We start from the raw sequence: 72,089 nt of genomic DNA on the forward strand, positions 1-72,089 counted from the left end.
TATAGTATGTATCATTGCATTAGAGTCTAGAACTTGTCCGGTATGTGAGTTGAAGCGAAACTTTAGGTTTTCCTCGGTTTGAAAAATAATTTTAGGTTTTCTTTGATTTGTTTGAGCTTAATGCTTACCACAAATAATATTTATCCATAGTCAACCCTTTTAAGCCTATAAACTTTTATTTGGCAACCACATTACAAGCCTATACCCCTTTGTTCTTAATTATCATTGTTTTGATCTTTTTACCTCTTAAAGTACTTTAATTGTAAAATGAGCGCTAAAAGAAGTTAGGAGGGAATTTGGGTGGCTTTTGAGTGGAACCAATGAATGAATGAAAGGTACACTTATATTGTAAAGAATACACCACTAGCAGGAATGGTAGAGAAAAAAAGTATTGTTGAAAAGAAAATAAATGTAGCAAAAGAAAATAAGAATATCTTGCCCCTGTTAGTGGGTATAAAGTAAAGTAGTGCTTAAAGAAAGAGGAAATACTTTGGGCATGATATTATTTGTAAAATTGCAGTTGGGTTGAAGAAATATGCGCTTAAGTTAATTTTGTGATGTGTTAAAATACTTAGGAGGGTCAGTCACTATTCTCAAATTTATCCTACCCGTCCTTTAGCCCACATTATAATCAGAAAAAGTCCTAATTGATTTTATATCGAGCAAGCCTACATTAGTAGAAGTTTACATAATGGGCACGTGTATGGTACTTTGTGCTTGCATGTGACTTCTTTGCGAGAGTGCGGGGTGTTTTTGATATATGTGAGTCCTTAAAATATATTTGACCATTTGATTCGAATGTGTGGATTCAACTTACTCTCTTGTTCTTGTTGTGAGGGCACATGATTTTGCAAGGGATAAGTGACATTATTAATTAGATTTCTCTATGATGTTAAGTGTTCAAGTCATGAATGTATTGTGATATTAAGTCGGTGTGTGAGGTTATGATTGTTATAAGCATGTTGCCTTGTTGTTGAATAAATTTTTAAAGTATGGCATAAAGTAAAGGGAAGTGTGTATTGAAGGCATATTCTAAAGTTTAATTGTTGCTATCAACCATAGTCATAGGTATGGTGTGCTTCAGATGTGCTAAAAGAAAATAAAGTGCTCAATGTTAGTGTGAATTGGTGGTTGACTCGAGGACGAGCAACGTTTAAGTGTGGGGTAGTGATGTTCGGCCAAAATGCTATACCTTTAGCACATTACTCGCCCTATATTTTGTTGATTTAGTGAATTATTGTGCGACATTTGAACTAAATTGTGTTATTTTATGTGTAGAAATATCGAAAGAAATAGTCGAATGAAAGTTGCACAAAAAGAGGACAAAAATACAAGAAAAGAGTGCAAAAGTATCAAGTACCCAAACCGTGCTACAGACCAGGCTTCGCAAGGTTTATAGCCAGGTTGACCGCGCTATAGACCAGGCTTCGCGAGGTATATAGCCAGGTAGACCGCGCTATAGACCAGGCTTCGCGAGGTCTATAGCCAGGTGATTAAAAGTCGCGGGTTAAAAGACTCTGACCCGGATTTGGACTCAAGGACTTTGACCCTAACATATAAATACTTTCCATATGAGTTGAGAAAGGGCGGTACACTATTTTGGAGAAGAAAAAGGCGAGATAGTACGGTGGAGCAAGAAGCAAAACGAGTTTCCCTTCCGTTCATCTCTATACTTTATAGTTTAATGCCTTTAAACATCATGTTGATTGTTGATACATTTATGAGTAGCTAAACTTTCTAATCTAGGGTTTGATGGAACTAATTGGACGATGATTTCTACTACATTTAATATATTTTTGCCTTTGATTTTTCTTTACTTTTTCAACTATATTTTCATTATTGTTGATTGAAGAACTCTCAATTAACTGAGCCTATTTAGTGTGTATATTGCTCGAGAGAGAGAGTACACATTTAGGTAGCTGTCAAATAACACCACTCCTAACGTATTTGAGAGATCAATACAGAGGGTTTAAAGACGGGATTATAGATAACAAAACCTTAGTGCGATCACAGTGAGCGGTGAATTAGAGTCAGCTAGCGTAGTTAGAGAGAATACGTCTATTAAATTGTGGTAGTTACACGAGAGAGAGCTACGACACCCAAAGTACTCACGATTGGTAGAGAATACTTAGATGAATTTATAGGTAACGTGGTGGGGGAGATTCCGACAATAGAAAAAATTATAACCCTAGACTTTTCCAATTCTTGTCTACAATATTTACTCTGTTAGTTATAAACTACTGCATTTTAATTACTTTGCTCTTAGTTAGTAAACATTCAAATCGTTATTTAAAATTTCTGAAGGTTGAATACTTGAATTCGTGCGGAACTAGTGGTTGTAATTAGTAGGTTAATTCCCTGTGACATTCGACTTCGGAGTTGTAAACCGGATTATATTTGCAACGACCGCCAGACCTTTTAGGAGGCATATTTGGGCGTGATCAAGTATACAAAAAATATTTGCCATGCTTGTGGATAAAAAATCATCTGTTATCACACAAAAATCACTATTTTAATTTTATCACTTAAAAATCATCCAACTAAATCCTTATTAATTCAAAAATAAAATTGGAATTTTGGAATATGGTGAGCACAAGCACAATCATCACAGATTACAATTCCAAAGTGCATAATTTCCCCCCCCCCCCCCCCCCCCCCCAAAAAAAAAAAAACACCTCCAAAGTGCATTATGTTCCCGTAACACTACTATATATCTAAGTGGTATATTGTTAAAGGTTTCTCAATGCTTATCAACAACAGCAGGTTCAATTGCATGGCAGTGGCGGAGCTAGAACTTACATGTTACGGGTTTGGCCGAATCCAGTAACTTTAATCCATTGAATATGTACAATCTATTGAATATGTGTAAATTATTAATTTAGAACTCAGTAAATTAAACGGACTAGATTCCTGAACCTATAAACTTTAAATTCCGGCTCTGCTTTCATAGGCCTTCGCTCTTTGTTTCTTATGAGAAAATTGCCTTCTGTAGTGACAAAGCAAGTGAGAATGTGAAGAAACCAGCCACTCGACATCCTTGAATAGGAGCACATATCCTATCAATTGTGTAACTTCCGCTTTTTATATTGTTCATTTCTTGAATGTTTTTTTAATCCATTGAGACGAGAAAGGGGAAAAAAACCGAAACTAAAGGCGATAACACATTAAAAGGGCAGCCCGGTGAACTAAGTTCCTGTTATGCGCTAGGTACGGGTAAATACCGGACCACAAAGATCTATTGTACGTAACCTTAACATGCATTTTTGAAAGAGATTATTTTCACGGCTCGAACCTATGACCTCCTAACGATAACACATTATTGAATAAAAAATGATGCATCTATCATCTAAGAGCTTTAAATCTAAGATTCTCAAATGATCTTATATCAAAATTTTAAAACGTTAAACTAAGCTTTATCTCATTTAATAAATTGGTAAGAGAAAAGGAACCACTTTTAAATTGTGAAAAGATCATTCAAGATGTGTGGAAAAGGAGATAATTTGAAAATGACGGGGTGGTCTCTCCCAAAGAAAACAAGTTTGTTGTAATATCCTTAGTAAAATGTTAACTAACACAATAAATTTGCAATCATTAGACCGCAACCTCAACTCAACCAATATTAGTATTGGGACCGATATATTTTCTATCCAGCGTTTGATATTTGTATTGTGACTCGACTAAAAGTTGAATTTGTACCGGAAGTCAGAAAGTTTCACATTTGAGGGTAAAGTACTCCCTAACAAAAGCGACTCCACACCCAAACTCGACATCCGATTTAAGAATGAGTAAGTACTTACTACTCTATCAAATAGTTATGCATGTCCATTTGTATATATCTAGCAAGTAGTGACATAAGAGAGAAGGGAACTCATCCCCAAGGCCCCCACAGTCGAAAATAAATAATTATAAGATCTACTAAATTATGAATTAATAACTATCTCCTATGACACTTGTGTATCTCTATTCTCGTTTTGTACATAATAGAGGTTGATTTCATATTATTTTAAGTTTTGAGTAACTTACACATTCGATAAAAGTTTGACCAACTAGCTTGTTGGATAACACATAATTCGAAAAAACAAATCCAAACACATGGCAAAACAATAAAAATACTTTTAAAGTAACTTATTAATTATGCCGAAAGAGGCGTATGAGAATGCATCCGAAAATATACTTATTTTTTGTGCATAAAGTTCACCTCTAAATACTTTTTGTTTCTTTAGATTCTACAAGTTATTGTCGTCCAAAGGCAAAAGTACGTCAAATTACAAAGCATTACTCAGAAATTTCAAATCACTAGTCATGCGTACGTGGTTCAACATAAAGTCAGCATACAATGGCCTACAGATCTGCCTTTACACCTCAACAAGATGATATAAAAAAAAGGTAACTGCTGCCTTAAAAGAGAAGTTAATATAATACAGACAAGCACAAGATCTGTTGGCCCTACGCACAGATTGAAATCTTTTAATGTGCAACGAGAGTCTATTCAAAACAGTTTCTCTAACTTCACACTATAGAGATAAAATCTGCCTACACACTATTCTCCTCTTACCTCACTTATAAAATTACATTGAATTTATTGTTGTTGTTGATAATGTGCATTAATCAACTACGGTTTAATGATAACAACATATGTGAAGACATGTGTCATAACACTGTGTACGGGTAAGTTTTAACGGATAAAATAACATTAACATCCAACCAAAACAACTTGCTTCTCACTAAAGACAATTCAACATCTTCGTAGGAAAATTACATTGTATAGATAGATAAAAGACTTTTATGTATATATATTATATTGACACCCCATAATTTTTTCGTGAATTTACTTATTTATATTTTCACATTCTTAGTGAAAATTCTGGCTCCGCCACTCATGTATAAAGTCAAACTATTAGTTTTATTTCAAATAAATGCTTATTCAATCCTTTTACAAATAAAAAATTATCAACTCGGATCCATAAAAGTTAAAGTGCCTTATGATAATACCAATTGGGATTTTAACCATTAGAAGATACTAAATAAGATTATGGTTAAAAAATGAATTACACGCGAGTCGATTTGCATAGAAAAGTAAAAAGATCGCTCAGGTTTTGACAAGATGACATCAAAACGCATAGGTTTCTCTTACTTTTGCTCAACTTACAAAAGTAGGTTGCATGCAAATCTGCCAGCTCAAAAGTTAGAAACGCACCCAAATCTTGATAGCAAAATTAGTCAGCAATGAGATTTGTTTACTGTAATTGATCATACAACTAAAAGAAAGACATTTTCAAAACATATGCAGCAATAATAAGACATAGATTAAAACCATGAGAGACGAGGATTTAATTCAAGCAAAACTAAAAACGCAACTTGATTTCTTCTCATCTAGCTATTTGGTGGGTAGCATTAGGGTCGTTTGATATGCGGCATAAATTTATACCGTCAATCAAACATAGTATAAACTTAGTCACAGACTTAATCCTAGATATCCTATCTTATCCCACATTTATCCCATCAAACTTGGTATTATTTTATCCCACCTCCGAGGTTAGATAAATTAGTCTAGGTGAGATAATCTTGGAATAATATAGTCCAGGTACCAAACGACTAGTTAGTACTTATGTTGATGGGAGATTGTAGGTACTAGTCGAAGGAATAGTTGAGGTGCCGACAAACTGCCCGGGACACCACTATTACGAGAGAGAGATGGACAGAAAGCAAAGGAAAAAACAAAGAAAGGAAAGAAAGGGGGAACATGCACTGCACTTAAATTTTTGTATATTTCAAATTACAATTCACAAAAAGATTATGGAAGACACTGTAACTTTTGAAAATCTCAGCCGATATTCCATCTTCCAGACAACCTTTTCTTCTTGGTACAAAAGAAAATTCTAAAAAAGCACATGCATTATCTTTTATGGTTGTTGATGACCCAAAGGTGACTCATGCAACAATTAGTTAAAAGATTCATCAACTTCTCCTCAAACCCTTATATATAATGATACAAGAAATGTTCTAAAACCATCAACCAAAACTTAAATATTTCTCACTGACCATTACAATACAACAATATTCCACTGCAGAATCAGAATCACAATGAAGAACTTACTCAGTAAAAATGTGGTGAATATTCCAATGAATTCAGCTGTATGCTCATTTGAAAAGCAACCAAAAAGACTATTATCCCTATCTCCTTGCCAAGACCATATTCCATCTGCAACTTCAAAGATTTTATCTAAATTAAAGCAAAGTGAGTATTTCCGCTGTCTCTTGACTAAGAATAATCAACTTGTTCTTGTACTAGTGCTGAGTATTAATGACCCTTGAATGAAGAAATCTTAAAGATAACAATATTCTTGAATATGCAGGAAAATCTGTGATTGGTAAGATGACCAAACTGGGAGAAAGGATGGACTGTCTTGCACAAGGCATTCGCGAACATGGTAAGCACTTATATAGTTATATTCTTGATATACGACATTAAAAAAAGTATAAGAAATTGAAGATGAAAAAGAGTATTTGATTCAGTTGTGTTTGGACATGAACGAACTTGGAATTTGTTTTTGATGTTTAGTGTCTTAAAACCAATTTTCACGTGACATACTCATCCAACAAGTTTTTCAATATTGGAAATACTGGTAATCAAATTTCAACTTGCATATAATGATTTCAGTATTTGAAAGTGAAGCATGGCCAAACGCAAAGAATGTAAATCTAAAGTGTTGATGTACAAAACCATGCAAGAAGCACTATTTACATGTATATACGATAGAAAATATTGATTTTAATGACAATGTTTCAACTTAAATTGTGCAGTGAGCCTAAGCCCGAAGCTAACAGAAACTATGAAGGGAAAATTGAGCCTTGGGGCCAAAATTCTTCAAGTAGGAGGGTTGGAAAGAATATTCAAGCAGAAGTTTAAGGTTAAAGATGATGAAAAGCTATTGAAGGTTTCTCAATGCTATTTATCAACGACAGCTGGTCCAATGGCAGGCCTTCTCTTCATCTCTACTGATAAGATTGCTTTCTGCAGTGAGCGATCAATAAAGCTCTTATCTCCAACTGGAAAGTTGCTTAAAATCCGTTACAAGGTACCCCTCTTCTCTGGTTTTCTTTCATCTCTAATTTTCTATCCATGTAAAGCATAATCTAATAGGCCGGTTAACAATTGCAGGTATTGATCCCAATAAATAAAACAAAGAAAGCAAAAGAGAGTGAAAATATGGAAAAGCGATCACAGAAGTATATACAAGTAGTTACAGAGGATGATTTTGAGTTCTGGTTTATGGGATTCCTTAATCATCAAAAGACTCTAAGATATCTACAGCAGGCAATTTCATGTTCTTCAAGCAAGCTAAGAAGATAGTTTTTTTCTCCTTTTCTTTTTTCATTTTGTTTCCAAATTCCCCCATTCATCAATGTTAAATGTTGATGAAGAAAGGAATTTACAGATCAGTTCAAACTTGTAACTAGCTCCATTGCTCAAGGAGGTCTTAGGTTTTGTAGGCTTTGAGCCTTAGGAGTTAATAGTAAATATGGATGTATAGACTTATTGTAAAAACAATGCAAACGAAAGGCTAATCCATCTTTTGGGACTTGGCCATAGTCATGCTACCATTTTAATGAAATCTATGGTGAATCTTGATTCATCCGTCCCCTTCACATCATTCTCAATATCTCAGCAGCCTCATATATAGTGAAACCAAGAGAGTAGGATACCATATACCTAAACCCTACAATCCAAAAGAAAAAGGCATAAGCCTTATTATATTTTAATTTAATTATAATATCCTTCTTGAGATTTTTTTCGTGTAACATGTATGCTCTTCGTTTTGCATGTAATAGAGGTTCACTTCATTTTATTTAAGTTCTCCGTAACTAAACTCATTTTCTGACAAAAAATGACCAACTAGCTTGTTGGATAGTATAATTCGAAAAACGAATGAAAACACAGTGCAAACCTCCAAAAATATTATTCTCTCTGAGCCAGTTTATGTGATAGAGTTTGACTCGACATGAAGTTTAAGAAAAAAAAAAATTTTGTACTTATGGTCCTAAACCTACAACAAAAATTTTGTCACCATAAAAGCATATTGCCATTTAGCATAAAATGAAAATTTTTAAGTTGTATTATTTCCAAAAAAATGTGTCATTCTCTTTGAACGGACTAATAAGAATAATGCCACATAATATGTATTATTGGGAGTATTAAAGATAACTTCTTTATAACTTGCTAAGTATTTTGGAAGAAACAAATGAAAAATGTATCAGAACACTTACTTTTGCTCAACTTACAAAAGTAGGTTGCATCATAAAGCAAATCTGCCAACTCAAAAGTTAAACACACCACATATGCACACAAATCTTGATAAAGAAATAAGTCAGCAATGACATTAGTTTACTGTAATTGAGCAGACAGCTAAAAGAAGACATTTTCAATACCTTTAAGAGCAAGAAAAAAAGATATATATTGATGGACTGATGCAAGCAAAGGGATAAAAAAAAAAAAAAAAATAAAGGGGGAGGTTGAACATGCACTGCACTTTGATTTTTGAATATTTCAAATTTCAATCAATAAAAAGATTTATTGAAAACACTCCCATCTTCCTGACAACCTTTTTCTTCTTGGTACAAAAGAAAATTCTAAAAAGCACATGCATGGGAACTGTGGTGGGTATTCCCATGAGTTCAGCAGTATGCTCACTTGAAAGGCAGCCAAAAAGACTACTGGTTCTATCTGCAAGTGAAGACCATATTATTCCATATGCAACTTCAAAGAACTTATCTAAAATAAAGCAAAGTGAGTATTTCATCTGTCTCATGATGAAGAATCAACTTGATCTTGTCGTATGACCCTAGAATGAAGAGATCATAAAAATAAAAATATTCTTGAATATGCAGGAAAATCTGTCATTGGTAAGATGAATAAATTCGGAGAAAGGATGGACTGTCTTGCACAAGGCATCCGGGAGCATGGTAAGCACTTATATTCTCCATTAAATACTTCAAAAGATTAATTGTGTCTGGACATTAGTTCTCCGTGGAAAAATAATTACGGTTTTGTGAGTAAAAAACAATTATCTCACTTGAAATGCTACTCAGACAAGCTTTTCAATATTTCACCCGTCTTTCAAATGCTAAAAAGTTCCACTATCTGCAAATACGGATGGCCAAACTTCACCTTCAGTATTTGCAAGTGAAGTCATGGCCAAACACTAGTGTAAATCTAAAGAACACAGATATGTGAGTCAATGAAGTACACAAATTCGTGCAAGAAGCACAATTTACATGTATATACCGTAGAAAGTATTGGTTGTAATGTCCTTTATTTGTGCAGTGAGCCTAAGCCCGAAACTAACAAAAATCAAAGTGCAGTGCATGGTTTTGAGTTTTGGTTTATGGGATTCCTTAATCATCAAAAGACTCTAAGATATCTACAGCAGGCAATTTCAAGTTCTTCAAGCAAGCTAAGAAGATAGTTTTTTTCTCCTTTTCTTTTTTCATTTTGTTTCCAAATTCGCCCATTCATCAATGTAAAATGTTGATGCAGAAACGAATTTACAGATTTGTTCAAACTTGTAACTAGCTCCATTGCTCAAAGGAGGTCGTAGGTTTTGTAGGCTTTGAGCATTGGGAGTTAATACGGATGTATAGACTTATTGTAATACTAATGCAAACGGAAGGATAATTCATGTTTTGGGACTTGGCCATAGTCATCCAACCATTTTCATGAAACCTAGAGTGAATCTTGATTCAACCATCCCGTTCACATCATCTCTACAGCATAATCACACACCAACCATAATCTATACAGAGTCTATCTAATAGTTGGGTAGTGTCAAATATCTCAAACTACCTCAATAGTTCAAACCCTAGTACTTGGGTGAAATTTGGCAGAATAGGGTATCCAACAAAAATCTAAGATTTGAGAGTTAAATCATGTGTTATTGTAATGACCCGGCCGGTCGTTTTGAGTATTACAGCTCCGTTCCCCCATTTACTGCTCAATTTATGCTTCATAGTCGTTTTAAGACTTACCGGTTTAGTTGGTTCGAGTCCGGAGGAAATTCGGAGTGAAATGAGACACTTAGTCTCATAATTAAAAATTTTAAGTTAGAAAAGTTGATCGGGATGTGGACTTATGTGTAAACGACCTCGCATTTCCGGAAAAATATTTGAAGGTCTGTAGTGGAATTAGATTTGAAATGGCGAAAGATGAATTTTTGGAAAATTTGACCGGGGAGTTGACATTTTGATATCGGGTCGGAATCCGATTCTGAAAATTGGAATAGCTTCGTTATGTCAACTATGACCTGTGTGCAAAATTTGAGGTCAATCGGACTTGATTCGATAGGTTTCGGCATCGAATGTAGAAGTTGGAATTTCTTAGTTTCATAAAGCTCGAATTGGGGCATGATTCGTGGTTTTAGCGTTGTTTGATGTGATTTGAGGCTTCGATTAAGTTCGTATGATATTTTAGGACTTATTTGTATATTTGGTTGAGGTCCCGAGGGGCTCGGGTGAGTTTCGGAGTGGTTTTGGACCATTTCTACGCCATTCTTAGTTGTTTGTTTTTGGCCATAGAGGTATTCATCGCGATCGCGGACAAATGATCGCGATTGCGAAGAGTAATTTTGTTGTTTGGACACTGTGAATCGCGATCGCAGAAGCCTTTTCGCAATCGCGTAGAGGAAAATCGTGCTGCACTAACCCGACTTTGGAAGCTTATATCTCGCAATCTATAAGGAATTTGGAGATGATCCAAAAATAAAAGTTGTAGCCCTTTGTGTCTAGTCTTAAGAAAGGTAAGCCATTTGTCATTTGGAGTTGTGTACAAAAGGTTATGGTGGATATACTATAGGCTATCTGGGAAGAGTTTGGAAATTTCTGTTGCACAGGGCTGATTTTTGGAGCTTATATCTCGTAATCTATAAGGAATTGGGAGGTGAGCAACAAATGAAAGTTATAGCCCTTGGTGTATAGCTTTCAGAAAGTTAAACCATTTGTAATTTAAAGTTTTGTACAAACTGTTATGACCATTATACTAGAGGCTATCTGGAAGAGCTGGGCCCTTGTTCTTCGTGATCGCGAAAGGCAAATTTTGGGTTGGAAATTTTTGTGCTTCGCGATCGCGAAGTGTAAAAGACTAGACAGAAGGTAAAATCGTGGGTTTTTGTTTTTTTCTCCATTTTCAGATTTTGGAGCTCGGATTTGGCGACTTTGGAGAGGAAATTTTCCACACAACTTGGGGTAAGTGTTCTTGACTCCCTTGTGATTACATTCCATGAATTAATCTTCATTTTTGGCGCTAGATTATTGATTTTTCAAGAGAAATCGGAGGAATTTCTACAATTTTATAAAATAAATTTTCGAGATTTGAACACCGATTCGGAGTCGGATTTGAGTGAAATTAGTATGGTTGAACTTTTAATTGGATGGGTTGTCGGATTTTGTGAGTTTCATTGGATTCTGAGACGTGGGCCTCACAGGCGTTTTTTGAGCTAAATTTTGGATTTTTATGAAAAATTAGCATTTTCTTATGTAATTAATTCCAATAAATTTTATTGACTGAATCGAATTAATTGTGGCTAGATTCGAGGCGTTTGGAGGCCAATTCACAATGCAAAGGCATAGCGGAATTACACGGTTTGAGGTAAGTAACACTTCTAAACTTGGTTCTGAAGGTATGAATCCCCGAAATTTGGTATGATATAAATTGTTTGGAGGTGATACACACGATAGGTAACGAGCATGTAGACGTGCACCACAAAAATTATGTCTTGAATAAATCATGTGTAGTTGTAAAATTAATGAATCATGTTATTATCTGAACATGTTCCACGTGTTAGAGAAATTGAGCCGAGACTCTTATTAAATATCGTGTTTAGGCTATGTGCCAATATTTTGGGACCCATAAGGCCGTGTTCCTGTTGAATTAATTGTTTCAAAAATATACATTTCACACTCAGTCATATTCGTCCATTGTGAGGATATTTATGGGATCGAGCTGCACGCCGCAGCAGGCCATATTGGCTTTATATATGTTATCAATAAATGGACCGGGGCTGCCCGCCTGCAGCAGGCCTTATAGGCTTTACTATTTTATGGATCCGGGTTGCCTGCCTGCAGCAGGCCTTATAGGCTTTAATATTTTATGGATCCGGGTTGCCCGCCTGCAGCAGGCCTTATAGGCTTTGTTATTATACGGATCGGGACTGCCCGCCTGCAGTAGGCCATATAGGCTTTATATCACGCTTGGGCTGAAGGAGCCCCTCCGGAGTCTGTACACACCCCCAGTGAGCGTAGATGATTATATATATTCAGGATGGATTTCCCAGGGCATGGACTTGCGTTACTTATTTATATTGTAATGAATTCACCTGGACATGGATCTTGTCCGTATCATTTACATTTGGGGATAAATTACCCCAGGACTGGATTGGCCTTATATGGTACCGAGTAACTCACTGTCAGTCGATGTGTATATATGTACGGGTTGGAACACCCCTGGGCTAGATTGGCCATAAACTGTACCGAGTGACCGAATAATTGGTGACCAGTATTTACTTGAGGTCTTTCTACTGAGATGCCGTATTCCTCATATCATGAAGTATTGATCTATTTCACTTGTACTGAGTTTAACTGTTGAACTTGAAAGCATGCCTACATTGTTGTACCATTATTTATACTGGACTGTACCTGCGGAGCTCGTCACTACTTTCAGGGCAGAGGTTAGTCTTGTTACTTATTGAGTTAGTTGTACACATACTACACTCTGCACCTCGTGTGCATATCCAGGTACTCCCGGATACGGCGGCTGATAGATTTCGAAGTTAATTCTTTTGGGGACTATCAATGTAGCTGCTTGACGTCTGCAGACTTGATTCCCTTCCTGTTTAATTATTGTATTGTTCTATATTTTCAGACAGTGATTTTATCAGTCAGACTTTGTATTCATATTAGATGCTCATGTACTCAGTGACACCGGATTTTAAGAGTGTTATATTTGTATTTGTGAGATTTCTTCCGCTGAATTTAATTATTTTTTTTTCAAATTTAAAAGAAAGATTGTAGGTTTGCCTAAGATTGAGATAGGCGTGATCACGACTGACGAAATTTTGGGTCGTGACTGTTATTATAAGAGGAATAGCTTAAATCAAGTTAAATACGACTTACTTTGAAATTCAGAAGAAGTGGGGAGTGATTTCATCTTCTTGGACCAAGTTAGGGGTGTGGGAGTCGAGAAAAGTGATAAATCGTTATAGTTGAACATGTGAATAGCTTTGCTGCCATTGCAGGCCTTGTGCAGTGATAGAAACACTGAAGATTTGAGATCCCAGGAAGAAAGCTGTGATAGCGGTCCTTGGGGCCGTGTTCACAATTTATAAAGCTGAGCTCAATACCTCAGCCAGCTCATAGAGTGGCGATTGCAGCAACCGGGCTCGGGATTGTGATTTTCGAGCTTGGGCTTACTACCTCCCAGACCTTGCCTTGCTGCGATCGTGAGTCATGTGTTGTGATCGCAACTTCCTTTGTTACCATGCAAAGATCACTAATAATGTGATCGTGGCTCCGCAATTGTGCTCATAGCACCAGTTCATTTTGACAAGTGTTGCCCTTTTCTCACCCACAGTCCGCTTTGATCCCCGTAGCGAGCCAGCAAACAGCCTTAAGGCAAAACTTATAGCCATGTTTTAAACACCCACACCATCCAACTAACTCAATTTAGGCCCAAGCATGCAATCCAATCTCAAATGCCTCCTACTTGGAATTGCAAGATTAATTGGAGAAGAAATGTCACTTTTTTTTACTTCAGTAGTATGAAAACAATCCAACTATTAGCTTTATTTTAAATAAATGCTTATTCAATCCTTTTACACATAAATGATTATCAACTCAGAACCACAAAGAAGGGACATACGATAATACTAATTGAAATTTTAAGTTTTAGAAGAACCTACAACAACAACAAAAAACCCAATAGTTTTCCACAAGTGGGTCTGGGGAGGGTAAGATGTACGCAGCCTTACCCCTACTCCTGGAAGGGAAGTTTTAGAAGAAACTAAATAAGATTATGGTTAGAAAAACAAATATTACATGCGACTGTAGAGAAATGTGGCCCATGAAAGGAATTTATGAGTCGATTTGCATAGTAAAGTAAAAAGGTCGTTTAGGTTTTGATAAGATGACTTCAAAATGCATAGGTTACTCTTACTTAACTTACAAAAGTAGGTTGCATCACAAAGCAAATGTGCCAACTCAAAAGTTATAAACACCACATGTGCACCCAAATCTTGATAACAAAATAAGTCAGCAATGAGATTAGTTTACTGTAATTGACTAGATAACTAAAAGAAAGACATTTTCAAACCTTGCAGCAATAGAAGACATAGATAAAAACCATGAGAGACCAGGGTTTAATTCAAGCAAAAAGTAAAAACGCTAGGTGATTTCTTCTCATAAGCCTAAGCTTTGATGGGTAGCGTTATCCGATACCTATACTGATGGGAGATCGCAAGTACCTGATGGAATAGTCAAGGTGCATACAAACTAACACGGACACCACCGTTATGGGAGAGAGAGAGAGATTAACGGACAGAAAGCAAAGGGAAAAACAAAGAAAAGAAAGAAGAGGTTGAACATGCACTGCACTTTGATTTTTGAATATTTCAAATTTCAATATAAAAAATGATTATGGAAAACACTACAACTTTTGTAAATCTCAGCCTTCCAGACAACCTTTTCTTCTTGGAACAAAAGAAAATTCCAAAAAGCACATGCAATATCTTTTATGGTTGTTAGTGGTGACCCATAGGTGACTCATGCAACAATTAGTTGAAAGATTCATCAACTTCTCCCAAACTCCTATACATAGTCTAGAAGGAATGCTTTTAAGCCATCAACGGAAGACTTATTTATCAGTGACCTTTACAATACAGCAATCCACTTCAAAAGCAGAAGTCACAATGAAGAAATTACTCAATGAAAATGTGGTGGATATTCCAATGAATTCAGCAGTATGCTCAATTGAATGGCAGCCAAAAAGACTACTATCCCTATCTTCTTGCCAAGACCATATGTTCAAAGATCTTATCTAAATTAAAGCAAAGTGAGCATTTACGTTGTCTCTTGAGGAAGAATAATCAACTTGTTCTTGTACTAGTACGGAGTATTAATAACCCTCAAACGAAGAAATCTTAAAGATAAATATTCTTGAATATGCAGGAAAATCTGTGATTGGTAAGATGACCAAACTGGGAGAAAGGATGGACTGTCTTGCACAAGGCATCCTCGAACATGGTAAGCACTTACATAGTTATATTTTTGATATATAACAGTAAAAAAAGTATTAAAAATTGAAGATGAAAAAGAGCATTTGATTCAGTTGTGTTTGGACATAAACGAACTTGGAAAAAAATTGATGTTTAGTGTCTTAAAACCAATTTTCACTTGACATACTCATCAAACCAAGTTTTTCAATATTGGAAATATTGGTAATCAAATTTCAACTTGCATGTCATGATTTCAGTAGTTGCAAGTGAAGCATGGCCAAACGCAAAGAATGTAAATATAAAGAGCACAGATTGGTGAGTCATGATGTACAAAACCAGGCAAGAAAGCACTATTTAAATGTATATACGATAGAAGGTATTGATTGTAATGACATTAACGTTTCAACTTAAATTATGCAGTGAGCCTAAGCCCGAAGCTAACAGAAACTGTGAAGGGAAAATTGAGCCTTGGGGTGAAAATTCTTCAGGTTGGAGGGGTGGAGAGAATATTCAAGGGAAAGTTTAGTGTTAGAGATGATGAAAAGCTATTGAAAGTTTCTAAATGCTATTTATCAACGACATCTGGTTCAATGGCAGGCCTTCTCTTCATCTCTACTGATAAGATTGCGTTCTGCAGTGAGCGATCAATAAAGCTCTTTGTCACGACCCAAAATCTCACCTGTCGTGATGGCGCCTATCTCAATACTAGGCAAGCCGACAATCTCAATAAACTCCCATATCTTTTATGTTTAAAAACAAAATGATTAAATTCAGCGGAAAAAAATTCATAAATACATATATAAACACTCCCAAAATCCGGTGTCACTGAAAAATCTGGAAATTATGGTCCATAATAGTCTGAGACCAAATACTGTAAATAAAGAGATAGGGAAGGAGAGACAAGGTCTGCGAAACACGGCAGCTACCTCTGAATCTCTGAAAAATCAACTGTGCGAGAGAATCAACACCCGCTATGTCCGGGAACACCTGGATCTGCACACAAAGTGTAGGGTGTAGTATGAGTACAACCAACTCAGTAAGTAACAATAATAAATAAAGAACTGAAAGTAGTGACGAGCTTCTCAGCTAAATCCAAATACAGTACTTTCCAATATAAAAGAGTAGGCATGCTCGCAAGTTCAACATTTAAGATTTCACTGAAATTTCATATCGAGTTTGACCGAAATTGAAAATAATATTTTTCCAAAATCTTCAAAATAGTGATATATGACAGCTGAAATGCAGCAAATAATGAAATCAATGCATCCTCTCAGAGTAACAGTCACTCAGTCCTCCCATTCACTCCAACCTCACAGTCACTCTTTTCTTACAGTCACTCTTTCCTCACAGTCACTTATCACTCGGCACTCGGCACTCGGCACTCACACTCAGTAGGTACCTGCTCTTACTGGGGGTGTGTACAGACTCTGGAGGGGCTCCTTCAGCCCAAGCGCTATATCAAGCCAATCATGGCATAAATCAATAAACATGTTGCGGCGTGCAGTCCGATCTATAAATATTCTCACAATTAGGCCCTCGGCCTCACTCATTCATCAACCTCTCCAGTCTCTGGGGCTCTCAGAAATCATGATAAGCAGCCCAAAAATAGTGATATGATGCATCAATAATAATTAAGAGAGACTGAGGTATGATATAAAATGAATAAACATGACTGAGTGAAAAATTACAATTTGAACATATTATTCAACCACAAAAATGACCCCAATGGGTACCAACAATAACAGCATATGCCTAAGCATGATTTTTAATACGAGTCTCAACTCAATTTTCTCTAGCACGTAGAGAATGTACGAATATCAACAGATTATTCAACTATACAGTCCCATGGAATTTGACCAAATCACAATTCCTACAGTGCATGCCCACACGGCATCACCTAGCATGTGCGTCACCTCAAAACCAATCACATAACACATAATCCGGGGTTTCATACCCTCAGGACCAAATTTAGAACTGTTACTTACCTCAAACCGTGTAATTCTTTATTCCGCTATGTCCTTGCCCCGCGAGTTGGTCTCCGAAAGCCTCGTATCTAGCAACAATTAATTTTATTCAGTCAATGCCAATTATTGTAATTAATTTCATAAGAAAATATTAATTTTTTAATAAAAATCCGAAATTAATTCAAAACTCGCCCGTGGGGCTCGAGTATCATAACCCCACAAAATTTACAAAACATGAACGCTCATCCAACCACGAGTCCAACCATAAAAATTTCACCAAATTTCGACATCAACTCGACCCTCAAATCTTCAATTAAAGTCTTTGAAGATTTCTACCATTTTCAACCCAATCTTTACCCATTTGAACTCAATAATCTTTCCATAAACCTTATTGGTATGTGTATATATAAATAACACTCTAAAACTCAAGAATCATACTTTTAATTACCCATCTTTACTCCAAACCCGAAATTGAAGAATTGGAGAAAGAAATTCGTACCTCTTTAAAGCCCTAGCAAGATCCTTGTGAAATCTTCAAACCTTGAACAAGAATTGATGGATAAATGACTAAGTCTTCACTTTCTCTCTCTAAAATGCTCTCACCTCTCTCTAAAATGTCAGATTTTGGCTAAAAAATGAGCTTCAAGGGCTATAAATTGAAGTTGGGTCGGGCTATAAATCGAAGTTATACGATCGCATATGCGATCGCATAACAGTTATGCGGCCCGCATACCGGCCACATAATTTAGCCTCCAAAACTGGGCATGATTGACCCGGCATGCGGTTATTATGCGGCCCGCATACCTATTCTGCAGTCGCATAATGCACCGCAAAACAGGTCTGCGGTCACATAGTGCACTGCAGATTTTCCTCAAATCTTGACCCTCTCCTAATCCACTCTGCGACCAAAAAATAACCCTTTTTCCGGGAAAAATTTTCCTTTACACATCGGTGCATTATTCAACCCAAAAATGGCAACCTTAACTTCTACAATCTTTGTACTAATTGATCTACCTCGGCACCATAAAACCTTAATTTCCTTAGCAAAATTTCTTCTGGGTCGTTGCACATAAGTCAATATCCGGTCAACCGTTTCAACTTAAATTCTAAAACTTGGAACTAAGTGTTCCAAATCATTCCAAAACCTAACCGGACCCGAACCAATTACCCCGGCAAGCCAAATAATAACCGTAAATCACAATTTGAGTAGTAAATTACATTCTCCCCCTCTTAAACAAACGTTCATCCTCGAACGGCTTAGAATCATTCCTGGAGTCTCAAATAGGTGTGGATATTTGCTCTGCTTCTCCTGCTCAATCTCCCAAGTAGCTTCTCCGATAGGCTGGCCTCTCCACTACGCCTTCACTGAAGCTATGTTCTTTGATCTCAACTTTCGAACCTGCCGGTCTAACATGACCACCAGCTCCAAATCATAAGTCAAATTACTGCCCAGTTGCACTGTACTAAAATCCAAAATATGAGACGGATCCCTGACATACTTTTAGAGCATGGATACATGGAACACTGGATGAACACCTGATAGACTGGGAGGCAAAGAAAGTTCATAAGCCACTTCTCCAATTTTCTTAAGTAACTCAAAAGGCCCAATATACCGAGGGCTCAACTTGCCCTTCTTCCCGAACCTCAACACACCCTTCATTGGTGAAATTTTGAGCATAACCTTCTCCCCGAACATGTAAGCAACATCACGGACCTTTCTATCGGCATAACTCTTCTGTCTAGACTGCGCTGTGCGAAGCCTCTCCTGAATCACTTTAACCTTCTCCAAAGCATCCTGAACCAAGTCAGTACCCAATAGCCTACCCTCACCCGGCTAAAACTAACCAACCGGAGATCGACACTGTCTCCCATATAATGCCTCATACGGAGCCATTTGTATACTCGACTGGTAGTTGTTATTGTAAGCAAACTCCGCAAGTGGCAGAAATATATCCCAAGAACCTCCAAAATCAATGACACAAGCACGTAGCATATCCTCCAATATCTGAATAGTGCGCTCGGACTGCCCGTCTAATGAGGGTGAAATGTTGTACTCAACTGAACCTGTGTGCCCAATTATCGTTGCACTGCTCTCCAAAACTGTGATGTAAATTGCGTGCCCCGATATGAAATGATGGACACCGGCATACCGTGTAGGCGAACAATCTCGCGAATATAAATCTCAGCCAACCGCTCCGAAGAATAATTAGTACCAACTAGAATAAAATGCGCGAATTTGATCAACCGATCTACACGATCACCCAAGACGCATCAAACTTCTTCAATGTCCGTGGAAGCCCAACTACGAAGTTCATGGTAATACGCTCTCATTTACACTCTGGAATTTCAAGTCTTTGAAGCAATCCTCCCAGTCTCTGATGCTTGTACTTTACCTGTTGACAATTTAAACACCGAGCTACAAACCCAACTATATCTTTCTTTATTTGCCTCCATTAATAGTGCTTCCTCAAATCCTGATACATCTTTGCGTCACCTGGATGAATGGAGTACCGCAAACTGTGAGCTTCCTGGAGAATCAATTCACGCAAACCATCTACATTAGGCACACATAGCCTTCCATGCATCCGTAATACACCGTCATCCCCAATAGTGACCTCATTAGCATCACCGTGCTGAATCGTGTCTTAAGGACAAACAGATGAGGATCATCAAACTGGCGCTCCCTAATGCGATCATATAAAGAAGACCGAGAAATCACACAAGCCAAAACTCGAATCGGCTTCGAAACATCCAATCTAACAAACTGGTTAGCCAAGGCATGAATATCCAAGGCTAAAAGCCTCTCTGCTACCGGTAAATATGCTAAGCTGCCCAAACTCTCCGCTTTACGACTCAAGGCATCGGCCACCACATTGGCCTTTCCGAAATGATAGAGAATTGTGATATCATAATCCTTAAGCAACTCCAACCACCTTCGCTGCCGCAAATTAAGATCTTTCTGTTTAAACAAATGCTGTAGACTCCGATGATCAGTGTAAATCTCACAATGGACCCCATACAAATAATGCCGCCAAATTTTCAAGGCATGAACAATAGCTGCTAACTCAAGGTCGTGGACCGGATAATTCTTCTCATGTACCTTTAACTGTCTGGACGCATAGGCAATCACCCTACCGTCTTGCATAAGCACTGCGCCGAGACCAATACGCGATGCATCATAATACACAGTATAAGACCCTGAACTTGTAGGCAACACCAATACTGGAGCTGTAGTCAAAGTTGTTTTGAGCTTCTGAAAGCTTTCTTCACATTCATCTGACCACCTGAACGGAGCACCTTTCTGGGTCAATTTAGTCATAGAAGATGCAATAGACGAGAAACCCTCCATGAAACGACGATAATAACCGGCCAAGCCGAGATAACTCCGAATCTCAGTAACTGAAGATGGCCTGGGCCAACTATGAACTGCCTCTATTTTCTTTGGATCCACCTTAATCCCTTCACTGGACACTATGTGTCCCAAAAATGCCACCGAACTAAGCCAGAACTCTTAGAGAATTTGGCATAAAGTTTCTTCTCTCTCAGTCTCTATAGTACAATATTCAAGTGTCGTGCATGCTCCTCCTGGCTACGTGAGTACACCAGGATATCATCAATAAATACTACGACAAATGAGTCAATATATGGTTGGAATACACTATTCATCAAGTGCATGAATGCTGCTAGGGTATTTGTTAGCCCAAAAGACATCACAAGAAATTCATAGTGACCATAACGAGTCCTAAATGTCGTCTTTAGAATATCCGAATCCCGAATTTTTTGCTGGTGGTACCCAGATCTCAAATCAATTTTGGAGAATACCCCCGCTCCCTGAAGTTGGTCAAATAAATCATCAATACGCGGCAAAGGATACTTATTCTTGATTGTCACTTTGTTCAACTTCCTGTAATCGATACACATCCACATAGTACCATCTTTCTTTTTCACAAATAGAACCGGTGCACCCAAAGGCGACACACTAGGCCTAATAAACCCCTTATCAAGAAGTTCCTGAAGTTTCTCTTTCAATTCCTTTAACTCAGCTGGTGCCATAAGATACGGGGGAATAGAAATGGGCTGAGTGCCCTACACCAAGTCAATACCGAAATCAATATCCCTATCAGGCGGCATACCCGGCAGGTCTGCAGGAAATACATCAGGAAAGTCTCTCACTACCGGTACTGAATCAATAGTAGGAGTATCTGCATCAACATCTCTCACAAAATCCAAGTATGACAAACACCCCTTCCCAACCATATGTTGGGCTTTCAAATAAGAAATTACCCTACTAGGAACATAATCTAGAGAACCTCTCCATTCAACCTTTGGCAACCCCGGTATTGTCAACGTCATAGTTTTTTTCGTGACAGTCCAGAATAGCATGACACGGAGACAATCAATCCATACCCAGAATTACATTGAAATCAACCATATTGAGCAATAACAGATCAACTCTAGTCTCCAGTCCCCCAATAGTTACCACACATGATCGATACACACGGTTCACAATAATAGTATCGCCCACCGGCGTAGATACACGAGCAGGTGAAACTAAGGACTCACAGGACATATCCAGATAATGAGTAAAGTATGATGACACATACGAATAAGTAGAACCAGGGTCAAATAATATAGAAGCCTCACTATGGCACACTGAGACAATACATGTGATCACTGCATCTGAGGAAACAGCATCTGGCCTGGCAGGAAAAGCATAGAATCGGGCCTGACCGCCACCTGATCGGCCTCCCTCTCTTGGGCGACCCCTAGCTGACTGACCCCCACCCCGAGTTGGCTGGGCGGGTGGTGAAGTAACTGGTGCTGAAGTCGTAGTCTGACTCCTCTGCTGCACTGGACCTCCCGAGTGACGAGGAAACTGTCTCCACATATGCCCAAGTTCCCCGCACCCAAAGCAGCTCCCCGGTATTGATGGTGGTATAGACTGAATCGGGCCCTAAGAATCAGGATAACTACTAGAAGCACCCGGTGCAAATTAACCCTGAACTAAACAGCACGGGGCGTACTCTGGACTGGAAGGGCACTGAGAGATGGCTGACCCTGATGAGAATTGTATGAACCATGGCTGGATGATGCACCATGGTGAACTGGATGACCCGTCTAAGTGTATCTATAAGGACGACCCCTACCACAGTAAAACTGACCCTCTGAAGGAACACCGCTAAAATCACCTGGTCTACGAGGCCTCTTGGCCTCCCTCACTCCACGTACGTGGCTACGAACCATCTCTATCTGTCGAGCAATGTCAACTACCTCATCAAACGTAGCACCCGGTACTCTCTCCCGATTCATAAATAATTACAATTGATATGTAAGGCCATCAATGAACCTCCTAATCCTCTCCCTATCAGTGGGAACCAACCAAATTGCGTGATGATCCAACTTAAAAAATCTCATCTCGTACTGTGTCACACACATGCCATCCTGATTTAACTGCTCAAACTTTCTGCGCAGCTCCTCTCTGCGAGACTGCGGCACGAACTTCTCCAAAAAGAGAACGGAGAATTCCTGCCATATAAGTGGTACTGCACCAACTAGCATGCACCTCTCATAAGCCTCACACCATCTGAAGGCAGCCCCAGAAAACTGAAATGTAGCGAACGAGACACCACAGGTCTCCAGAATACCCGCTGTCCGTAGCATCCGTTGGCACTGTAACGACCCGGCCGGTCTTTTTGAGTATTACAACCCCGTTTTTCCATTTACTTCTCAAATTGTACTTTAAAGTTGTTGTGTGAATTTCCGGGGTAATTGGTTCGGGTCCAGTGAGGTTTTGGAAGGAATTGGAACACTTAGTTTCAAGGTTTAAAGCTTAAGTTAAAATAGTGATCGGATACAGACTTATGTGTAAATGACCTCGGATTCAAATTTTGATGATTTCAATAGCTCCGTATGGTGATTTTGGACTTAGGAGCGTGTCCAAAAAATTATTTGGAGGTCCGTAGTGGAATTTGGCTTGAATTGCCGAAAATTGAATTTTTGGGAAGTTTGACCGGGGGTTTGACTTTTTGATATCAGGGTCACGATTCCGGAAATTTGAATAGGTCTTTAATGTGAAATGTGACTTTTGTGCAAAATTTGAGGTCAATCGGACGTGATTTGATAGGTTTCGGCGTCGTTTGTAGAATTTAAAAATTTGAAATTTATAAGGCTTGAATCCGTGTGAAGTTCATATTTTTGAGGTTGTTAGGTATGATTTGAGGCCTCGAGTAGGTCTGTGTTATGTTATGGAACTTGTTGGTATGTTCGGACGGGGACCCAAGTGCCTCGGATAAGTTTCGGATGGTTAACGGATTGATTTTTGAATTTGGAAGAGTGCTGGAACTGAAGCCTTCTGGTGTAATCGCACCTGCGGAAAAGTAGTCGCAGGTGCGACCTCGCAAGTGCGAGTAGGGGTACACTGAAGCGAGGTGCATAGATGCGGAAGATGCTTCGCAGGTGCGGAATCGCACCTGCACGAGAAAGAGCGCAGATGCGGGCAGAGGGTTGTGAGGCATTGGTCGCAGGTGCGAGGGAACATTCTGCACATGCGTGAGCGCAAATGCGGACAGATGCGCGCAGAAGCGAAAACTGGGCAGACGAGTGGAGTCCGCAAATGCGACATTTTGCTCGCACAAGCAGATGCGCAGGTGCACAAATCTTGTCTGCGGATGCGAAAATCGCTGGGGCAGAACCTTAAATTCAAGGGTTCGACATTTTCACCCATTTTCTTTTTCGGATTTTGGAGTTCGGGTTGGGCGATTTTGGAGAGGAAATTTTTTACACAACTTGGGGTAAGTTTTCTTAACTCCCTTGTGATTATATTCCATGAATTAATCTTCATTTTTGGTGTAAGATTATTGAATCTTCAAGAGAAATAGAAGAAAATTTCTATAATGTCACAAAATGACTTTTTCAAGTTTGAATACCGATTTGGAGTCGGATTTAAGTGAAATTAGTATGGTTGAACTTATAATTGGACGGGTTATCGTATTTTGTGAGTTTTGTCGGATTCCGAGACGTGGGCCCACGGGTGATTTTTGGGGCGTAATTTTGGATTTTTGGAAAATATTAATATTTTGATATGGAAATAATTCCTATAATTTTTGTGAGCTGAATCAAATTAATTGTGACTAGATTCGAGCCGTTTGGAAGTTGATACGCGCATAATGGAATTTCTAGAGCATTGCTTAGCTTGCTCGACATTGGATTTGGCTTGTTCGAGGTAAGTAACTCTTCTAATCTTGGAGTTGAGGGTATGAACCCTGAATATATGTATTTTGTGAATTGTTGGGAGGTGACGCACATGCTAGGTGACGGGCATGTGGGCGTGCTCTATAGAAATTATGACATAATTGTTTCTGGGGAATTTTATAGTTAAATAATTTTGGCATTTTCCATGCGGTTTTATGTGTTAAAGAAATTCAGATGAAAAGCATATTAAAAATCATGTTGAGACTATGTGCCAGTATTATTGGGACTCACAGAGGTCATATTGCTGTGAATTATTATGTTAAATTAAAAATTCATACTCACTCATATTCATTTCATTGCATATCATATTTCAGTCTCTATTGTTATTTATTGATACATCATATCATCATTTTTAGGCTTTTTTTTATGACATTGTGAGCCCGAGAGACTGGAGAGATTGATGACTGAGTGAGGCCTAGGGCCTGATTGTGAGGATGAGTGTGGATCGGGGTTGCCCGCCTGCATCATGCTTTATTATTATAGAACGTGAGTTGTCCGTGCTGCACGTGAGTTGTCCGTGTAGATTATAGCTTTATGGCTGAAGGAGCCCATCCGGAGTCTGTACACACCCCCAGTGAGCGCAGGTACCTAGTTAGTGCGAGTACCGAGGGCGAGTGCCGAGTGTCGAGTGCTGAGTGACTAGGAGGCATGAGTGATTGTGAGGTATGCCCGAGTGGCAAGAGTGATTGTGAGGTATGCCCGAGTGGCAAGAGTGATTGTGAGATATGCCCGAGTGGCACGAGTGACTGTGAGGTTTGCCCGAGGGGATGTATATGAGTGATGTTCTGCCCGAGGGGCTGTTTATGATTTTATCACTGAGTTGCATCGCATTGGCATGCACACATGACATACATGCATAGAGATGTATATTTCCTCATGCTGTACAACATCACATCATTCATGATTTCTCACACATTTTGACAGATGGGCATAGTGATGCATTTGTTTTACACGGGTTATCCTGAAGGAAAATGAAATACCCTATTTATTATTGAAAAGATTTTTGGAGAAATTTATTGTTTTCCAACTATTCATATTATTGGCAACTTCGGGAAACGATTTGGATTTTCAGTGATGTATTTGAAAGATAAAACTACTATTTTTTTTTAAATCATGATTTGGCTGAGTATTTTATCCCTGAGTTACTTTTGGTATTATTTGCTTTATGTTATTATGGATTGTTGTGGACTATTGATTTTGGACCCGACCTTGGTGGAATCTCGTCACTACTTTCAACCTACGACTAGGTTTGTTACTTACTCAATACACGGGGTCAGTTGTACTGATACTATACTTTTGCACATTGCGTGCAGATGTTGGCTGTTGTTGTTGTTGTGCTCGATGGTTACGGGATTTGAAGATGTACCTGCGTTCCTGTTGTAGCTGCCTCTTGTTCAGGGTAGCCTTAGATTTATAAAAGCTCTATTTATGTATTATTCAAACAGACTATGTATTTATTTCATTTCCGCTTTGTATACTCTATTGTTAGAAGCTCATGATTTGTACTACCAGTTTTTAGGGATTGTATAAGATCAGGATCTTTATTCACTTAAATTGCTTTAATAATTATTATTGAAATTGGTTATTTGGTAATTGGCTTACCTAACAGGATGGGTTAGGTGTCATCACGACTAGTTGGATTTTGGGTCGTGACAAGGTGGTATCAGAGCTCTAGGTTCATAGGTTCTACAAGTCATGAGAAAGTGTCTAGTAGAGTCTTGCGGATTGGTATGATGACGTCCATACTTATCTTCGAAAGGCTACAGGGCACTTAGGATATATACTTCCCATCTTTCTTTCCTTATGGTGTGAGAATGATTCAACTTGAGACAAAAAATCTTTGAATTCCTTCCACGTATTCGTATGCGCACATGAGCGCTCAGTATCAGTTGTGTATCGCCGGCTTGTGATTCAATGAACGATGTTGGAGATGTGTATTCTGTGTTCTGGTGATCGGCCAATCTGGAGGACTTGAGGCCAGATTTAGACCACAGCTTAGGTTCGGTAGCTTTAGTTGTGTGAACTTATACATTTGGACTCATATGTCCAGTAGTGTCCCTATGAGTGGAATTTGTGGCTTGATGAACGGTTGAATAGCTATATGATGAGCATGATGTGACTACAGAATGTGTCCAGATGAGTTTGTTGGGATGTTAAAAGGACTATTGGGTGCTTAATTTCTGTCTAGATGTGACTTATAGTCTCGGGTTATGAGTATGTTGAAGGATCTTTCACGTTGTTAAATTGTGGGATAAATTAAATTCTCATTTCTTGTTAATGAGTTTGGACTCAGAAAGATTAAGTGATTGCATAGTAATTGTGGTTGCGAAAGGGTATAACAAGATGCCAATTTGAGGCTGAGCAGGTGGGTTATCTCCTGCATAGTAATCTACGTAGGTGTGTTCCTTATAATGTTGAGTGGAGAGTTTCTTTTCTACCAGCTGAGGGTATGTGTTCAGATTTGAATTTGAAACTGGTTGAGAAAGTTGAATTGACTGTCAAGAGAAATAAACGCATGCTTAGCAGATGATTGAGGTATTTTATGGTTGGTGTTGCATGAGCTTGAGAAAACTTTTTGTTGAACTCAATGTAGTATCATGGCAGTAATATGGTATGGGTGTTGTGATTAGTCTCGGGTTATTTGGATTGTGAAGAATCTTTCACGTTGTTAAATTGTGGGATAAATTAAATTCTCATTTCTTGTTAATGAGTTTGGACTCAGAAAGATTAAGTGATTGCATAGTAATTGTGGTTGCGAAAGGGTATAACAAGATGCCAATTTGAGGCTGAGCAGGTGGGTTATCTCCTGCATAGTAATCTACGTAGGTGTGTTCCTTATAATGTTGAGTGGAGAGTTTCTTTTCTACCAACTGAGGGTATGTGTTCAGATTTGAATTTGAAACTGGTTGAGAAAGTTGAATTGACTGTCAAGAGAAATAAACGCATGCTTAGCGGATGATTGAGGTATTTTATGGTTGGTGTTGCATGAGCTTGAGAAAACTTTTCGTTGAACTCAATGTAGTATCATGGCAGTAATACGGTATGGGTGTTGTGATTAGTCTCGGGTTATTTGGATTGTGAAGGATCTTTCACGTTGTTAAATTGTGGGACAAATTAAATTCTCATTTCTTGTTAATGAGTTTGGACTCAGAAAGATTAAGTGATTGCATAGTAATTATGGTTGCGAAAGGGTATAACAAGATGCCAATTTGAGGCTGAGCAGGGGGGTTATCTCCTGCAGAGTAATCTACGTAGGTGTGTTCCTTATAATGTTGAGTGGAGAGTTTCTTTTCTACCAGCTGAGGGTATGTGTTTAGATTTGAATTTGAAACTGGTTGAGAAAGTTGAATTGACTGTCAAGAGAAATAAACGCATGCTTAGCGAATGATTGAGGTATTTTATGGTTGGTGTTGCATGAGCTTGAGAAAACTTTTTGTTGAACTCAAATTAGTATCATGGCAGTAATACGGTATGGGTGTTGTGATTTATTGAATGAAATGATCTATAGCTTTGAGCCAAGTGGGGGAGCCTGCTGCAGATGGCTTAATTTCATGGTTATATAGTAAATTTTAATTTTGGTCTGAGGCATACTTGTGGGTTAGCTATGACTTGCAGAAGTTGAGATCGAGGATGACTCGAATAAGGAAATTCCTGGTTAAGGATTATATTGCACGTATGAGTAAATGAAATTCGCGGGATGAGTGAGTTGTTATTGGTGAATGATGTAGTGCGCAGGAGTATGAATTTGATATGTGATGTTAAAGTAGAGTTACTTCTTTGAGTGTTGTGGTGCTAATGGGGCACATGTCTTTTGGCCCATTTGGGCGGTACAATTAAATTTGAGCAAAGTGGGTGACTCCCGAGAAATGTTTAGTGGGTTTGAGAATTATATATAGCAATTGAGAATGTTTCCGGACTTGTGTATGGATAAAATATGAGATTTGCGTTTGATGGTGCCTGGACTTGCCAAAATTCTATATGACTATGGATTTTACATTTTTGTATAAGGAAGGTAAGAAGAACAATTTAAAATTCACATAATGTATTCTCAGAGTGAGTGTTATAGTTGTGGTATTTTTTTAAGGTGCTTAAGAAGAATACAGTTGATTATGGGCCGTAGGGCATTGTGGTTCTATGCTAAGGTTTGTAGGGTAAGTTGTGGTTAAAGATCATGGTATTTTAGCAAGAAGAAGTATCAATCTGAAGACAAATTCGGAAGGGACTCAGAGAAAATAGGACAACTGGGTAGTAGGTTGGATCAGTATGGTAACAGATAAGATCGATTCTTTGGATGCATATGATGTGGGGGTTTTCTACAGGTGCTTTGTGGCAATACACCTAGACTTGGCGACTTGCGTGGCTTGGTCGAGTTAGACGAATTTAGTTTTAAGGGCTTGATTATGTGCAAATAGATTCCAAAGTATTCTTGATGGTTTCTATCGGTGTGGAGAACGTGTTGTGTATTGTGATTTCCTCCTGAAAATAAGCAAGAGAAAGGTTTCTAACTAAAATGGTATGTAAATTATTGGTGACTCAAAGTTGATAATAAGATTCTTGTGTTTTTCACATGATGGCAAGATAGATGTTATGTGTTGTACGAAAGCTAGATTTTCATGTACAAGGTGGCAGTACAATCTTGAAAAAAGGTAAAGAATGTTGGACAACATGGACGGTTTCAAATAACTAGATGAATACTATTACTACTTGGTGTTGTATGAGAAATCGGCGGACTTCAGAAGGCGCATTGTATTTTGACTTACGGATGTATAAATTAGTATTGCGGTACTCACATGGTTGATAGACTGTTGATATTCAAATTTTGTCAAGTGGTACGGAAGAACTTTTAAAGTATTTCTCGTGGGATGATCGTGCATGAGAGAAGTGTTAGGAATTCGGGTGGTGGAGATGGAATCAAATATGGTGATTCGCGTGTTCTATGGATTTGGAGATTGGGAGTTCCCAGGAGCAGATAGTTTCATGGTTGTGGACTGTGAAGTTGTGGCCGGAGCTAGCCAGATGATGAAATGTGTTATGATTCAGTCATTATGGATTTTTGGAGGGATTTTTATCTATTTGTGGGTAACCCGAGTTGATTTGGGTGTCCATAGGTAGGCCCAATTAAGATGTGCATTCTACACCGAGTCGGAATGGTTGGCTCCATACTGCTATTATTGAGGGATGTGTCATTCGATTGATGTTGAACTTATTTGTGTTCTCAAATGATCTGTGAGTTACTCCTTTATGCTACGAGGAGTTGTGATTCATTGGTTATGTGCACAGATGGTGCGGTTCTATTGAGCTTTATAGCAGAATTTGAGTGTGATGAGTACTTGGGTATTGCATGATGGATAGCGTAGTGGTTATGTCCTTTCAGGTTTTGTGTGGTATTTTTGTCATTTACCTCTCCGTCGTTATTAATTTGGAGCAGGGTGGCTCGGAGTATATAACATGAACCTCGTGTAAGAATCGGGTGATGGTTCTACGGTGTATGATGGATTTTCAGCATTTCGTTGTGGAGGTACTTGTTAATCTGGCGGGGCAGTTCTCTCATTTGAGTTATTTTCCATGACTGGGTACATTTGAATTGTTGGGTATTGGTGCACGGATGGCACGAGTTGTGGCTCTGAGTTGTATTGGTGAGTCATGTCTATGGAACAGTTGTGTTTAGTAATATAAGGTCATTGGACCTAGAATGGGTACTATCAGGTTTGATTTTGGTATATTCGGGAGTATAATATTGAAAGTCGGCTCAGAAAAGGATTATGGTTCTAGTTGGGGCGAGAGGGCTCCGTGACTTGTTGATCTGGTAAGTGGTCATGAAATTTTGCGTGTTTCTTTTATTATCAACATTGTACAAGGGTTTTGGGATGAGGTTTGGTTCGATATGGGTTTAATACTAGTATGCAGTTGGTTTTGGAGTAGTCACTGCGATCAAGAATGGTGTTACGAGCATGCAAGTTGTGTAACATGTTGGTTAATTATATCTGTGGTTATAGTTATAGCTCGATGCAACTTGTTCGGACTTATGCGGTGTGTAAATGTAAGATTTGTGTCTTGAAAGAAATTTTAAAGGTTGGAAATTAAATTTCAAGGTTTATGGGCTAAGGTTAAATTAATAATTTTCAGTCGCATTGTGTAGTCAAGCCTATATGGGATATGGTGACGTGGGTTCACACCCGGGTACATGTGTGGTAAGATGGAACAGTGATTTGATGGCTTGGAAATAACTCTTGGCACGTTCGAGGACGAACGTATGTTTAAGAGGGGGAGAATGTAACGACCCGGATGGCCATTTTGAGTATTACAACCCCGGTTCCCCATTTACTTCTCAAATTGTACTTTATAATTATTGTGTGAATTGCCGGGGTAATTGTTTCGGGTCCAGTGAGGTTTTGGAAGGAATTGGAACACTTAGTTCCAAGGTTTAAAGCTTAAGTTAAAATAGTGAGCGGATGCAGACTTATGTGTAAACGACCTCGGATTCGAATTTTGATGATTCCAATAGCTCCGTATGGTGATTTTGGACTTAGCAGCGTGTCCAGAAAATTATTTGGAGGTCCGTAGTGAAATTTGGCTTGAATTGCTGAAAGTTGAATTTTTGGGAAGTTTGACCGGGGGTTTGACTTTTTGATATCGGGGTCGGAATCCGATTCCGGAAATTTGAATAGGTGTGTAATGTGAAATGTGACTTGTGTGCAACATTTGAGCTCAATCGAATGTGATTTTGATAAGTTTCAGCGTCGTTTGTAGAATTTGAAAATTTGAAAATTTATTAGGCTTGAATCCGTGTGTAGTTTGTATTTTTGAGGTTGTTAGGTATGATTTAAGGCCTCGAGTAGGTCCATGTTATGTTATGAAACTTGTTGGTATGTTCGGACGGGGACCCGAGGGCCTCGGGTGAGTTTCAGATAGTTAACAGATTGATTTTTGAATTTGGAAGACTGCTTGAATTGCTGAAAGTTGAATTTTTGGGAAGTTTGACCGGGGGTTTGACTTTTTGATATCGGGGTCGGAATCCGATTCCGAAAATTTGAATAGGTCTGTAATGTGAAATGTGAAATGTGACTTGTGTGCAGCATTTGAGCTCAATCGAACGTGATTTGATAGGTTTCAGCGTTGTTTGTAGAATTGGAAAATTTGAAAATTTATTAGGCTTGAATCCTTGTGTAGTTTGTATTTTTGAGGTTGTTAGGTATGATTTAAGGCCTCGAGTAGGTCCGTGTTATGTTATGAAACTTGTTGGTATGTTCGGACGGGGACCCGAGGGCCTCGGGTGAGTTTCAGATGGTTAACGGATTGATTTTTGAATTTGGAAGACTGCTTGAATTGCTGAAAGTTGAATTTTTGGGAAGTTTGACCGGGGGTTTGACTTTTTGATATCGGGGTCGGAATCTGATTCCGGAAATTTGAATAGGTCTGTAATGTGAAATGTGACTTGTGTGCAACATTTGAGGTCAATTGAACGTGATTTGATAGGTTTCAGCGTCATTTGTATAATTTGAAAATTTAAAAATTTATTAGGCTTGAATTCGTGTGTAGTTCGTATTTTTGAGGTTGTTAGGTATGATTTAAGGCCTCGAGTAGGTCCGTGTTATGTTATGGAACTTGTTGGTATGTTCGGACGGGGACCCGAGGGCCTCGGGTGAGTTTCGGATGGTTAACGGATTGATTTTTGAATTTGGAAGACTGCTTGAATTGCTGAAAGTTGAATTTTTGGGAAGTTTGACAGGGGGTTTGACTTTTTGATATCGGGGTCGGAATCCGATTCTGAAAATTTGAATAGGTCTGTAATGTGAAATGTGACTTGTGTGCAACATTTGAGGTCAATCGAACGTGATTTGATAGGTTTCAGCGTCATTTGTAGAATTTGAAAATTTGAAAATTTATTAAGCTTGAATCCGTGTGTAGTTCGTATTTTTGAGGTTGTTAGGTATGATTTAAGGCCTCGAGTAGGTCCGTGTTATGTTATGGAACTTGTTGGTATGTTCGGACGGGGACCCGAGGGCCTCGGGTGAGTTTCGGAGGGTTAACGGATTGATTTTTGAATTTGGAAGACTGCTGGAACTGAAGCTTTCTGGTGTAATCGCACATGCAGAAAAGTAGTCACAGGTGCAAGCAGGGGTGCGTTGAAGCGAGGTGCGCAGGTGCGAAAGATGCTTCGCAAGTGCGGAATTGCACCTGCGCTAGAAGGAGCGCAGATGCGGGCAGAGGACTGTGAGGCATTGGTCGTAGGTGCGAGGGACAATTCCGCACCTGCATGAGCGCAGATGAGGACGGATGCGCGCAGAAGTGGAAACTGGGCAGGCGAGTGGAGTCCGCAAATGCGACATTTTGCTCGCACAAGCGGATGCGTAGGTGCGCAAATCTTGTCCGCAGATGCGGAAATCACTGGGGCAGAACCTTAAATTCAAGGGTTCGACATTTTCGCCTATTTGTTTTTCGTATTTTGGAGCTCGGGTTGGGCGATTTTGGAGAGGAAATTTTTCACACAACTTGGGGTAAGTATTCTTAACTCCCTTGTGATTATATTCCATGAAATAATCTTCATTTTTGGTGTAAGATTATTGAATCTTCAAGAGAAATAGAAGGAAATTTCTATAATGTCACAAAATGACTTTTTCAAGTTTGAATACCGATTTGGAGTCGGATTTGAATGAAATTAGTATGGTTGAACTTGTAATTGGATGGGTTGTCGTGTTTTGTGTGTTTCGTCGAATTTCGAGACGTGGGCGCCACAAGTAATATTTGGAGCGTAATTTCGGATTTTATGGAAAATATTAGCATTTTGATATGAAATTAATTCTTATAAATTGTGTGGACTGAGTCAAATTATTGTGACTAGATTCGAGCCATTTGGAAGTTGATACACGCAGAATGGAATTTCTGGAGCATTACTTAGCTTGCTCGACATTGGATTTGGCTTGTTCGTGGTAAGTAACTCTTCTAATCTTGGGGTTGAAGGTATGAACCTTGAATATATGTATTTTGTGAATTGTTGGGAGGTGACGCACATGCTAGGTGACAGGCGTGTGGGCGTGCACTATAGAAATTGTGACATAATTATTTCTGTGGAATTTTATAGTTAAATAATCTTGGCATTTTCCATGCGGTTTTATGTGTTAAAGAAATTGAGATGAAAAGCATATTAAAAATCATGTTGAGGTTATGTGCCAGTATTATTAGGACCCACAGAGGTCATATTGCTTTGAATTATTGTGTTAAATTGAAAATTCGTACTCAAACATATTCATTTCATTGCATATACTATCTCAGTCCGTGTTGTTATTTATTGATACATCATACCATTATTTTTGGGCTATTTTTTATGACATTGTGAGCCCGAGAGACTGGTGAGATTAATGAGTGAGTGAGGCCGAGGGCCTGATTTTGAGGATGAGTGTGGATCGGGGCTGCCCGCCTGCAGCATACTTTATTATTATAGCACGTGAGTTGTCCATGCAGCACGTGAGTTGTCCGTGCAGATTATATCGCTTGGGCTGAAGGAGCCCCTCCGGAGTCTGTACACACCCCCAGTAAGCACAGGTACCTACTGAGTGCGAGTGCCGAGTGCTGAGTGACTTGGAGGCATGAGTGATTGTGAGGTATGCCCGAGTGGCAAGAGTGATTGTGAGGTATGTCCGAGTGGCAAGAGTGATTGTGAGGTATGCCCGAGTGGCACGAGTGACTGTGAGGTATGCCCGAGTGGCACGAGTGAATGTGAGGTTTGCCCGAGGGGCTGTATATGAATGATGTTCTGCCCGAGGGGGTGTTTATGATTTGCTTTACTGAGTTGCATCACATTGGCATGAACACATGACATACAAGCATAGAGATGTATATTTCCTCATGCTGTACAATATCACATCATTCATGGTTTCTCACACATTTTGACAGATGGGCATAATGATGCTTTTGTTTTACACGGGTTATCCGGAAGGAAAATGAAACATCCTATTTATTATTGAAAAGATTTTTGGAGAAATTTATTGTTTTCAAACTATTCATTTTATTGGCAACTTCGGCAAACGATTTGGGTTTTCAGTGATGTATTTGAAAAAAAGAACTACTATTTTATTAAAATCATGATTTGGATGAGTATTTTATCCCTGAGTTACTTCTGGTATTATTTGCTTTATGTTATTATGGATTGTTGTGGACTATTGGTTTTGGACCCGACCTTGGTGGAAGCTCGTCATTACTTTCAACCTACGACTAGGTTTGTTACTTACTCAGTACATGGGGTCGGTTGTACTGATACTACACTTCTGCACATTGCGTGCAGATGTTGGCTGCTGTTGTTGCTGTGCTCGATGGTTGTGGGATTTGAAGATGTACCTGCATTCATGTTGTAGCTGCCTCTTGTTCAGGGTAGCCTTAGATTTATAAAAGCTCTGTTTATGTATTATTCAAACAGACTATGTATTTATTTCATTTCCGCTTTGTATACTCTATTCTTAGAAGCCCATGATTTGTACTACCAGTTCTTGGGGATTGTATAAGATCATGATATTTATTCACTTAAATTGCTTTAATAATTATTATTGAAATTGGTTTGTTGGTAATTCGCTTACCTCATGGGACCCTACTGGTCTCCAGAATACCCGCTGTCCGCAGCATCCGCTGGCACTTATCCAGAAATTCCTGAGCATCCTCTGACTCAGCACCGCTAAATGATGGAGGTCAAAGCCTCCCAAACCTCTCAAGTCTCCTTTGCTCATCTTCTACCATAACAGGAAATACCTGGGCCTGAGCAGCTGCAGCCGGTTGGGCTGATAGTTCCCCCGGTATCTGAAGTTCCTGCACTACCTAGTCTGGAGTACGGGCAACAGGGGTATGAGTACCTCCCCCGGCCTGAGAAGTGGCAGGTGCGGCCTGAGCCGAAACCACCTGAGCAAGACCAGTGCAAGCTGTCAATATCTGGGCCAAAGTCTCCTGATGGCCTGGAATCTCAATGGGCACAGCTGGTGCCTGAGTGGGTCCCGCCAGCTCAACTACATTTGGAATCTGCTCCTGAGGTGGAGCAATTGGTGGTGCTACAGGTGCTGCTCCAACTGCTATACGAGCGAGACCTCGATCTCTACATCGGCCCCGGCCTTTACCACGGCCCCGACCTCTCGCGGCCCTAACTGGTGGCACTGGTGGCTGATCGTCTGATCCGGTAGTACGTGTTCTCACCATCTGTGAGAGAATAGAATAACAAAATTTTAGTTTTCTAGAATCAACAAGTTCGCACGATAGATTACAAGAAAGTGAAATTTTCCTAAAGGTTTGGCAGCCTCTCGAAGAAAGGTATAGACTTCTCTGTACCGATCCGCAAGACTCTACTAAACCTGCTCATGACTCGTGAGACCTATGTAACGTAGGCTTTGATACCAACTTGTCACGACCCAAAATCTCACCTGTCGTGATGGCGTCTATTTCAATACTAGGCAAGCCGACAATCTCAATAAACTCCCATATCTTTTATGTTTAAAAACAAAATGATTAAATTCAGCGAAAGAAAATTCATAAATACATATATAAACACTCCCAAAATCCGGTGTCACTGAGTACATAAGCATCTAATATGAATACAAATCTAGAAAATATGGTCCATAATAGTCTGAGACCAAATACTGTAAATAAGGAAATAGGGAAGGAGAGACAAAGTTTGCGAAACACGGCAGCTACCTCTAAATCTCTAAAAAATCAACTGTGCGAGAGAATCAACACACGCTATGTTCGGGAACACCTGGATCTGCACACGAAGTGTACGGTGTAGTATGAGTACAACCAACTCAGTAAGTAACAATAATAAATAAAGAACTAAAAGTAGTGACGAGCTTCTCAGCTAAGTCCAAATACAGTACTTTCCAATATAAAAGAGTAGGCATGCTCGTAGGTTCAACATTTAAGATTTCACTGAAATTTCATATCGAGTTTGACCGAAACTGAAAATAATATTTTTCCAAAATCTTCAAAATAGTGATATATGACAGCTGAAGTGCAGCAAATAATGAAATCAATGCATCCTTTCAGAGTAACAGTCACTCAGTCCTCCCATTCACTTCAACCTCACAGTCACTCTTTCCTCACGGTCACTCATTCCTCACAGTCACTCATCACTCGGCATTCGGCACTCGCACTCAGTAGGTACCTGCTCTCACTAGGGGTGTATACAGACTCCGGAGGTGCTTCTTCAGCCCAAGCTCTATATCAAGCCAATCATGGCATAAATCAATAAACACGCTGCGGCGTGCAGCCTGATCCATAAATATCCTCACAATTAGGCCCTCGGCCTTACTCAGTCATCAACCTCTCCAGTCTCTCGATCTCTCAGAAATCATGATAAGCAGCCTAAAAATGAATGTATGATATAATGGGCATGCAGCCCTAGATATGATGTATCAATAATAATTAAGAGACTGAGGTATGATATAAAATGAATAAACATGACCGGGTGAAAAATTACAATTTGAACATATTATTCAACTACAAAAATAACCCCAATGGGTACCAAAAATAACAACATATGGCTAAGCATGATTTTTAATACGAGTCTCAGCTCAATTTTCTCTAACACGCAGCGAATGTACGAATATCAATAGATTATTCAACTATACAGTCCCATGAAATTTGATCAAATCACAATTCCTACGGTGTACGCCCACACGCCGTCACCTAGCATGTGCCTCACCTCAAAACCAATCACATAACATATAATCCGGGGTTTCATACCCTCAGGACCAAATTTAGAACTGTTACTTACCTCAAACCGTGTAATTTTTTATTCCGTTATGTCCTTGCCCCGAGAATTGGTATCCGAAAGCCTCGTATCTAACCACAATTAATTTGATTCAGTCAATACCAATTATTGTAATTAATTCCATTAGGAAATACTAATTTTCCAATAAAAATTCGAAATTCACTCAAAAATCGCCCGTGGGGCCCATGTATCGGAACCCGACAAAATTTACAAAACATGAACGCACATCCAACCACGAGTCCAACCATACAAATTTCACCAAATTCCGACATCAACTCGACCCTCAAATCTTCAATTAAAGTCTTTGAAGATTTCTACCATTTTCAACCCAATCTTTACCCATTTGAACTTAATAATCTTTCCATAAACCTTATTGGTATGTATATGTATAAATAATACTCTAACACTCAAGAATCATACTTTTAATTACCGATCTTTACTTCAGACCCGAAATTGAAGAATTGGGAAAAGCAATTCTTACCTCTTTGAAACCCTAACAAGATCCTTATGAAATCTTCAAACCTTGAACAAGAATTGATGGATAAATGACTAAGTCTTCACTTTCTCTCTCTAAAATGCTCTCACCTCTCTCTAAAATGTCAGATTTTGGCTCAAAAAATGAGCTTCAAGGGCTATAAATCAAAGTTGGGTCGGGTCAAAAATTAAAAAGAATGGAAGCTCCGACGCAGTTATACGATCGCATATGCGATCGCATAACAGGTATGCGGTCCGCATACCTGCCGCATAATTTGGCCTCTAAAACTGGGCGTGACTAACCCGGTCTGCGGTCATTATGCGGCCCACATACCTGTTCTGCGGTCGCATAATGCACCGCAAAACAGGTCTGCAGTCGCATAGTGCACTGTAGATTTTTCTCAAATCTTTCCCCTCTCCTGATCCACTCTGCGACCATTATGCGGTCTGCAGAGTGATTCTGCGACCACATAGTGGTCGCAGAAATGACCTTTTTTTCCGGCAAAATGTTTTCTTTACACATCAGTGCATTGTTCAACCCAAAAAGTCCGAGCCTTAATTTCTGTAATCTTTGTACTAATTGATCTACCTCGGCATCACAAAACCTTAATTTCCTTAGCAAAATTTCTCTGGGGTCGTTATACATAAGTTAACATCCGGTCAACCGTTTCAACTTAAATTCTAAACCTTGGAACTAAGTGTTCCAAATCATTCCAAAACCTCACCGGACCCGAACCAATTATCCTGGCAAGCCAAATAACAACCGTAAATCACAATTTGAGTAGTAAATGGAGGAACAAGATTGTAATAGTTTAAACGACCGGCCGGGTCGTTATACTCTTATCTCCAACTGGAAAGTTGCTTATAATCCGCTACAAGGTACACCTCTGCTCTGGTTTACTTTCATCTCTAATTTTCTAGCCATGTAAAGCATAATCTAATAGGCCGGTTCATAATTGCATGTATCGATCCAAATAAGTAAGACAAAGAAAGCAAAAGAGAGTGGAAATACGGAAAAGCCATCACAGAAGTATATACAAGTAGTTACAGAGGATGATTTTGAGTTCTGGTTTATGGGATTCCTTAATAATCAAAAGACTCTGAGATATCTGCAGCAGGCAATTTCAAGTTCTTCGAGCAAGCTAAGAAGATAGCTTTTTCTCCTTTTCTTTTTTCATTTGTTTCCAAATTCGCCCATTCATCAATGCAAAATGTTGATGCAACATGAATTTACAGATCTGTTCAAAGTTGTGACTAGCTCCATTTCTCAAAGAAGGTTTTAGGTTTGTAGGCTTTGATCCTGGGGAGTTAATACTGATGAACATATTTATTGTAAAACTAATGTAAACAAAAGGCTAATATTTTGGATATGTTATTATAAAAGGAATAGGTTAAATCAAGTTAAATACGACTTACCTAGAAATGAAGAAGAAGCTGGGAATGATTTCATCTTCTTGGATCGAGTTTGAGGTGTGGGAGTTGAGAAAAGTTATAAATCATTGTAGTTGCACATCTGAATAGCTTTGTTGTGATCGCAGGCCTTCTGCAGGGACCGCAGGGATCGCAGCACTGAAGATTTGGGAGCACTGGAAGAAAACCGCGATCGTTGTCCTCGGCCTACCTTTGCAATTTATGAAGATGAGCTCAATACCTCAACAGCTACATAGAGTGGCGATTGCAGCAACCGGGCTCACTATCATTATTTTTGAGCTTGGGCTTACTGCCTCCCAGACCTTGCCTTGCTGCAATCGCGAGTCGTGTTGTGATGCAACTTCCTTTGTTACTATGCAGAAATCACTAATGTTGTGATCGCGACTCCCATATTGCGATCATAGCACCAGTTCATTTTGAGCAGCGTTGCCCTTTTCTCACCCACACTTCATTTTGATCCCCATAGCGAGCCAGCGAACAACCTTAAGGAAAAACTTATAGCCACGTTTTAAACACTCACACCATCCAACTAACTCAATTTAGGCCCAAGCATGCATCCAACATCTCAAATGCCTCCTACTTAGGCAGATACAATTTTCAACAAATACAATCAACACTTAGTATTCTACACATCATAGGCACTAATTGAACACACATAAAAAAATAAAAAAGAAACAAGTTCATTACAATAGTAACATCCTGATGAAGTAATAATAGTTAGGAAGCAACATCAATCAAATCAAATTATCAGATTTGTTAGGATCGGGAACTTGGGTAGTACAAAATTTAGCCAAACAATGTTATAATGACAATAACAAAGACAATGCAAGTTAATAACAATGACAATTAAAGCATAAAAAGAAGACACTAATTTAACGTGGTTCGGTTAGTGTGACATACGTGCACAAGCGGAGAGGACCAAATTCACTATAGTAACAAGAGTACAAAAGAGCGTACAAAATTAGAGTAAATACTCTAATTAATCCCAAATACCCCCGAGAGAATAACCTCACAAAATCACTCCAAATAAAGGGGATCACACAAGTATTTTCCAACACTCAACTCTCTTACAAAATACTCTCAATTACTAAAGGAGGAGAAGAAACAAGAAATGAAGACTCAAGTCTTGTTGGTGTGTTTAAAATGAACTAATGGTCTTTCCTTTTATAGGCAAAAAAGCTTTGGCCTCTTTGTTGTAAAAGAAAAGATACAACTTGTGCAAATGATATCCACCACACAATGCAATATTTTTGGGTCCCAAAGAATATTGCCCCCAAAGAATATTGACAACAAAGTCTACTTTGCAAATAAGCTTATGCTTATGTGAGATGAACTCCACTAGCCAAAATATTGGCCATAATTACACTATGCTTGACCTGAGTCGATGGTTTATCGGAAACAACCTATCGACATGCATAAGGTAGGAGTAAGATCTGCGTACACAATTTACTCTCCAAAATCCGATAAGTTGTCTGATACCGAAACGGTAGTAGGGCCTATAACAAGATTTGTGTGCTTTCATGATCATAAGAGCACCTTGAAAAAATTTTAGAACTCCACCTTCACCAGTGAATTTGCACCCAAGGGATTCTAAAAGTGCCCAAAGAGATGAGATTTTTCTTCAACTCAGGAACATATCTAACATCGGTGAGAGTTCTCACCACACCATCGTGCATTCTGATCCGAATTGTACCTTTTCCAATAACGTTACAAGTAACATTGTTACCCAGTTGGACAATTCCACCTTCAACTGAATCATATGTAGAAAATAAGTCTCTGCTATGACACATATGATATGAACAACCGGAATCTAAAATTCACTCATTTTCTGATCTAAAACTAGTTTCAGTTGCTAAAAATATAGTTTCCTCAATCTCATCAGTTACTACACTAGTTTCGGCGGTGTCAATATTTTTGTGCTCATTTTTTCTTTCTTTATGCTTTTCTTTATTTTTTAGTTTATAGCATTTAGAGATAATGTGACATTTCTTATGACAATAGTGACACTCTAAATTGTTGTGTCTGGATATGGAGTCGGATTTGCCCCTAACAAACAAGCCAACTTCCGCTTGAGTTCCACTAGCTTCCCTAGTAATATCACTATCTATCTGTTCTTTTGATTTTAAGATAGATTTAATATCCTTATAAAAAATATTATCCTTTGCATAAAGCATAGTATCTCTTATATGCTTAAAAGATGGGAGTAGAGAATAAAGCAGTAACACGACTTGATCCTTATCTTTAATTTCAGCATCTATATTGCTCAAATCCATAAGAATGGAATCAAATGTGTCAAGATGAGAGAGAATAGAGGTACTTTCACCCATACGAACTGTATAAAGCTTCTGCTTTAGGTAAAGTCTATTTTTCACTGTCCTCTTCATATATAAGGTTTTCAATTTTCCCCACACGCCTTTGGCTGTGGCTTCTTTAGAAACTTTACGTAAAACCTCATTTGAGAGATTTAAGATGATACATGATTTTACCTTTTTATCTATGACGGTAAACTCCTCGTCCGTCATTTTACCCGGCTTCTTCTCCTTTCCTTGCAACGCCAAGTCTAAGCCATCCTGAATTAGGATAGCTTTCATCTTTAATTGCCACAATATTCCGAAGTTTGCACTTCGGTTAAATTTCTCAATATATGTCTTTGTTAGATTCATTTTGGCTATTGAAACTAACCCGGTTAGATCCGGCTCTGATACCAATTTGTTAGGATCGGGATAAAAATTGTGAAAGGAAAATTGAGCCTAGGGGTAAAAATTCTTCAAGTAGGAGGGTTGGAGAGAATATTCAAGCAGAAGTTTAATGTTAGAGATGATGAAAAGCTATTGAAGGTTTCTCAATGCTATTTATCAACGACAGCTGGACCGGTCCAGTAGCAGGCCTTCTCTTCATCTTTACACATAAGATTGCTTTCTGCAGCGAGCTATCAATAAAGCTCTTATCTCCAACAGGAAAGTTTCTTAGAATCTGTTACAAGGTACCTATCTGCTTTGTTTTCCTTTCATCTCTAATTTTCTAGCCATGTAAAGCATAATCTAATAGCCCAGTTCACTATTGCAGGTATCGATCCCAATAAGTAAGATAAAGAAAGCAAAAGAGAGTGAAAATATGAAAATTCCATCACAGAAGTATATACAAGTAGTTACAGAGGATGATTTTGAGTTCTGGTTTATGGGATTCCTTAATCATCAAAAAACTCTGAAATATCTGCAGCAGGAAATTTCTAGTTCTTCAAGCAAGCTAAGAAGATAGCTTTTTTTCCTTTTCTTTTTTCATTTTGTTTCCAAATTGGCCTTTCATCAATGTAAAATGTTGATGGAAAACGAATTGGATCTGTTCAAACTTGTAACTAGTTCCATTTCTCGGAGAAGGTTTTAGGTTTTGTAGGCCTTGAGCCTTGGTAGTTAATACGGATGTACAGATTTATTGTAAAACTAAAGTAAACGGAAGGCTAATTCATGTTTTAGTTCTTGGCCATAGTCATCCAACCATTTTCATGAAAGCTAGGCTTGATTCATCAAATCCCCTTCACATCATTCCCACAGGCCACAGCATAATCACACGCCAACCATAATCTATAAAGAGCTCACCTCAACAGCCCCATAGAGTGGCGATCGCAGCAACCAGGCTCACAATCGTTATTTTTGAGCTTGGGCTTAATTATTGTCTCCCGGCCCTAGCCTGCTGTGATCGTGAGTCATGTGTCGCGATCGCAGCTTCTCTGTATTGATCTATACCATGTGGAAATCACTAATATCATGGCTCCCTAACTGCGATCACAACACTAGTTTATTTTGACCAGTGTTGCCCTTTTCTCACCCACAGTCCATTTTGATCCCCGTAGCGAGCGAGCGAACAACCTTAAGGCAATACTTGTAGCCATGTTTAAAACACTCCAACTAACTTATAATTTAGTCCCAAGCATGCATACAACATCTCAAATGCCTCCAACATAGAGAGATACAATTTTGAACAAGCAGTTCGTCATAATATCCTTAGTAAAATATTAACATCATGATGAAGTTATACAATTAGACTGAAACCTCAATCAAATCAAATTATCAGATTGAATTCACTGCTTCACGTGTTTCTCATATATCTTTATATATACATGAACTAGTGAAAGCAAGAGAGTAGGCCAGTAGGCCACCATACCCCTAAACTCTACAATCCAAAAAAAGAATAAGCATAAGGCTTTTTATATTTTGATTTGAGTAAAACTACTTCTTTCTTGAGATTTTCCTGTAACAGTTATCGCTCTTCTCGTTTTGGACATAACAGAGGTTTATTCATTTTATTTAAGTTTTGAGTAGCTAAACTCACTTTCCAACAAAAAATGACCAAACAGCTTGTTGGATAATATAATTCTTAAAACGAATGATAACACATTACACAAATCTAAAAGTATTATTTTGTCCGTTTCAATTTATGCGATGGAGTTTGAATTGACACTAAATTTAGGAAAGACTGAACATTTGGAACTTAAGAGTCTTAAACCTACCATAAGATTTTTAGACTATAAAAACATGACACTAGGGGTACATTAAAAAAATTAAGTTTAATTATTTCCAAATATAAGGTGTCATTCTTTTGGAAAGGACTAATAAGAATAATGCCACATAATTATGGAATAGAGGGAGTATTAAAAATAATTTCTTAAAAACTTGCTAAGTAATATGAATGAAACATATGAAAATGTATCAGAAAATATAATTATGTTTTGTGCTTCATTTTTAAATATTTTTATTTCTCTAATTTTTTTAAAGTATTGTCGACAACCAAAGGCCAAAAGTTGGTCAAAGTATCAAGAAAATAAGTTAGTTTACTCAAAAAAATTGAATCATTTGACATGGACGAAAAAGCAAGATGAGACAACTGCCTTAAAAGAGAATGCAATATACATAATCCAGAGTTGGCCCTGCATAGCAGATTGAAATCTTTGAATGACTACCCACTTTCCCTTGCCTAATGTATTAAGCAACACTTTAAAGTTAATGGATGACACACTCATGTTTCAAAGGGGACAATCAACTAGTTAATTTGTGATTAAATATTGATCACTACTAAACTGTAATGTCATAAATTCGAATAGTTATCCTGTCAACTTTAATCATATAAGACTAGAAAAACTAGCTTGAGGTATTTTTACTATGCACTAAAAGCTTGTGAAAGAGGTAATTTTGTATACTTTTTAATATTCAAGAAGGATTGACTTTTGTCTTTCCCTCCTATATTAATAATCTCTACCCTCATAAGGTAGGGATAAAGTATGCGTACACACTATCCTTCCCAAACCCCACATGTGGGATTTCACTTTGTTGTTGTTGTATCAATATTGGGAGGAAATTTTAACCTAATCTATAAGAAAACAACTTTTTCATAAATACTATACATAAATAGTTATGCGATCATCAATCTTATAGTTTGCTTCTCAATAAAGAGAGTTTAACTTCCTACTAGCAATTTCAAGTTCAGAGTCATAACATTGTCCCTATATAGAAAATGCTTCTCAATCCTTTTCTATATAAAAATTATCGACTCGGAACCAATAAAGTGCCATATGATAATACCAACTAAAATTTTAAGTTTTAGAAGAAACTAGATAAGATTATGGTTATTAAAAAAAATTACATGCAACTGTCGAGAAACGTGGCCCATGAATGGAATGCATGAGTCTAGGGTGAATCAAACTACCTTACCAGTTTTGACAAGATGACTTCAAAATGCAAAGATTTCTCTTACTTTTGCTAAACTTATAAAAGTAGGTTGCATCACAAAACTCAAAAGTTGAAAACACCACATGTGCACACAAATCTTGATCACTAAATGGTGAGATTAGTTATACCGTAATTACTCTAATTGACCATACAACTAAAAGAAAGACATTTTCCGAAACCTTTTCAGCAAGAGAAAGGCATGGATTACCAAAATCATGCAACGTTCAAATTTCAGCAGAAGTAAGAAAATATAAGGCGATCTCTTCTTAACTGCCTAAGCTTTGACGGGCAGAGTTACATAATGCATGTACTAGTGGAAGGTCGCAGGTACCTAGTGAAATAGTAAAGGTGTGCACAAACTTCCCCAAACACGACCGTTATAATGGATCGCAAGCAAAGGGTAAAAACAAAGAAAAGAAAGGAGAGGTTGTACATGTACTGCACTTTGATATTTGACAATTTCAAATATCAAACAACAGAAGGATTATCAAAGAAATTGAAACTTTTGAAATTAGCAGACACTACATGTTCCTGACAAACTCTAAAAAAGCACATGATCTTCTTTTATGGTTGTTTCTGATGACCCATAGCTGACTAATGGATGCAACAATTAGTTAAAAGATTCATCAACGTAACTTCTACCAAACTCCTACATATATATATAGTGCTATACAAGGATTGTTCTTAAACTATCAACCAAAGACTTATTTCTCACCGACCAACGTAACACTGGTTTGTTGTTGTTGCTGTTGTATCAATATTGGGAGGAAATTTTAACCTAATCTATAAGAAAACAACTTTTTCATAAATACTATACATAAATAGTTATGCGATCATCAATCTTATAGTTTGCTTCTCAATAAAGATAGTTCAACTTTCTCCTAGCAATTTCAAGTTCAGAGTCATAACATCGTCCCTATATAGAAAATGCTTTTCAATCCTTTTCTATATAAAAATTATCGACTCAGAACCAATAAAGTGCCATATGATAATACCAACTGAAACTTTAAGTTTTAGAAGAAACTAGATAAGATTATGGTTATAAAAAAAAATTACATGCGACTGTCGAGAAACGTGGCCCATGAATGGAATGCATGAGTCTATTTGCGTAGAAAAGGAAAAAGGACGTTTAGGGTGAATCAAACTACCTTACCAGTTTTGACAAGATGACTTCAAAAAGCAAAGACTTCTCTTACTATTGCTAAACTTATAAAAGTAGGTTGCATCACAAAGCAAATCTGCCAAGTCAAAAGTTGAAAACACCACACAAATCTTGATCACCAAATGGTGAGATTAGTTATACTGTAATTACTGTAATTGCCCAGACAACTAAAAGAAAGACATTTTCCGAAACCTTTTCAGCAAGAGAAAGACATGGATTACTAAAATCATGCAGCATTCAAATTTCAGCAGAAGTAAGAAAATATAAGGTGATCTCTTCTTAACTGCCTAAGCTTTGATGGGCAGAGTTACATAATGCATGTTCTAGTGGAAGGTCGCGGATACCTAGTGAAATAGTAAAGGTGTGCACAAACTTCCCCAAACACGACCGTTATAATGGATCGCAAGCAAAGGGTAAAAACAAAGAAAAGAAAGGAGAGGTTGTACATGTACTGCACTTTGATATTTGACAATTTCAAATATCAAACAACAGAAGGATTATCAAAGAAATTGAAACTTTTGAAATTAGTAGACACTACATGTTCCTGACATACTCTAAAAAAGCACATGATCTTCTTTTATGGTTGTTTCTGATGACCCATAGCTGACTCATGGATGCAACAATTAGTTAAAAGATTCATCAACTTCTACCAAACTCCTACATATATATACAGTGATACAAGGATTGTTCTTAAACCATCAACCAAAGACTTATTTCTCACCGACCTTCACAATACAGTAATCCTCTTCAAAATCGGAAGTCACAATGAAGAACTTACTCAGTGGACATGTGGTGGGTGGTATTCCCATGAGTTCCGCAGTATGCTCATTCGAAAGGCAGCCAAAAAGACTACTGTCCATATCTGCTTGCCAAGACCATATTCGTCCATCTGCAACGATCTTCAAAGAACTTGTCTAAAATAAAGCAAAGTGAGTAATTCCCCTGTTATTTCAGTATTTATAAATAGTACACCTCCGTTCCAGTTTACGTGAACTTACACTTATATCCTTAATGAGAAGCTTTTATAACCACACAAACACTCTAGGTTCCTTTTTGATTTGTTTAGGACCACAAATTTCAAAAGTCTTCATTTTTTTCTTAAACTCCGTGCCCAGTCAAACATGTTCACATAAATTGGAACGGAGGGAGTACTATTAATGAATGAAGAGATCACTAAGAAGGATATTTTGTATGTGCAGGAAAATCTGTAATTGATAAGATGAACAAACTTGGAGAAAGGATGGATTGTCTTGTGTTTAACCGAAAAATGGATAGAGTTGAATTTATACGTAGTTCCGAGGATATGAGGCGTAACTTAATACAAATTGTAAGGGTAAATAGAAATGTAAATATGGATTGCAGAGAATGCGAAGTAGATAAGATTGTAAAGAACAATAAATCTTAGGACTCAACAAATATAATCAATTTAAGAAATCTGAAAGAACGATTCTTTACGGTAGAGGAATATAGCGTTTTTATTACAATGTAAACTTCAGAAAAAACCTGTCCTACAGAAATGGTAACCAAGCCCTTTTATAGTGGAGGGATTTGGCTCTAAGCATAATAAAATAAACATTCAGTGGGAGACCCACGATAGGTCAGCTTTTCCATAATTTCTGTCAAGATTCTCTCTAGTGGGATTGCAACGGCTTTTTTCTACGAGCTCAATCTTGCTTAGAGCCCTCGATTTTGGTTTGAGCTTGATTTCGACTCGAGCTCTTGATCTTGGTTTGAGCCCGATCCTGGCTCGAGCCCTCGAATTGGTTCGAGGTCAATATTGGTTGGTCTCTGGATTATAAGCATGATAGATTTGCATCATGGTTCGATTTGGATTCGAGCTTGATAACGATATCGAACTCGATACGGATCGACCCCCCTCTCCCCGGGTTCAAGGATAGTTTGTTCCACCTTCGGGATCTTACTTCGATAGATAATCGTTTGAATTCGATCGGATGTGCGAAGGCCGAAATCTATTTCGACCGTATACAGATAGTCCCCTCGTTTCTCAAAAAGAATGTGGTGAGAAACGATATAATTTTTTAACGGCTCGATCGGATTATAACCTGACGTTTCCATCGGGTTCGACCATGATGCATCTGGTAGCTGTCCCGTTGGTTTAATCTTTCAAGACATTTAATGCATGCCAGGCGGTGGTCGGCTACTGCTGATACTGAACCGCCATCGCTTGAACCTATAAATAACCCTTTCTTTTATCCTTTACCACTTTTACATCTTCTATCTTCCAAATTTTTCAAGTCCTTCTTCGTACTCTCCAACTTACCAGTAAATCTGTGATTTCTTTTTGCTAAAGCCCCTCTTCAATTCTACCAAATCTTTGTCAATTTTCTCTATTCCTCACTTCTGATCTCGAAAATGGCGAAAACGTCGCAAACCATCCCTCAGAAAGAGAAAGCTTCATCTTCTCAGTGTGCCGTCGATGATACGCTGGCAGAACCACGACCTGAGGAGTGCGTTCCCGGGGCATGCGTCCTTACTTCTGATTTAATGGTCGATAAAGGCTCATCGGTCCCTGGTCGATATGAACCGGTATCGAGGTATATATGTTCGATAACCGAGAAGCACCTCTAACAGCTAAAGAAAGATTGCAATTGGGATAAAAAAGAAATAATGATTCTTTCTTCTGACGAAGATATCACTTCGCACGTGAGGATTTTTGAATGTATATTCTTATCCTTTCACGTTGGGTCTCCTCGAGTCCGTTATCATTGATTTATGTCGTCAATACCAAATAATCCTAGGCCAAGTCCATCCTACTTTTTGGCGGATCGTTATCCTGATCCGATATTTTGTGAGCAAAATCGAGGGGATGCCGTTCACCCTCGACCATCTTATACGATTATACCGTCCTCGACTTTTTCGAGGAGGGTTAATAAAACTTCAGCGTCAGGCTACCAAGGCTCTGTTCTTGAGTATTGACGATGACAGGGATCGGGGTTGGATGAGCAGGTTCGTTCGGGTAAGGACTTCGGACCTGATTCCGACTGAAAAGATGCCCTTTCCCGAGGAGTGGAATATGAAATGTAAGTGTGATCCTGCTGTTACTTCTACTTTGTTCTTTAATTTCTTCTCTCATCGACACTCCTCCTTTTGTGATCCAGCGGTTCCCTTTTTTAGGTACTACAACTACATTGGCTAACCATTCGGGATATTTCACCTACCAAATGGACCCTATCTTGAGAAGTTTGGTTACCTCGTCCTTTATGAATGTGTACTTTTCCTCGGACTGGGGTCTTCTCTTTTGCTTCACCGGTCTGAACCTAGGGTCCAAGCTTAGCCGATGCGTCGTTATGTCTGGTGGGATCCCTGTTATATCTAAATGGGACCAGGAAAAACAATCAATGTTATCGATAAGAAATTAAACAAGTTTCTTCCTGAGTTCGGGGCTCAACCCCGTCCCCAATTATACCTTTCGCTCGGGCCAGTGCCCGATTAGTGTGACTTGCTCTAGTTCCTCAATTGTTGATTTGGTGGCGTCGGAGTTATCGGGAACCATGAAAGATCGAGGGACCATTTGATCATCATCTTCTTCGATCTTCTGGTTATCTAGCTGGGTTGAAGCTGACATCTGTGATTGCTATTTGGTGTCCCGTTCTCCATCTGAGCCCGATCCCTTTATCGGCAAAGGCGAGGATATTGATTTTGCTTCCTCGACGATGAACATTTCTTTTGCGGCTGGTTGTTCTCCGTACACTATTTTGACACCTATCGATGTCGGGAATTTGAGGAACTGGTGTAGGGTCGAAGGTACAACTCTCATGTTGTGGATCCATGGCCTTCCGAAAAGGGCGTTATATCTCATGTCACCTTCGATCACATGAAACTCCATTTCCTGGATGGTTCCGGCCACATTTATTGGTAGGATTATCTCGCCTTTGGTTGTTTCACATGCCATATTGAATTCGTTTAGAACCAGAGTTGCGGGTGCGATCTGGTCCTGTAGGTCGAGCTGTTGTACGACCTTCAATCTGATGATGTTGGCCGAGCTACCTGGATCGATTAACACACTCTTAACTTTAGCTTTATTCATAAGTACGGATATTACCAGTGCATCGTTATGAGGTTGGATGACTCCTTATGCATCTTTATCATCGAAGGACGAAGTCCCTATAGGTGCGTAATCTTGAGTTCGAGATCGCTTTTCCCTCACAATCGATGTTTTAGTGTGTTTAAGCACTGGTCTCTGAGGCATATCGGCGCCGCTGATGATCATGTGAATGACGTGTTGCGGTTCTTCTTTCTCATTTTTCTTGCCGAAATCCCTATTTTAAAAATGGTTCTTCGCCCTATCACTCAGAAATTCCCGAAGGTGCCCTTTGTTAAATAAGCGGGCTACTTCCTCTCTTAGTTGCCTGCAATCTTCCTTTCTGTGGCCGTGGGTGCCATGATATTCGCACATTTGATTGGGATTCCTTTGGGCAGGATCAGTCTGCATAGGTCGAGGCCATTTAGTGTCTTTGATGTATCCGATAGCCAACACGATGGTGGATGCATCAACACTGAAGTTATACTCTAATAACCGAGGTGCTTCTATAGGATCTGTATATTTATCAAAGCCTTTCTTGCTCATAAGTCCCCGAGAATTTTGCCCTCGATCAATCCTTTGATTGTTCCGAACTGTATTGCGTGTTGAACCATTGTTCATTCGATCTGCGACGTACGGTTGAAATCGGTATCTGTTCAACCTTTATTCTCTGTCGATCTCCCTTTGGTTTTTAGTAGCTGTCCTGTTCTGATGCACGGGTCCATACGGAGCTCCCAACTGGTCATCTTCGACCCTAAATTTCTATTGATATCAATTGTGTATATCTGCCCAAGTTATTGCTGGATACTCGATCAAATTTTTCTTCGGCCGACGTGATGCTGTCGAACTTTGCTCGTTCAACCCTTGGGTGAAAGCTTGTACGACCCAATCGTCTGTGACCGGTGGCAATTCCATGCGTTCCATTTGAAATCGGGATACGAATTGCCTTAGCATTTCATTACCCCTTTGCTTTACTTTGAAGAGGTCTAGTTTCCTTGTTGCAACCTTTATGGCACCAAAATTGATGGAATTTGGCGGTAGATTGTGATACCAGATCATTGCTCCCTTCGAGAGGGTCTCCCCAAACTTTTTCAACAAGACGGATTCGATCTCATCGTCCTCCAAATCATTACCCTTGATGGCACATGTGTAAGAGGTGACGTGTTCTTTAGGATCGGTCGTAGCGTTATATTTGGGAATTTCGGGCATACGGAATTTTTTGTGGATTGGTTTTGGGGCCGCACTCGAGGAAAAAGGCTTTTGTATGAATTTTTTCGAATCCAGCCCTTTTATCATTGATGGAGCTTCCGGGATCTGATCGACCCTAGAGTTATAAGTTTCTACTTCTTTATCGTTGCCTTCGACTCGCTTGTGAGTTCCTCGAGCAATTTAGCAATTTCGGGAGTAGTCCCCGATTCTTGCTCAATTGACTTCAGTATGGCTGCTTCCATTCTGTGGGTAATTTCTCGGGGTGGATTGGGCTCCGGCCTGCTTTGTAGCTGGGTTTGGCTTTGCAACTGGGCTATTGTTGCCTGTTGGGCTTGCAACATTTCAAAAATCATACGCAAGCTAACACCATTTTCATCGATGTTATGAGTATCTCGAACCGCAGACCGAGTCCCACCATGGATGCTATTCTCGGGTTCAGCATGTAAGTTCGCCTCAATGGCTACATGAGAATTGATATCAATTGGTGCTCCGATTCGAACTCCAACGGTGTTCACAAGCGGTCTTCCGGTACTGGGTGTTAAGTTGTTTTCGTCTTGAAGACCGGCCCCGTTATCGATCAGTGAAGCCATTTGATTGATGGTTATTCATAGCAGATCCGAAATTCAAGATGTTTTCGGAAATAAGCGCAAAGCACAATGGCGTATTTTTCAGATTTGTATCAAATTACCACTGTTATCCTCGGCCCCACGGTGGGAGCTAAATTGTTTACCCGAAAAATAGATAGAGTTGAATTTATACGTAGTTCCGAGGATATGTGGCGTAATTTAATACAAATTGTAAGGATAAATATAAATATAAATATGGATTGCAGAGAATGCGAAGTAGATAAGGTTGTAAGGAACAATGAATCTTAGGACTCAACAAATAGAATCAATTTAAGAAATCTGAAAGAACGATTCTTTATGGTAGAGGAATATAGCGTTTTTATTACAATGTAAGCTTCAGAAAAAACCTGTCCTACAAAAATGGTAACCAAGCCCTTTTATAGTAGAGGGATTTGGCTCTAAGCATAATAAAATAAACATCCAGTGGGAGACCCATGATAGGCCAGCTTTTCCACAATTTCTGTCAAGATTCTCTCTAGTGGGATTGCAACGGCTTTTGTCTGCGAGCTCGATCTTGCTTAGAGCCCTCGATTTTGGTTTGAGCTTGATTTCGACTCGAGCTCTTGATCTTGGTTCGAGCCCTCGAATTGGTTCGAGGTTAATGTTGGTTGGTCTCTGGATTACAAGCATGATAGATCTGCATCATGGTTCGATTTGGACTCGAGCTAGATAACGATATCGAACTCGACACGGATCGACCCCCCGGGGTTCGGGGTTAGTTTGTTCCATCTTCGGGATCTTACTTCGATAGATTATCGTTCGAACTCGATCGGATGTACGAAGGCCGAAATCTATTTCGACCGTATACATCTTGCACAAGGCATCCGTGAGCATGGTGCTATGATCGCAATAAGGGAGCCGCGATCACAACATTAGTGATTTCTCCATTGTAAAATCGCGATAGCGATCGTGGGCCCAGTTCACAAAATTACGAATGTGCGCCAAGGACCGGGATCATGGCTTTCTTCCTGTGCTGAGTTCCTTGCATAAGGTTTGCGATCGCAGCAAAGCTATTCAGATGTGCAACTACAACAATTTATCACTTTTCTCAACTCCCACACTTCAAACTCGGTCCAAGAAGATGAAATCACTCACTTCTTCTCGATTTCAAGGTAAGTCGTATTTAACTTGATTTAACACATGATTTATTTTCGTATGGAGGCTTGGGGGATGAGTCCCGTGCTCTCTTATTTCACTACTTGCTAGATATATACACGCGAACATGCATAAGCAATATTGGTAGTATAGAGTAGCAAGTACTCTTTTATCCTTAAATTCGGAGGTCGAACTTTGCGTTTTGAGTCGCCTTTGTTAGGGTGTACTTTATCCCCAAATGTGATGCTTTCTGGTGAAAATTCAACTTTTAATCGACCCTCAATACGTATATCGAACATCGTGTAAGAAATATTGAGGTTGCAGTCTAATTATTACAAATTTATTGTGTTGTTAACATTTTACTAAGGATATTACAACAAACTTGTTTTCTTCGGGAGAGACAACCCCGTCATTTTCAAATTGTCTCCTTTTCATCATTTGAGAATCTTAGATTTAAAGCTCAGAGATGATAGATGCATAATTTTTAATTCAACTAGTCTTACGATACGCGCACTATCTCAATGGATAAAAGAATTCTAAAAAGGCGTATAGGTATTATATTGAAATATTTTGTTTAAGCTATAAAATAAAAGTTTATTTTCCTACTTAGCTCAATAAAAGAAGAAGTTGCTCCATGTAAGTTCTTAGTAATTCGTCAATGTATTCAGTTAAAAAGTTGTTCTAATTTTGTAATTTCATCACTTAAAATTCAAAAATTATCATTCTTCCTTCGCAATTTCGGCAGATAACGTTTTTAAAATCCTAATTTAAGAAGTTCATTAAAAATCAAATTAAGTTGATGAATGCATTAACCAACAAGGAAACTAAACCTTAGTGTCCATGCATGGAGAGCAAATTAAAAATTGAGATATCAACCGACGATTTTCTATGAAGATATTTTATAAATATAATGCATGTAAATTATCTTCTTGTTCTCTTATTCAATTTCCCGTTTGAACCTACGACAATTTTGAATTTTCTTAATAGGGATGTTAACTAGTTTCTATTCCCTTTTTAAACCAACTACAATTGCTCTTTGTTAGGGATATAGTTATTGAAGAAGTTTACACTTATTCTCTTCTTCTTTTTCATTTTTTGTCATATGGCAATTTTGTTTTTTTGTAAAATTAAACTGTACTTCTATTTACAATTTTATCCAACCAAAAAGGTACTTATAAATTTCGCTATGATATATATATATATCCGCACACGATCTGCATAATTCTAGAATATTGTATGTCGAGATATTATTTGTTAATGGCATTATTCTAGTACAAAACAAGTTCTTAAAAAAAGATTGAGTAGGAATACTTTCGGATTATGTAAGTCCTTTTAGATTTTGTACGACTTTTTTGGACTTTAATTTTTAATCTAGAATATTGTATGTCGAGATATTATTTTGTTAAGGAATATAATTGATTCTTAATATTGAAAAATATAAATATACGATAGATAAAGCTTCTTTTGAATAAACATCTTAATTGACTTCAAAGTCGTAATATGAGGATTCGTAAATATAGTTTGTGATAACATACTTTAAATAAGGAATTTGTTTTATTGATTTTAAAGACCTCAAAACTTTTTTGTACATAATTCAAACAAGGAAGGATATAGTAATTACGATTTTAGTTGTTTTCAATGTCCTATATATTAGGAAAAATTTATTAAATGACTATTTTATCCGTTATAAACTCTATGTTTAAAGAGTAAAAAAGGTGAACAACATTTAGCTAAGGGCCTTCGTGATTTTAATATAGTATAGATAATGTGTTATCGTCTTTAGTTTCCTCTTTCTTTTTTGTTCCTTTCCCGTCTCTATGGATTGAAAAAAACAATCAACAAATGAACAATATAAAAAGCGAAAGTTAAACAATTAATAAGATATGTACAGTCAGACCTCTCTATAAAAACATGCATATATAATTGCCATTTTCTATAAAAGCTGAGTATTTCTCGGAACCTATTATTGTATTAAGTTATAATATATGCCCTCTATAACAACACTTCACTATAGCAGCCAAAATATTTCGGAATAAACAAGGTTGTTATAAAGAGGTTTGACTGTACTCCTATTCAAGGATGTCGAGAGGCAAACTCAAACTTATCTTCTACAACTAATTGCAAGTACTTCTGTGATGGTTTCTTCACATTCTCACTTACTTGCTTTGTCACTACATGTGATGACTCAAGAGGTCATCTTTAAATTTAATAATTATTTATGTATTTTGAGACCTCAAATAGCACCATTCAGCTTTCTTCAACTTGCGTGCGCAGTCTGTAAATTTTCCGAAATATTTTTATATGAAAAATTGATTCAAATGTGTAATATAGCTTTAAAACTCAACTGAGTTGACTTCAGTCAATATTTTGAGCAAACAGATCTAGATTAGTATTTTGACAGTTCCAGTAGGTCCGTATCGTGATTTGGGACTTGGGCGTATGCCCGGAATTAAATTCGGAGGTCCCTAGCTCAAGTTATACCATTTAACGGAAACTAGAAATCTTAAGGCTAAAGGTTTTCAAAGTTTAACCGCGGAGTTAACTTTATTGATATCGGACTCGGATTGAGATTTTCAAAAATTAGAATAGCTCCATTATGTCATTTATGACTTGTGTGCCAAATTTGAAGTCATTCCGGATTCATTTAATATGTTTCGGCACGAGTTTTGTAAATTAAAAAGTTTGAAACTCATAAGTCCGAATCGAGGTGTGAATTATAATTTTGATGTTGTTTGAGATAATTTGAAACCCCGAGTATGTCCGTATTATGTTACGGGACTTGTTGGTATATTTGAACGGGATCCCGAGTGGCTCGGTGAGTTTCGGGGTGAGTTTTGAGCGAGTCCGGGCATTTTGGCACTCTGATGTTGTTCTGGAACTTTTGTAAAAGTGCGGCCCGCAAAATTCTTCTCGCGGCCGCACTTCAGAGGAGAAGTGCAGACCGCACAATTTTGAGTGCGGCCGCACTTCAGAGAAAAAGTGCGGACCGCACAATTTTGAGTGCGGCCGCACTTCAGAGGTTCTGTAGGTTCCATGATCCGACTTCGGAGGCATATATCTTTTAATCTACAACGAATTTGGAGATGATTCAAAAACGAAAGTTGTATTCCTTTGTACAGAAAGTTATGGTAATTTTACTGAAGCCTGATAGTGTAGAGTATTGAAGTGCGGACGCGCAATTTGGAGTGCGACTGCAGCTCCTGGGATGTGTGACCGCACAATACAATGTGCGGTCAGCACAATGGGGATCGGATTTTGTACTATATAACCGAGAGTTTGGGTATTATTTCACATTTTGGACTTTGGGAGCTCGGTTTGTGACGATGTTTCGTGAGTTTTTTCAAGAAATTCATTGGGTAAGTGTTCCTTATCCTATATTGATTATATTTAATGATTCCATACTCATTTACATCATGAATCCGTGAATTTATGAAAGAAAAATCATATTTCTATAAAATCTTCCAAAAATGTAAAATGAAGATTTGAAGGTCAATCCGATGTCAGAATTCAACAATATTTGTATGGTTGAACTCGTCTCGGAACAGGTGTACGGATTTCGTAAGTTTTTCCGAGATTCGAGACGTGGGCCACACTATTGATTTTTTGAGATGAATTTCAGATTTTAATCCGAAAAATTAGTAAATTCATATGGAATTAATTCTTACGATTTGTGTTGAGTATATTGAATTGTTTATGACTAGATTTGAGGATTTCAGACACTAATTCACGAGGCAAGGGCGTATTGGAATCTTGAATTTGGTTGCAAAACGAGGTAAGTGTCGTGGTTAACCTTGACTTGAGGGAATAGAACCCTTGAATGATTTGTTATATGAAATTCATGTGAACGACGTATAAGCGAGGTGACGAGTGTCTATACATCGTCAAATTTATTTGCATAATTATTTAAACGTCATAAATTATTTTAAGACACAAATCAATTGTTACAATGCTTGTTTCTCCCATATTCCTTGTCAAATATTAATTCTTGAATTTATGCAATAATTGTTACTTGCTTATTTGATTTATGAGTCTTAATTTCTACTTGACATTTAGCATATTAAATATGAAATTGCCTATTTTCTCCCTGATTTCCACAATTAATTGCTACTTGTCATTATTGTTTCCTAAATAATTTATAAATATTGTGTGCTTTGTTGCCAAATAATTTCTTACTGGATGTGGTATTTTTATTATATTTAAGAATTATTAAATTATATTGTTGGAGCGGGTTGCATGCCACAATGGAAATGAAAAGGAATATATTGGGGGATCGGGTTGCACTCTGCAACAGATTATATTTTTAAGTTTGTATTGTTGGAGCGGGTTGCATGCCACAACGAAAATTTATTGAAGAATTATATTGTTGGAGCGGGTTGCACGCCGCAACGGAAATTTATTGAAGAATTATATTGTTGGAGCGAAAATTTATTGAAGAATTATATTGTTGGAGCGGGTTGCACGCCGCAACGGAAATTGATTGAAATAATAATTGGTTATGATGGCCGAGTGGATTCAACCGTTAAAATGAGTTACCTGATTTATTTCCATTATTGTTGTTATTATTATTATTGCGTACAGGTTAATGTAAGTGACATGACTTAGCCTCGTCACTACTTCATCGAGGTTAGGCTCGACACTTACTAGGTACATGGGATCGGTTGTACTCATACAACACTCTGCACTTCTTGTGCAGATTTCAGAGTTGATCCCAGCGGCGTACTGTAGATTGTGCTCGGATTCAACTACCAGTGGAGACTTGAGGTATAGTTGCCCGGCGTTCGCAGCTCTGAAGTCCCCTTCTACTTTATTTTGGTTGTGTGTTTTCTTCCAGGCAACTTTATTTTTATTCAGACCTTGTTTGTATTATTCTAGAAGCTCGTGCACTTGTGACTCCAGTTCTGGGATGGTATTCAAACATCATTATTATTATGGATTATTCACTTTATTTCATACTTTATTTCTGCATTATTTCTTTGTTATTAATTAAATTTTAAAAATTATTTTAAAATAGCTAATATTATTCTAACGTTGGCTTGCCTAGCAAGTGAAATGTTAGGCGCCATCACGGTCCTGAAGGTGGGAATTTCGGGTCGTGACAAGTTGGTATCAGAGCACTAGGTTACATAGGTCTCACGAGTCACGAGCAAGCTTAGTAGAGTCTGAAGGATCGGTATGGAGACGTCTGTACTTATCTTCCAAGGGCTACAAAGTTTAGAAATAATTCCACTTCTTTCATTCTTTATCGTGCGACATTGATTTACCTTGAAACATATATCTCATATTCCTTTGTGTCCACTCGTGTATGACATTGCGCACTTGGTATCAGTTATGCGTCGACGGTTTGTGATGCCGCAGATGGACTACTAGGGAGCCAGAGATGCTCAATCATTGCCTCAACGTGTGGTTTCGACTGAAGATGCAGACTTATTGAGAGATCACCCAGTGAATCATGTGGGGGTGCAACGGACCTTGGCATCTGGTTGATTTATACGAACTATGAAGGTTAATATTGTGGATCATCGGACGTTGTGACCTATGGTTTCGCGCTGAGTGGGGGAGTCTATTATCAATGGATAGATTGCGGGGTCATCTGTTATATCAGTTTTGGCCTGAAATGTATATATGTGGTACTGAAAGGTTCCCCAAAATTTACACATGTTTAAGGCCTGAGATTTTGTAGAGGATAAGGTTGGAACTTACGGTATGTCCGCCTCCTTAATAATCTGATACTTCAGTACCAAAGTAGTTGGAGAAACAACATTAAATTTACAGAAGGTCTACTCAGCGTGGACGTCATGGTTGTGGATTTTGGGGTGCTTCGAAAGAATTACAGTGGTTGACGAGATTTTGGACTATGTGGTTCGTGCCAAGATTTGTCTGTATAGAGCTCTACTTTTGTGATCGTTGTGTATAAATAGGGGTAAGGGTTACCCCAATAGAAGAATCGAAGAGTATGTTAAGAAATGAGTCTGCTTAGCAGTGTTGAGTCAGCATAACAACAAAAGAAATTAGCCTTGGGAGAGATAATTCTCTACTGGTGTTCGTGGCAAGCCTATGAAGAGGGCAGACCAGCCAATGCAACACCGCCCACTTGGCTCAGTTCTTAGAAACGCTTTTGAAAGAGTTTGTTTCCCAGACTCTCCGTAATGCGTGGCGCATAAGGTTTGAACGATTGCGTCAGGTCACCATGACGGTGTCAGAATATGCCAGCAGGTTCAATAAGTTAGCCCGTCATACTCCTACTTTGCTTCCTACAGCCAAAGAGCAAGTCTACAGACTCATTAAAGGACTCAATTATGATCGTAAAAATTTTGTATGACTCGGGAGCTACAGGGTGATACTTCATTTCCGATAGTGGTAGAAATTGCCAAGATATTTGTATGTGTTCGGGGTGAGGAAAAAAGGAAACTAAGGAGACCAAGAGGTCTCGACATTCTGGAGGATTCAGTGGATTCTACTCTGCAAGTATGAATCATTATGGCGGGGGCTCGGGTAGTCGGCCTGCCCAGTCCGCACATCTGCTTACTCGGGGTGCTCCAGTAAATTCTTTTAATGCACCACCGACATGAGTTTCCTACAATGGTTATTCTAGTTATCTGGCACAGACTCAGTATGAGCAGCCAAACCCGCAAAGGGGTTGTTATGAATGTAGTGATACTGGGCACATCATGAAAAAATTGTCCCCGAATTGGGAGAGACATATTTCATCAAAGCACTCATGCTACGTGCCCCATTGCAGTTACTATGCCATCCACATGACCACTCACACGATCAGTTAAGGGTGGAGGACAGGCGGGTAGAAGGCGTCCTAGAGGTAGAGACCCAGCCGTTGTTATATTTGTTTTATGGTATGGTGGAGGTCGTTACATTAGATGGTGTCGTTATAGGTACGACCTCGATTTAATATAAAGGAATAATTTCCTTAACTTGATTTGGTTCTGAGTATCAAGACGAGTCCTCCTATTGTGCTCCATTTATGAGTGAGCTTCGTAATTCTATAATCTACTTATGTGTTTACTCATGTTGGAAGATTCTATGGAGATAACTACACCTATCATTCCATATTGGTCACTAATAAGAGCTGCGAGGCTAAAGGTTGCTTTCTATTACTCATTTCGGTAAGTTTTGATGTAATTTCCAGATAATTAATTACAAATTATGAATTATATGCCCTACCGGTGTGAGGTTCATTATGTGTTCTGATTTTATTTAATGGAAATTATTTAAAAGGATAAAATGGAAAGTTTTGATTGGCATGATGTGCATATTACTTGTGATTCAGAACTGAGGACGAGATCCTCGCATTTTAATATAAATTGATATGTTTAAATAGGGCTACGAGCTGCGATGAAAGTTATATAAGGACGAGATCCTTGTGATGATAATTCTTTTGTTTAAGTTCTCCCTTGTGAAATTAAATTTGTACTATAATACTAATAGGGAGTCATGCCTGTTAGGCTTATTTAAAAATTCTTGTATGAAATTCTCTGTGCATACTTGCCAAATTCGTATTATAATTATTGAGTTTTAACCTACGAGGTAGGTGCCCGCCCAGGCGGCGTTAAATATGACTCGTTAATTCGGGTAAATAATTATGAGGTCTTCATGCCTCGCATCTCGTTATCAGTATTGTGAAGGTTTGAAACTAGATTTTTGTTAACATGGAGTTAATTGACGATTCTGTAACTGATTATAAACAACTATTAAGACCAGATTGACCCAGAAGGGTGCTCCGTTCAGGAGGACCAAAGAGTGTGAGGATAGCTTTCAAAAACTCAAGACAACTTTGACTACAACCCCAATATTTGTATTACTTACAGGTTCGGGATCTTACATGGTGTATTGTGATGCATCTCGTATTGGACTTGGTACAATATTAATGCAATATGGCAGAGTGATTGCTTATGCATCGCGACAGTTGAAAGTTCATGAGAAGAATTATCCTGTTCATGACTTAGAATTGGCAGCCATTGTTTATGCATTGAAGATTTGGAGGCATTACCTTTATGATGTCTTGTGTGAGGTATTTATTGATCATCGTAGCCTAAAATATATGTTCAAACAAAAAGATCTCAATTTGAGGCAGAGAAGATGGTTGGAGATATTGAAAGACTATGATATCACCATTTTGTATCACCCCGGAAAGGCTAATGTGGTGGCCGATGCTTTGAGTAGAAAGGTTGTGAGTATGGGCAGCCTTGCGCATATTCTAGTTGGTGAAAGGCTGCTAGCTGCAGATGTTCAGACTTTGGCCAATCAGTTTGTGAGGTTGGATGTTTCAGAGCCCAGTCGGTTTCTAGCTTGTACAGTCGCTCGGTATTCTTTATATGAGCGCATCAGAGAGCGACACTATGACGATCCTCATTTACTTGTACTTAAGGACATGGTGCGACACAGTGATACGAAACAGGTTGTTGTGGGGGAAGATAGAGTTCTGCGGATGCAGGGTCATATTTTTGTGCCTAATGTGGATTGGCTTCGTGAATTAATTCTTGAAGAGGTACATAGTTCCATGTATTCTATTCATCCAAGTGCCGCCAAAATGTATCAAGATTTGTGGCAACATTATTGGTGGAGGAGAATGAAAAAAGATATAGTGGAGTATGTAGCTTGGTGTCTAAATTGTCATCAAGTCAAGTATGAGCATCAGAGACCTGGTGGTTTTCTTCAGAAGTTAGAAATTCCTGAGTGGAAGTAGGAGCATATCACTATGGATTTTGTTGTTGGGCTCCCACGGACTCAGAGAAAATTTGAGGCAGTCTGAGTCATTGTGGACAGGTTGACAAAGTTAGTACATTTCATTCCAGTGGCAGTTACCTATTCTTCAGAGCGGTTAGCTGAAATTTATATTCATGAGATTGTCCGCCTTCACGGTGTGCCAGTGTCTATCATTTCTGATTAAGGTACGCAATTCACTTCGCACTTCTGCAGGGGTGTACATCGTGAGTTAGGAATGCGGGTTGAGTTGAGTACAACATTTCATCCACAAACAGACGGACAGTCAGAGCGCACTATTCAGATATTAGAAGATATGATTCGTGCTTGTGTTATAGACTTTGGAGGTTCTTGGGATCAGTTCTTGCCACTTGCGGAGTTTGCCTATAATAACAACTACCGGCCGAGCATTCAGATGGCTCCATATGAGGCATTATACGGAATACGGTGTCGTTCGCCCGTTGGTTGGTTTGAACCGGGAGAGGCTCGGGTTTTGGGTACCGATTTGGTACAGGATTCCTTGGATAAGGTCAAAAATATTCAGGATCGACTTCGCACAGCTCAGTCAAGGCAAAAGAGTTATGCCGACCGTAAAGTTTGTGATATTTCATTCATGATTGAAGAAAGAGCATTGCTTCGGGTTTCACCTATGAAAGGTGTAATAAGGTTCGGAAAGAAGGTCAAGTTGAACCCTAGGAATATAGGACCCTCCAAAATTCTTGAAAATGGTGGGCGAAGTAGCCTACATGATTGCATTACCACCTAGTTTATAAGCGGTTCATTCGGTGTTCCATTTGTCTATGCTCCATAAATATCGTGGTGATCCGTTCCATGTGTTAGATTTCAGCTCAGTCCAATTGGATAAGGATTTGACTTACGAAGAGGAGCCGATAGCTATTATAGCGTGGAAGGTCCGACCGTTGAGGTCTAAGAGTTCTCCTTCAGTTCGGGTGCAATGGAGAGGTTAATCAATTGAGATAGCTACCAAGGAGTCTGAGTCAGACATGCGGAGTAAATGTCCACACCTTTTCACCAACTCAGGTACTTTTTTAATTCCGTTCGAGGACGAAAGTTTGTTTTAGAGGTGGAGAATATGATGACCCAAAATGTCATCTTTAAATTTAATAATTATTTTAGTGTTCTGAGACCTCAAATAGCACCATTCAACTTTTCTCGACTTACGTGGACAGTCCTTAAATTTTCCGAAAAGTTTTTATATGAAGAATTGATTAAAATATTTAATATAGCTTTAAAACTCAACTGAGTTGACTTCGGTCAACAGTTTGAGCAAACAGATCTGGATCAATATTTTGACAGTTCGGGTAGGTCCGTATCTTGATTTAGGACTTGGGCGTATACCCAAAATTGAATTCGGAGGTCCCTAGCTCAAGTTATAGTCATTTAACGGAAACTAGAAATATTAAGGCTAAAGGTTTTCAAAGTTTGATCGCAGAGTTAACTTTATTGATATAGGACTCAGATTGAGATTTTCAAAAAATGGAATAGCTCCATTATGTCATTATTGACTTGTGTGCCAAATTTGAAGTCATTCTGGATTCATTTAATATGTTTCGGCACGAGTTTTGTAAATTGAAAAGTTTGAAACTCATAAGTCCAAATCGAGGTGTGAATTATAATTTCGATGTTGTTTGACATGATTTGAAATAACGAGTACGTCTGTATTATGTTACGGGACTTGTTGATATATTTGAATGGGATCCCGAGTGGCTCAGTGAGTTTCGGGGTTAGTTTTGAGCGAGTTCGGGCATTTCAGCACAACATTTGGAAAAGTGCGGACCGCAGAGAAAAAGTGTGGACCGCACAATTCTTGACGCGATGACACTTCAGAGGAAAAGTGCGGACCGCACAATTTTGAGTGCGGCCGCCCTTCAGGGATTCCGTAGGTTCGATAGTTCGAATTCGGAGGCTTATATCCTTTAATCTACAATGAATTTGGAGATGATACAAAAACGAAAGTTGTAGCGCTTTGAATCTAGTTACCAGAAAGGTATAACATTAATTATTTGGACATTTGTACAGAAAGATATGGGTATTTTACTGAAGCCTGGTAGTGCAAAGTGTTGAAGTGCGGCCGCGCAATTTGGAGTGCGACCGCACAAGAAAATGCATGGTCAGCACAATGGGGATCAAATTTTGTACTTTATAACCGAGGGTTTGGGTATTATTTCACATTTTGGACTTTCGGAGCTCGGTTTGTGACGATGTTTCGTGGATTTTTGAAGAAATTTATTGGGGTAAGTGTTCTTTATTCTTTATTGATTATATTTCATGATTCCATACTCATTTACATCATGAATCCGTGAATTCATTATTTTAAGACACGAATTAATTGTTATAATATAAGTTTCTCTCATATTCATTATTGTTTCATGCAATAATTGTTACATGCTTAATTGATTTATGTGTCTTAATTGCTACTTGACATTTAGCATATTAAATATGAAATTGCCTATTTTCTCTGTGATTTCCACAATTAATTGCTACTTGTCATTACTGTTTCCTAAATAATTTATAAATATTGTGTGCTTTGTTGCCAAATAATTTCTTACTGAATGTGGTATTTATGGGAGTATTTGTATTATATTTAAGATTTGTTAAATTATATTGTTAGAGCGGGTTGCACGCCGCAACGAAAATGAAAAGGAATATTTTGGGGGATCAGATTGCATGCCGGAATAAATTATATTTTTAAGTAATATTGTTGGAGCGGGTTGCACGTCGAAACGAAAATTTATTGAAGAATTATATTGTTGGAGCGGGTTGTACTCCGCAATGAAAATTTATTGAAGAATTATATTGTTGGAGCGGGTTGCACACCGCAACGGAAATTGATTGAAATAATAATTGGTTATGATCGTCGAGTGGATTCAACTGTTTAAATGAGTTACCTGATTTATTTCCATTATTGTTGTTATTATTATTATTGCGTGCAGGTTAATGTAAGTGACATGCCTTAGCCTCGTCACTACTTCATCGAGGTTAGGCTCGACACTTACTAGGTACATGGGGTCGGTTGTACTCATACTGCGCTCTGCACTTGTTGTGCACATTCTGGAGTTGATCTCAGCGGCGTACTGTAGATTGTGCTCGGATTCAGCTACCAGTGGAGACTTGAGGTATAGCTGCCCGGGGTTCACAACTCTGAAATCCCCTTCTACTTTATTTTGGCTATGTGTTTTCTTCCAGGCAACTTTATTTTTATTCAGACCTTGTTTGTATTATTCTAGAAGCTCGTGCACTTGTTAATCCAGTTTTGGGATGGTATTCAAATATCACTATTATTATGGATTATTCACTTTATTTCATACTTTATTTCCGCATTGTTTCTTTGTTATTAATTAAATTTTAAAAATTATTTTAAAATGGCTAATATTATTCTAACGTTGGCTTGCCTAGCAAGTAAAATGTTAGGTTCCATCACGGTCCTGAAGGTGTGAATTTCGGGTCGTGAAACTGTATAAGGAAATTTTCTCATAAGAAACAAAGAGCGAAGGCATACAATAAGAGGCAAAGTTAGAATTTAAAGTTTATGATTTTGAGAATCTAGTATGTGTAAGTTATTGGGTTGTAAATTAATAATTTACACATATTCAATAAATTTCTTAAGACAAATATAGGGTTTATATTAAAGTTACTAGGTTTGGCCACACCCGTAACTTGTATTCTAGCTCCCCCCTACCTGCAATTGGACCTGTTGTTATTGATAAGTAGCATTGAGAAGCCTAACAATATGCCACTCAGATATATTATAGTGTTACGAGAACATAATGCACTTTGGAGGGAGAAGAAATATAATACCACTATAATATTACAACTTTGTAGTAGAGACTACTACAATTTTGAAAGAAATAACACTCTTTATTTTAATCACCTCACTACAATATTACTCACACTCACTATTTATCTCACAGACTATAATAGGTGGATTACTCTCTCTAATTTCTATTGCTTCTCTCTGTTTTTGGTGTGTTTGAGATGGAACGAGAGACTCCCTTTTATAGGGAAAGTTGTCGCCCCAAACAACCAATGAAATTTGACCTTTGCAATTGCAAAATGCAAATTGCTCACAACTTGCTCCAAGGAAGTCAGGCGCCCACAATTTCTTTTACTTCCTCCAATCATAATTTTTCATTATTTTTTCTTTTCCTTATTTTAGTGAGGCTGACCCCACAAATCTTTTCCTTAATTTTGATATTTCTTTTTCATTCCAAGACTTGATCTCAATCTATGAAAGTCTTCAAACTTGAGAGGCTTTGTAAAGATATCTACAACTTGGTCATCAGATTTCACATATTTGAGGTCAAGCTATTTCTTGGAAATGCATTCTGTAATGAAGTGATACCTTTTGTCAATATGCTTGATTCAATCATGATACATTAGATTCTTGGCCAGTTGTCAACACAAATCTATGTAGCTTCAATTTGTTGCAAATTGAGCTCTTTCAATAATCTTCTCATCCAAATAACATGACACGTACAAGTTGTTGCTGCTATATATTCATCTTCACAAGTTGAGAGAGTAGAAATTGATTGTTTCTTTGAACTCCAAAAAATAACACAGTCACCCAAGAAAAATATAAAATTGGTTGTGCTTTTTCTATCATCAATATCTCCCACATAATCACTATTACAAAATCCCACAAGGTTGAAATGATTAGAAGAGGAATAAAATAACCCAAAGTCGATCGTACCTTTTAGGTAACAAAGAATTCTTCTAGTGACCTTCAAGTGAGTGGATGTAGGAGCTTCCATGAAGCGACTTACTACTCCAAGTGCAAAGAGTATATCTGGCCTGGTACAAGTCAAGTACTATCACGACCCAAAATCACACCACAGGTGTCGTGATGGCACCTAGTCTCTCAGACTAGGTAAGCCGATTTTCATTATATTTTTGAAGCCATTTTTTTAAACTAACAGAAATAATTACAATATACAACCTCCCAAGACTGGTAGTACTGAGTCACGAACTCTAACTGAATACATAGAATGATCACGAGGACAGAATATACAATACTGTTTGATTACAAGTTAACAGTACAATGAAATGAAAAGACTCCAAGGGACTGGGACGACCAAGCAGCTCTACCTTGAATCCTTACGATCCCGCTTTAACTCTGCTCAAGTCTGTTATCTTCAATACCTGGCTCTGCACAAAAATGTGCAGAAGTGTAGTATAAGTACGCCATGATCGGTACACAGTAAGTCTCAAGACTAACCTCAATGGAGTAAAGACGAGGTACAGTCAAGACACTACTAGTCTAATAACCTGTGCAATATAATATACAAAAATACTAGGAAACAGATAGCAAAAAGGCCAGGATAAAACAACCAGTGGTATGTGCAGCAAGACAACAAGAATACCATAAACACTAATTATTTCAAATAAATATCCTTCACATAAAATTCATCCAAATAACTCTCTTTCAAATGTAGTTTTCTCAAATAATTATTTTTCAAATATAATTCTTTCAATAAATCTTTTCAAATATAATTTCCTCAAATAATTATCTTTCAAATACAATTCTTTCATATAATTCTTTTTGAATAAAAATCCTTCCAAATAAATATTTTGAATATAATTCTTTCAATTAAAAAGTCACCATGTGACACCTCATTTCATAATCATAAAAAATACGGGTCTCAGCCCATTTTCATATTTTTCGTAAACACGGGTCTTAGCCCATTTTCATATTTCCACGGTACCTCGTGCCCATAATTAAATTATTTGACAACTGCACGAACAATTCACGTGCCAATTATCATTATCATTTCATAACAGCACCTCGTGCCCATATTTCATATCACAACTGCACAGACAATACACGTGCCACATATCCTAATTATTTACTCACGGCACCTCGTGCCCACATTTCAATTTATAATCTGCCTGGCAATAGCCACATGCTCTCAATTTCAACATAAATCATATTGTTATCAATTTACCAATAACAAAACAAATTGCACAACATCACATGAAAATTATCAACACCACAACCCCACATCATCACATATCGTCCCTGACAATAGCCAACCTTATCGCTCCTATTGCCACCCTTATCACTTCAATAGCCACCCTTATCACTCCACCCAGACAATATCAATAGCCACCCTTATCGCTCCTATTGCCACCCTTATCAGTCACGACCCAAACTAACCTCTGTCGTGATGGCACCTATCGTGGAACTAGGCAAGCCGACTCATTTCCAAAACAAACTGATATTTTCATTTCAAAGATAATTTCAAGGTTATTTAACATAAAACCCCCATTTAAAGAGTTCAAATAAAAGAAAGACAGAAGTGCGCAAAAGAAAAGCCCGACACCAGGGTGTCACTAGTCATGAGCATCTGCTATAATCTGTCTGACAATATCAAGGCTAACTCAGCCTGGAAAATAGCTAAATACAACTAGAGGAAGATAAGAGGGAGAAGAGCAGGGTCTGCGATCGGCAAACAACTACCTTGCTATCTCCAAGAAAATCTGCAACCAGAACACTCAATAACTGCTACTGTGTCCAGCTACACCTGAATCTGCACACAAGGTGCAGGGAGTAACGTGAGTACGCCAACTCAGTAAGTAACAATAATAAATAAAGACTGAGCAGTAGTGACGAGCAATAAAGCATATAACGTTCATATCAGGAAATTTTAGTAAAATACCACATGCTCTTAAAAATTAGGATTTGAATCAAACATCTCGCTTAAACCCAGTTCCAGTAAAAAATCATTTAAAAACATTTTTCCAACAGTTTTTCAAACAAAGGCTCAATGCAAGGGTGAGCAAAAATGATGAAATCTTAAACAGCCCCTCGGGCAAAACATCACTCATAGCCAGCCGGGGAGGATGTAACGACCCGGTCGTTCGTTCTGAGAGTTATAGCCCTGTTTCCCACATCTATCCTTATTTATGTGTTGTTAAGCTGTGTTGAGTTGTATTGGGTTAGTTGGTTCGGGTCCGAAAAGAACTCGGAGTGAAATAAGACACTTAGTCTCATAATTGAGAAATTAAAGTTAGAAAAGTGGACCGGATATGGATCTATGTGTAAACGACCTCGGAATTTAATTTTGATGATTCCAATAGCTCTGTATGATATCTTAGGACTTGTTGGTATAGGTCCCGAGGGGCTCGGGATGATTTCGGATGGTTAATGAGAAGTTTGGAAGTTGGAAATTTCATAAGATTAAAGTTTCAAGTGAGTTCGCATAAGACCTAAATTCCATTTAGCATAACTCTCATTATACAAAGTGTTATATGGTTTATTACCTATCAAATCAAATATCTTTGAGTCTAGTTTCTAACGCTTCAAACCGTTCGTCATTTGGACATTCCTACAAGATGTTATGATCAAATTACCAAAGGCTGGCGGAAGAGACTGCGGATGCGAAGCATCCGAGGTCGCGTCCGAAAGAGAGGCTGGCAGTGAAGTGCTGCCATAGAGTCCAGGTCCGCATCCGACCTTCAAAGAGGAGTGAAGTGGGGATGCGAAGCATCCAGGGCCGCATCCGAAACCCAAAAATCTGGGCCTATAAATACAAGGTCGGGGAAGGGGGATATTTTGAGTATTTGGGGGTTAGGGTTCTTGAGGTGAAGGGACGATTTTGAGCTCAAATCAAGTCCACTCAACCAAGGTAAGCTGTAAATGATGTTTTGGGTTGATTATTACTCAATATACATGATTTCTAATATCATTCTTACATCCAAATACAAGATTTCATCATCAAATCCTCAAGAACACAAAAATCACAAAAGTTGTGATTTTTCAAGTTTGATCTACTAGAGGTAATTCCAATGCTTCAAACTCGTTTATTATGAGTAGCTAGAAGTATTTGAAGCATTTGTTACAAGTTTTAATGGTTGAAAGATTGGATTATAAAACTCTAGTTCATGGCATGAATAGTACTTTTGAGAAAATAAGAGAGAAGGTGAATGGTAATCTTGGCGATGAAATTTATGAATACAATGAAACTATGGAATGGGTTACTAATGTTGGTCCCAATGGATGTTGATATTGTAGATTGAAGTTTCTTAGTATAGTAGATCGTTGTTTTATAATTAAGGGGTGAATTTCAGTTTCGGATCATTGGCATTGAATTGAGGAGACAAGAAGGCATTCAGAGGTGGATACGCACGGAGTGGAAATTTCCTGAGTATTGATTAGCTTGCTCGACATTGGGTTCATCTTGTTGAGGTAAGTAACGATTGTAAATCTAGTCCTGAGGGTATGAAACCCCGGATTTTGTATCATTCTATTATTTTGAAGTGACGCACATGCTAGGTGACGGGCGTGTGGGTGTGCACTGTTGGGGATTTGTGACTTGGTCCGTCCCGTGGCAACTGTAAAGTTGCATACTTTGTTGAAACCATTTGATACTTATATGTTTTAGAAAGAATTTCTAGAAATTGGGCTGAATGCTATGTTTGGGCCTTGCGCCAATGCTGTTTGCACTCTTAGGGGCTGTTTCTTACCATCCTCTCATTGGTTTCAATTGTAAAATCTATGCTCGGTCATGTTAACGTTTACCGCATAACTCTGTTTTATGACTCTATTTTTATGCATTTAAATGTTTTGGGCCGAATGCCCTGTTTTACTGAAATGCCCGAGTGGCTTGAAATACTTGTGACTGAGTGAGGCCGAGGGCCTGATTTGCGAGGATGAGTGTGGATCGGGGCTGCCCTCCTGTAGCATACTTTATTATTATCGCACGTGAGTTGTCCGTGCAGATTATAGCGCTTGGGATGAAGGATCCCCTCCGGAGTCTGTACACACCCCCAGTGAGCGCAGGTACCTACTGAGTGCGAGTGCCGAGTGCTGAGTGACTGGGAGGCAAGAGTTATTGTGAGGTATGCCCGAGTGGCAAGAGTGATTGTGAGGTATGCCCGAGTGGCAAGAGTGATTATGAGGTATGCCCGAGTGGCACGAGTGACTGTGAGGTCTGCCCGAGCAGCTGTTTGTGATTTAATCATTTTTACTCACATTTGCTGAGCCTTTGTTTGAAAAACTGTTGGAAAAATATCTTTAAATGATTTTTACCGGAACCGGGTTTAAACGAGATGATTTGATTCAAACACTGATTTTTAAAGCATGTTGTACTTTACTGAGATTTCATGATATGAACGTTATATGCTTTATTGCTCGTCACTACTGCTCAGTCTTTATTTATTGTTGTTACTTACTGAGTTGGCGTACTCACGTTACTCCCTGCACCTTGTGTGCAGATTCAGGTGTAGCTGGACACGGTAGCGGTTATTGAGTGTTCTGGTTGCAGGTTTTCTCGGAGATAGTAAGGTAGCTGTTTGGCGATCGCAGCCCCTGCTCTTCTCCCTCTTATCTTCCTCTAGTTGTATTTAGCTATTTTCAAGGCTAAGTTAGCCTTGATATTGTTAGACAGATTATAGTAGATGCTCATGACTAGTGACACCCCGATATCGGGCTTTTCTTTTCTGCACTTCTGTTTTTCTTTGATTTGAACTCTTTAAATGGAGGTTTTATGTCAAATAACCTTTAAATTATCTTTAAAATGAAAATATACATATATATATATATCGGTTTGTTTTGGAAATGAGTCGGCTTGCCTAGTTCCACGATAGGCGCCATCACGACAGGGTTAGTTTTGGGTCGTGACAGATTGGTATCAAAGCCTAGGTTACATAGGTCTCACGAGTCATGAGCGGGTTTAGTAGGAAAATTTCACTTTCTTTTATTCTATCGTGCGAAATTTATTCAGTTTGAGACATAACTCTTTTAATTCCTTCCTCGCATCTCGTGTGCGCACATGAGCGCTCGGTATCTTTTGTGCATTGCCGGTTTGTGATTCAATGAACGAGGTTCGAGTTGTGTATTATGTGTTTTGGTGATGGGCTAGTCTGGAGGACTTGAGGCCAGGTTTAAATCATAGTTTTGGTTCGGTAGCTTCAGTTGTAACCTGTACATTTGGACTCATATGTCCGGTAATGCCCCTACGAGTGTAATTCGTGGCTCAATGAGCGGTGGAATGGCTTTGTGTTGAGTATGATGTAACTGCGGGATATGTTAAGACGATTTGAATGTGATGAGAAGTGTTTCCTTGAAATGTAAAGGAAGGCCATTGGGCGCTTGATTTTTGTTTTGATGTGACGTACGGTCTCGTGTGTGGATGTTTGAAGGATCTTTCACGTTGTTAAATGTTGGGGCAAATTAAATTCTCACGTCTTGTCAATGAGTTTGGACTCAAGAAGAGTAAGTGATTGTGTATTGTGGTTGCCAATGGGTATTTTTGATATTGATGGCTCGAGAAAGCTGATCTTCGAAGAGACTTAGAGTGGGTAACATTTTATTGGTTCAGGTGCGACAGAGATACATTTCGATTTGATGCAGCAGTTGGGTAGCAAATTATG

At 38.4% G+C, this 72,089-nt stretch overlaps 1 protein-coding gene and 3 long non-coding RNA genes across 4 annotated transcripts; 3 read left to right on the forward strand and 1 right to left on the reverse strand.

Moving 5' to 3' along the window:
* Positions 1 to 5,996: 5,996 nt before the first annotated feature.
* On the forward strand, positions 5,997 to 7,637 carry LOC107812291 (putative GEM-like protein 8). The gene is made up of 4 exons (XM_016637347.2): positions 5,997 to 6,238; positions 6,357 to 6,431; positions 6,805 to 7,079; positions 7,163 to 7,637. Exons 1-4 carry the CDS (start codon positions 6,085 to 6,087, stop codon positions 7,352 to 7,354), a joined length of 696 nt encoding a protein of 231 aa, XP_016492833.2. The 5' UTR covers positions 5,997 to 6,084; the 3' UTR covers positions 7,355 to 7,637.
* Positions 7,638 to 8,484: 847 nt separating this feature from the next.
* Positions 8,485 to 11,176, forward strand: LOC142177640 (uncharacterized). Its single transcript, XR_012706215.1, has 3 exons — positions 8,485 to 8,788; positions 8,890 to 8,964; positions 9,326 to 11,176. It is a non-coding gene; the product is annotated as an uncharacterized LOC142177640 (long non-coding RNA).
* Positions 11,177 to 35,959: 24,783 nt separating this feature from the next.
* Positions 35,960 to 39,853, reverse strand: LOC142177641 (uncharacterized). The gene is made up of 2 exons (XR_012706216.1): positions 39,111 to 39,853; positions 35,960 to 36,212 (listed from the first exon to the last, which is right to left on the reverse strand). It is a non-coding gene; the product is annotated as an uncharacterized LOC142177641 (long non-coding RNA).
* A 1,766-nt stretch (positions 39,854 to 41,619) lies between these two features.
* On the forward strand, positions 41,620 to 42,597 carry LOC107812290 (uncharacterized). The gene is made up of 2 exons (XR_012706024.1): positions 41,620 to 42,108; positions 42,192 to 42,597. It is a non-coding gene; the product is annotated as an uncharacterized LOC107812290 (long non-coding RNA).
* The last annotated feature ends 29,492 nt before the right edge of the window (positions 42,598 to 72,089 follow it).

This window comes from Nicotiana tabacum, chromosome 23, assembly GCF_000715075.1.
Source record: "Nicotiana tabacum cultivar K326 chromosome 23, ASM71507v2, whole genome shotgun sequence".
NCBI classification, from domain to species: domain Eukaryota; kingdom Viridiplantae; phylum Streptophyta; class Magnoliopsida; order Solanales; family Solanaceae; genus Nicotiana; species Nicotiana tabacum.

Excerpts from the sequence above, each read along its gene's own strand:
- LOC107812291 (XM_016637347.2), top strand. The coding sequence starts at position 6,085 with ATGAAGAACTTACTCAGTAAAAATGTGGTGAATATTCCAATGAATTCA. Across the intron at positions 6,432-6,804 it reads ACAAGGCATTCGCGAACATG|TGAGCCTAAGCCCGAAGCTA; the intron begins GTAAGCACTTAT and ends TAAATTGTGCAG. Across the intron at positions 7,080-7,162 it reads TGCTTAAAATCCGTTACAAG|GTATTGATCCCAATAAATAA; the intron begins GTACCCCTCTTC and ends TAACAATTGCAG.